Below are 72089 nucleotides of genomic sequence, written 5' to 3' on the forward strand. Positions count from 1 at the left end.
CATCATAGGGTTTCCTCCTCAGCTGAATTATGGTCAGATTTTACCACCATTACCCCTGCCTTGAAGCTTCCCTGACCTGGATTTCATATCATTTCCTCCTGCCAAAGAAACGGTTGTTCCGGGTGGGGCTCTCTTTCCTTCAGCACCTGTGAATGCGGGCAAACATATCAGAGTCCCTTAGTGTGCTGAGAGAGGATCTTCATTGCTGACAACATGTGCATTTTGTTCATTACTTTCTTACAGAACTTTTATGTTCTGATCCTCTTTTCTAATCATATCATTTTCCAGAGAATTGGAAAATCAGGTAATCTCCTTTCTCTCATCAATGAAAAATACACTCTATAATATTGGTTCTTTGTACTTACAAAAAAAACATTAAATGCACTGTTTGTTGTGGGTCTTTGTTGCCCAAACCTCACATCTGGTATTCTGTTCCATTTGCCATGGAAATGGGAAGTACTCTGTGTAGCTATGGAAATGGTGATCTACTGTTTTCAGCTGTATTAACAGCCCATTCTGATATGAGTAACTGTAACAAGCCTGTAACTCTTCCCTAGTGGCTTGGTGGTAAAGAACTTGCCTTCCAATGCAGGGGACATGGGTTTGATCCCTGGGTTGGGAAGAACCCCTGGAGAAGGAAATGGCAACCCACTCCAGTATTCTTATATTCTCCAGTATTCTTGCCTGGGAAAGTCCCTTGATAGAGGAGCCTGACCCCATTCCATGGGGGTCACAAAAGAGTCGGATATGACCTGTGACTAAAAACAAGCCAGTAGTTTTCTAAATCAGTGGTCAAAGCTAAACCATCTTCCACTCGTTGTTTTATATAAAAAGAAGATTGCTCCTTGGAAGAAAAGCTATTACCAGCCTAGACAGCATATTAAAAAGCAGAGACATTACTTTGCTGACAAAGGTCCATCTAATCAAAGCTATGGTTTTTCCAGTAGTCATGTATGGATATGAGAGTTGGACCATAAAGAAAGCTGAGCGCCAAAGAATTGATGCTTTTGAACTGTGGTGTTGGAGAAGACTCCTGAGAGTCCCTTGGACTGCAAGGAGATCAAATCAGTCAAAGGAATGGTTTAGATCAAACCTAAAGGAAATCAGTCCTGAATATTCATTGGAAGGACTGATGCTGAAGCTGAAGCTCCAATACTTTGGCTACCTGATGTGAAGAACTGACTCATTTGAAAAGACCCTGATGCTGGGAAAGATTGAAGGCAGGAGGAGAAGGGGATGACAGAGGATGAGATGGTTGGATGGCATCACCGACTTGATGGACATGACTTTGAGCGAGTGCTGGAAGTTAGGGATAGACAGGGAAGCCTGGCGTGCTGCAGTCCATGGAGTCACAGAGTCAGACATGACTGAACAACTGAACTGAATTGAACTGATTAATAGGTATGACCTGTGTTTATCCTGGAACTCCCACTCAGCAAAGGGAGAGGATCTTTGCCATTTCCTGCATTACCTTCTGTAGGGACATGACTTGCACTGGCCCTACCTAAAGCAAGTGCCCAATAATTGCCGACCAAGATGCTGGCACTTTGGCTCTCCACTTGGTGCCTTCGTTTCTCTATAAATAGCATATGTGTCATATGACATGTCTTCCTCCTTTCTTTGGAGAAAAATGGTGAAGACAGTTCATAGTATGGTTTGAATCTTATTCTTATTTTATTAATTTAAAGAGTACAACTAAGTAGGTTTTAGTATATTCACAAAGTTGTATTACATCAAATTCCAGGAAATTTTCATCTCTCTCAAAAGAAACTGTACCCACTATTATGCACTATCTGTCATTCCCCATTTCCCATCCTTCCTAGCCTCTGGAAATCACCATTTTACTTCCTTTCTCTATGGATATGTCTATTCTGGACATTTTGTAGACATGGAATCACATAATATGTAGATTTTTGTGTATGACTCCTTTCACTTACCATGTTTTCAAGGTTCATCCATGTATTCAGTTCAGTTCAGTTCAGTCGCTCAGTCGTGTCCAACTCTGCAACCCCATGAATTGCAGCACGCCAGGCCTCCCTGTCCATCACCAACTCCCGGAGTTCACTCAGACTCACGTCCATTGAGTCGGTGATGCCATCCATCCATCTCATCCTCTGTCGTCCCCTTCTCCTCCTGCCCCCAATCCCTCCCAGCATCAGAGTCTTTTCCAATGAGTCAACTCTTCGCATGAGGTGGCCAAAGTACTGGAGTTTCCATGTATCAATACTTCATTCTCTTTTATAGCTGAATAATACTCCACTATATGGATATACTACATTTAGTTTACCCATTCATCAGTTGATGGATATTTGAATTGTTTCCATGGTTCAGCTATTATGAATAATGCTTCTATGAACTCCTGTGTACAATTTTTGTGTGGACAGACATTTTCAGTTCTCCTGGGTATATACCCAGGAGTGGTATTGCTAGGTCATACAGTAGCTCCATGTTTAACTTTTTGAGGAACTGCAAAATTATTTCCTATTACATTATCAAATATTTAAAAAATTATAGCTATACATTTGAGTTTAGTGCACTTTATTGAATGCATGTTAAACTCCATTTGACAAAATTCTATGCAATGATGTTAGTTTAGAAAGAAAGGCACTTTCAGGCTTTGCTAGTGATGATTTGTTGCAAATTATCTAGAAAGTAATATGGCTAGTTATCAAGAGCATTAATAATGTTCAAATACTTTATCCTAAGATTTCCACCTGTAAAATATGATGAAAGTTTACACACAAAGACACACCTTATATGAATGAAAACCTGGAGCACAGAAATGCACAATAGACTAATGCTTACAAGTATTATGATAAATCTGCTTGGTATGATTTTTAAGAATCTGTCAAATAGTAGTTTACCAAGTTTTTAGATGATGGAACATGTTTTGAGAATAAACAACATACAAAGTTATAATTCTGGAAGAAACACAATTTTATATTAAAATACATAGGAAAAGAAAATAAATGATTATGGCAGAGTAATTATTGCTGTTGTACTGATGTTGAAGTTATGGGTCATTAGGGTTTTTTTAACTTCTTTATAATTTTTAGTACACTCCATTAGTTTAATAATCTATAATAAAACCAATAAGTAAACAAAAAATTAACACCCAGTTTCTAGAATCCTCTATTTCCTGTTACCTTTTCTGTTAGACTCTGAAGCATCTTCCAAGGTGCAAGTCAAAGGTCACCTCATCTGTGGAAATCTTCCTAGAACCTTGGGAAGAGTTAGTCACTCTCTCCTTTGTGTCTGTCAACTCCTTGCATGGAGCTTTCCCCTTCAGATATCACAGTGACTCGACTGTTGCTCCCACTAGACTGAGGATGAGGAGCCATGTTTTGTCATCTTGTCTCTGTGGTATCCAGGACAGCGTCTGGTACCAAATAGATACTTAATTCATCATTATTATGGATGTTAACTGGCTTAGTTCACTATCCCCTCATTCTCATGCTTGAGATACACATCCCAGGTGATAGGCCCAAGAAACCAAAGAGCTAGAAGCCATGAGGGCAAAGATATTTCTCAGCTCCATCAAGGATTGACTTGATGTTTTCCTGCTCGTGGTCACATGATCCAAGGTGCGTGTCATTTCTGTCCCTGGCAGAAGAAATACCATTTTCTGAAACAGAATGAATAATTTGTGGCTGATTTCTGCTACAGCTGAACTCTGGTCTTTTCTATAGTGAATGGATTAGACTGCCCTAAGTAAAATTAGTCAAAAACTTTTAGGTGAAAACATCATCATGTCTTAGGTCTCCTCTCTGGCAATCTTAAGATCTAGTCCTGAGAGTAGCCTTTTCGGATTCAGGTCTGTAAAGTAGATGGGCCTAGATTTTCTTACTCCATGAATACCCAGTAAGAAACTTTCTCACATGTGTTATGCTAATGAGTTAGTTACAAAATGCATTAGCTATGTGGCAAAATGAGATCCGAAGTTAGGTGATATTCAAGGCTGTTTTTTCTCCTAAAAGTGAAAACCAGGTAAAAAAAATGAGATAAAATATACACAATACTGAATGACAGGAGACCAAAGTGAATGATCTTATATCCAAAGAGGTGAGCTCTTATTCTATGCCTGTGTACAACCCAATGACAGTGGATTCTCTTTTCCCTTTGTGAAGGTTAATTTCGTACGTCAGCTTGGCTAGGTCATAGTATTCAGATACTTGGTTAAACATTATTCTAGAAGCTTCTGTGAAGGTGTTTTTTTAGTGAGATTAACACTTAAATCTTTATGTGGTGTATACACACACACACATAATGGAATACTACTCAGCCATAGAAAAGGATGAAATTTTGCTATTTGCTGCAACACAGATGGACTTGGAGAGCATTATGTTAAGTGATATAAGACAGAGAAAGACAAATGCTGTATGATATCATTTATATGTGGAATCTAAAAAATGCAGCAAACCAGTGAATATAACAAAAAAGAAGCAGACTCACAGATTTAGAGAATAAACTGGTAGTTGCCAGTGGGGAGAGGCAATATAGGGGTAGAGGATTAAAAGGTATAAACTATTAAGTATAAAATAAGCTGCAAGGATATATTGTACAATACAGGGAACACAGCAAATATTTTATAATGAGTATAAATGGCAATGTTGAATTTCAAGCCAGCTTGTTTTACTCTCCTCTTTTACCCTCATCAAGAGGCTCTTTAGTTCCTTTTCACTTTCTTCCATTAGAGTGGTATCATCTACATAGAAAATTCTGAAAGAGATGGGGACATCAGACCACCTTACCTGTCTCCTGAGAAACCTGTATGCAGGTCAAGACTCAACAGAACCGGACTTGGAACAACTGACTGGTTCCAAACTGAGAAAGTAATACATCCAGTCTGTATACTGTCACCCTGCTTACTTAACTTATGTGTAGAGAACATCATATGAAATGCTGGGCTGGATGAATCACAAGCTGGAATCAAGATTGCTTGGAGAAATAGCAACAACCTCAGATATAACCTGTAACATATATATGGTATGTTAATTGAAGTATACCTTCAATTAAAAAAATTAAGGAAAGTATTAAAGAAATGTAAATCTTTAATAACCTTCCACAGATTACCTTCCACAGCATAGGTGGCTCTCATCTAATCAGATGAAGGCCTTAATAGGAAAATACTGATGTTCCCAAGAAAGAAGGAATTCTGCCTGCAGACTGCTTTTAGACTCAAATTGCAATTCCTCCCTGAGTCTCCAGTCTGCCAGCCTACCCTGAAGATTTTGGACTTGCCAGGCCTCCAAATCATGTGAGCTGATTTCTTAAAATAAATCTCTATATATACACACATGCTGTTCCTTCTGTTTCTCTGGATAGCCCTGTCTATTACACCTTACTACAGCTGAATTGTTAGTCAAGTGAAACCCCTACTATTGTGGTGTCCTACTCTTGGGAAATAAATTTAATAAAGTTGTGTAAAATTTCAAGCTGTGGATGAAAGGAGAGTACAATCCTTAATTATTAATAAGGACATTGACCTCTTCAAGAATGCGAAGCTCTTTTCCCGAGGATCCCGGATTCCTTTAGTAGAGAATACTATTTGGAAGCCAAGACCTGGTGCTGGGTGTGGTCATTTCCATTGGTATGAATGGAATTCATACCAATTGCTACACCCAAGCCCTTTCAGGGAAGAGAATTAGGAAATTTATATATAAACATATGTTTACAATTATGTTTGTTTATCTATCTATATATATTGAAGACCATGTGTTCACATTAATATCTCCAATTCTAATCCAACAAAACAGGATTTATTCTAATTTTCTCCCTTTCCATGTTGGTAGCTCCCTTCTCTGAGAGTGAGAAACTTGACTCCCATTATCCCTAATGTAAATACTTATTTGATCAAGTCTCCTCACCCTGTTCAGGCTCTCACACCCTGCTTTGGGCTACAGCAGCTGCTCTTTACACCTTTGTCAAATGCCTACCTTTCTTGGCCCCTTATAATGGCTTTTGAACTGAACTGTTCAGAAAAGAAAGGGAAGGTAGATAGATGGTGGGAAGCTGCTATATTGCTTAGGGAGCTCAGCTCAGTGTTCTGTGGTGACCTAGAGGGGTGGGATGAGGGCATGGGAGGGAGGTCCAAGAGGAAGGGGGTATATGTATACATACAGTTGATTCATTCTGTGGTATAGCAGAAACTAGCACAACATTGTAAAGCAATTATACTCCAGTAAAAAATAATAAATGTGGAAAAAAAGGAAGAGAAATGAAAGAGGAAGTGAAAAATAGTAGCCAATTTTTGTTCAAAGTGCATCATGGGCAAGGGATTATGCTAGGTGCTGTTTGGGATACAAACAATAATATTAATAAAATGCATCAGAGCTTATAGATTTAGCAGTCAGCTGGACTAGGTTATACTCCAATATCAAGCAGCTCCTATGTCTCAGAGGCTTAAGACCACAAAGGTCTATTTCTCACTCACATTTTGTGTCCTTCATGTCTCTGTTCTATTTTGTCTCTATTCCAGGACGAGGCTAAAGGAGCAAACCATTCCTGAGATGTGCTAATCTGGAGATGGTCTTGCAGTAGAGGAAATAGCAAGATGTTTGGAACCACATGATGGGTCTTAAAGTTTCTGATTGGAAGTGGTCTTTGTCATTTCTGCTCACATTTCACTGACCAATGCAAGTTATAAGACCAGACTTGGCATTATTGGGGCAAAGAGGTACAAACCTTCTACAGAGAGAGGAAGTGAATATTTGAAAAATATAATGCAATAAACCACATGGATCTGTGGACCTATACCCTTAACTAGCAGGCACAATAAAATACAGGAAAATGCCTACTCCATTTGACCCCGTTTTGCATTAAGATGGGTTGGAAAAAGATAAACTGAAAAGTATAGCCCTTATGTGATCAAGATATTTTGTGGTCTTGAAGAAAAAACAATTTCAGGTGAAAGTGAGAAATAGATAAAACTGGCAATAAAGATTCTTGCCTGGGTAGGATAAACAGAGGACCTAAGAAAAGCAGCATGTTCTTCAAGATCTGGAGAAGAAACATAATACATAACATTCCTGAGGAGGTTGATGTTCAGGTTAATAATCTAGGTTTGCACTCTCCTCTCACCCACAGCCCTAAGGGGTTCTGCGGAGCTTTATCAGATTCATTTCCCAGCAGGGGAGTTCCAGAGGAGTGTTTCTTGCACTAACAATTTGTTCATAACAGGGGAAGAAAGAACCCACTATCACTGGACTGGATGTCTGGGTACAATAAAAATTATATTTCAGAGTTTCCCCATTTAATGTTTGAAAAATGGTATTTCAGTGTAGTTTTAATTCCAATTTCACTTATTATGAGTAAGAATGAGTGTCTCTTATGTTTTATGCCTCTACTTCCATTTCAGGCCTTCTCTGGTGGCTCAGATGGTAAAGAATCCACATGCAATGCAGGAGGCCAGGGTTTGATCCCTGGGTGGTAGAAGACCCCTGGAGAAGGAAATGGCAACCCACTCCAGTATTCTTGCCTAGAGAATCCCATGGACAGAGGAGCCTGGTAGGTTATAGTCCATGGGGTTGCAAAAGAGTCAGATACGACTAAGTGACTAGCACACACACACTTCCATTTCAGTGGGTGTTATTTTATTCATTTGTTGTTGGTGTTCAGTCGCTCAGTCATGTCTGACTCTTTGTGACCCCCATGGATTGCAGTATGCCAGGCTTCCCTGTCCTTCACTATCTCCCAGAGTTTGCTCAAACTCATGTCCATATGACTATTTTTTCTGCTGGGCTTTGAGTCTTTTTCTAACTTATTTCTAAGAAAGGTTGAGAAGGATTTTTTGATCTGGGCTGCAATGAGGAATTCTGCCAGAACTGAGCCAGGAAGGGATGGGACACAGTCCTTGGGATGTATTACCCAGTCTGTGGGGAAGACGTGTTGATTGCAAGCGGGAAGCCTCAGCTGTTTCCAATATTTGGGAACCAGCACCTCATTCCAGGGTGGGGCTTAGGGCTCGTGTGGCCTGGAAGAAGTGCAGTCCCACCCTGGGCAATGAGAAGTTCTGCCAGGTTTCCTAGGAGTCGACTCTGAGATGGCTGCTCCTTTTCAAGCAGTTTTTTCGAGTCCTTTCTGGAGAAGATGAGTGAAAGAACCAGGACAGGTGAAAGGAGGAAAACTAAGCAGGAATGTGGTCTCTGTGGGAGAAGAGGGCAAGCTCTGGAGGAGGAGTCACACCCCAAAGCTGGCCGTCCCCCTACAGCAGAGACTTACTCTGTCCTCTCCATGTAGGTAAGTCCTTGGCAAGGGGAAAACATGTAATATGGTACAATGAGATTGACAGTAAAACAAGTATTTGGCCAAACAAAACATTATACATTATTGGAAATGAAGTATCACCTGGTTGCACTGAAATCGTAATTTATGAGTGCATGTGAAAGTAAATTCAGATTTCAAATCCACCTGGTAGGCAAGTTTGGCCTATATGTTTTATCAGCAGCACTAGAAGTATATACTGTTAAATGTGTTTGAGATTTTACCTTGAAGGATACGTGCAAACAAATATAGCTCTATATACATGAGCCTGGCTTCTGGTGCCATTGTGCAATTACAGAAAAATATACACGTTAAATTTCTGTATCTAAGTAAAAATTATTGCCAAGGTTTGTATAAATCTTACTACCCAACCTTCACTCCAAGACCTGAAAGTGAAATAAATTCAGAATTTCATTAGAAAAAAAAAAAAAAAAGTGGGGAGGGCGCAGCTTCCAGGTCAAAATGGTTTGGGTGTGGCAGAGGACAGAGCGCAGGACAAGGGCACAGCTGTGGGTCATTAGCCATCCCCACTCAACCTCCACTGGCAGCAGCTGAGAGCTGCTGCAGTCGCCCCTAAAGGGCATCTGGGCGGGGCCCCAACAGCTTCCCTTCACATAGTGTAGGATCTGGAGTTCCCCCTAGAATCCTGCATTATCTCCCAGTGTGCAGGTTCAAGTGAGCACTTGAATGTCCCCTAAAAATGTTCTCAAATAGCAAGTGAGAGGGCGTTCAACAAAACCTAATGGCTACAGCCCAGAAACAAACCTGGGAAACTCACGAATCATGAGTTAGATGATTGTCAGTTAGACTTGTAGTTCCATTGTCTAGGATAATCATTTGTTATCTCGAGCCAGATACTCTGCTGGGACCCAAGTGTTAGCTGATGAACGTTTTGATTATTGAGTCCCAGCTGTGAATTGCCAGCAGCTTGACTCTTCAAATATATCACACTGTTACAGGCGGTAATGGCTCCGATGATGGTGGCAGAGTGTAGCCCAAGCAAATATTTGTAATTGACAATGAATGTGTGAGCAGGATGCTAATGAGTGGATGTGCTGATTATTTTTCCCTGTCACAAACATTAGCTCTTGTTGGGTTTAACTGTCAATCAGATGCTACAGATTAGAAATGACAGAATGCTGGCCAAGATCCACGGTAGGGAAGAACATAAGAAAATTTGCAAATTGTATAACGTTTGATAAGTCTATTGCTGAATATGAATTGCTTGTGGATGTTAGCAGGAGGTCGTGGCTTAATTATAGACCTAAACGCAAAGCATTTAGATTTATAAGCACAGCGAGATTTCTGAAGGCTTTCTTTTAGAACAGGAAGCCAAGCTGATGACATTTTGTTGGATTCAGGTGGATGCCTTGAACTAAACAGTGAACTTTCAGATTAGATGTATCCACAAAACACGTTTTGTTCTCTTCAGTTTCCTTTCTTGTATAAACATCAGCATTCAGTTTTTGATTATAACGTTTGATGTCCTTTATGTATACTTGCATATCTTTGGTGGATTTGTTGGTAACATTGTGTATTCTTGGTGGTCTTAGCATGTGGTGTTATCATTCATGACAGTGACCACTATTTCCAGCAGAGTTTGTATTCGTGGGCTTAGCTTGTGATGCTTTTTGTGTTTGAACGTAAAAGCTGCTGCATCTGTTTTGCCTTCAGTGTCATGTGTTAGCTCTTAGTGACGGGGCCCTGAATGACCAGGTGTGGGGTGTGCCACCCAGGCAGGAGTGTCCCTTGTAACTATGACATGACACACAGACCCTGAGCTTAACCTGTTCCTCGAGGGTGACTTGGTGGGCCTTTGGTCCTCCAGCGACCCTCCCGACCTGCTTATTTGATGGGTTGTCTCTTTGTACATCAGTGGGTCACGAAGGGGCCACTGAATGTCAGAAGCAGGTCTGGTGACATAGGAGGGCTTGAAAGGAGTGACACTCCGTGGACTCTCTCCTTTGTGAATCTGCCAGGTCCCCTTTGGAACCTTCTTCATCTCAGCAGCAGGACTTACCTTTAAGACATTTTAAAAAGCTCGCTTATCAAGAGTGAGAAGAAGGCAAATGGAACCAGCAGCTGTGTTCACGGATGGGGTAAAGTGGACTTTTGATCACAGCTTTGCCCAGAAGAATAGCTGCACAGGGATGTGTGTACCTTACTGTTTTCAAACTCAGACACAGCTGTGCAGCCTTGCTTGAAGATGGAGCGTGCTGCCTTCTCCTTCAGTCACTCTGTGTGTTCCTCCAGAAACTTAGAACAGCAGCGGCAGGTGACAGCTCACATCGTGGCAGCTCAAGGGCTCCTTTACTGAGAACATACTCTGCGCCGGGCACTGTGGCAAGGAAAATACTTATCCAATCCTTCTAGCCATTCAGTGTTGCACTAAAGGTACTAGGAGTATGCGACGTTCAGTTCAGTTCAGTTCAGTTCAGTTGCTCAGTCGTGTCCGACTCTTTGCGACCTCATGAATCGCAGCACGCCAGGCTTCCCTGTCCATCACCAACTCCTGGAGTTCACTCAAACCCACGTCCATCGAGTGGGTGATGCCATCCAGCCATCTCATCCTCTGTTGTCCCCTTCTCCTGCCCCCAATCCCTCCCAGCATCAGAGTCTTTTCCAATGAGTCAACTCTTCACATGAGGTGGCCAGAGTACTGGAGTTTCAGCTTTAGCATCATTCCTTCCAAAGAACACTCAGGGCACCTTCCAAAGAACACTCCTTTAGAATGGACTGGTTGGATCTCCTTGCAGTCCAAGGGACTCTCAGGAGTCTTCTCCAACACCACAGTTCAAAAGCATCAATTCTTCAGCGCTGAGCCTTCTTCACAGTCCAACTCTCACATCCATACATGACCACTGGAAAAACCATAGCCTTGACTAGACAGACCTTTGTTGGCAAAGTAATGTCTCTGCTTTTGAATATGCTATCTAGGTTGGTCATAACTTTCCTTCCAAGGAGTAAGCGTATTTTAATTTCATGGCTGCAGTCACCATCTGCAGTGATTTTGGAGCCCAGAAAAATAAAGTCTGACACTGTTTCCACTGTTTCTCCATGTATTTCCCATGAAGTGATGGGACTGGATGCCATGACCTTAGGTTTCTGAATGTTGAGCTTTAAGCCAACTTTTTCACTCTCCTCTTTCACTCTCATCAAGAGGCTTTTTAGTTCCTCTTTACTTTCTGCCATAAGGGTGGTGTTATCTGCAAATCTATACGCACTTTTAGTATCCTTCTTTTGCTGTCTAGAAGGTAGAAGCTTGTAGGAATTTAAATAAGTTTGCTGAGGTCACACAGCAAGAGAGGAGCTGGAATTCCACCCCAACCTTCCTGACATCAAAACCCTTGGTCTTAACCACTAGGCTAACTGCTCTCAGGGTCCATGCCTGCATGGCTGGCAACAGTCTGCTCTGTGTCTGGGTGCGGGCAGCACCTGGTGGTCTGCTGTGATAGAGGAGCACTTAAGATTATACCTTTTTCATAATTTGTAATCATAGGACTTGGACTGGCGTATTTATTCAGGTGAGCTTCTCTGATTACTTCAGCCACACAGAGGAGCTCAGGGCTTGTTGCCCTCATCTTCTGCTCTGTAAATTCAGGCTGAGGCCAGAGCCTGTCCTGTCCCTTTCTCAACCCCTGGGATCAGTTTCTCAGCCCTGCCACAGGCTACTAGATGAGGCTCAGGTCAGGCCATGTCCTCAGACTGCTTATCCCCCACCTTCCCCGTGGAGCTCAAATCCTTCCAGACTACTCTCTCCATTGCTGCCAACATGTTGCTCCACTGTGGGACTTGCTGGTTATTCTCCACTGAATGGAAATCGGGGCCATAGTTTTTTTTTTTACTTTCCTTCTCCAGGTTTCAGAGAGCATGCTGTTTGCTTTTCTTATCTCCTTTGTGCTGCCCAGGCCTACTTCTCACCACTTCTACCATTGCTGCTGCTGTCACTTCAGTCGTGTCCGACTCTGTGTGACCCCATAGACGGCAGCCCACCAGGCTCCCCCGTCCCTGGGATTCTCCAGGCAAGAATACTAGAGTGGGTTGCCATTTCCTTCTCCAATGCTACCCTATTCTAAATTGTCTCCACTACAGCAATGGCCTTTAACTGGTGTTTTACAAAATGTCATTTATTTATTGGAGCATAATTGTTTACAATGGTGTTTTAGTTTCTGCTGTACAGTAATGTCAATCAGCTATCTGGGAGTGGGAGCGTGTGCATGCTCTGCCGTGTCTGACTCTTTGTGACCCCACGGAGTGTAGCTCCTCAATCAGCTGTAAGTATACATATGTCACCTCCCTCTTGAGCTTCCCTCGAACTCCTCGTCCCACCCCTCTAGGTCATCTCGGAGCACTGCGCTGAGCCCCGTGTGCTATACAGCAGGTTCCTGCTGGCTATCTATGTTACACGTGGTAGTGTATAGATGTCAGTCCTAATCTCCCAGTTCATCCCACCCTCTCTTCCCGCTCTGTGTCCGCAAGTCCATTCTCTACATCTGCGTCGCTATTCCTGCTCTGGGGCTCGGCTCATCTGTACCATTTTGTAGATTTCACATACATGTGTTAATATATGATGCTTGTTTGTCTCTTTCTGACTGACTTAACTCTGTATGACAGACTCTAGCTCCATCCACATCTCTACAAATGACCCAACTTCAGTCTTTTTTATGACCGAGTAATATTCCATTGTATGTATGTACCACATCTTTATCCATTCATCTGTCATTGGCCACTTAGGTTGTTTCTGTGTCCTGGCTATTGTAAACAGTGCTGTAATGAATATTGGGTTACATGTTTCTGCTTCTACTTTTACTCTCCTGTATGAATTATCTACTGTTGTGTAACAAGTTATCCCAAAACATAATAGCAAAAACAATAAACATACAGTGTTATACCGTTTCTGTGAGTCAGGGAACAGGAGAGCCACTGAGCTGGCTGCCTCCAGCTCAATGTCTTTAGTGAAGTTGCAGCCCACTTGTGGGTCAGGGCTGCAGTTACCTCAAGACAGGACTGGCAGAAGGATCTGCTTCCAAGATCACTCACGTGGTTGTCACAGGCTTCAGATCCCATGGGCTCTGGACTGCGGGCCACTGTTCCTGGTCACCTTGTGTGGACACCTCCATAACGTGACTTGCAGTATGGCAGCTGGCTTCCCCCAGAGTGAGTGATCTGCGAGAGGGAGAGGGCAAGAGCAAGCGAGAGAGAACGCTCCGGGTGGAAGCCACAGTCTTTGAGCTGCCTAATCTCGGAAGCGTCATCCCACTACTTCTGTCACATCCTGTTCATTACATGCGAGTCTGTAAGTGCAGCCTTCTTCCCTGTCTTGACGGGGAGGCATGATAGAAGGGCAGTGACACGGAAGGTGGGGGTCATTTGGAGTCATCTAAGAGTCTGCCTACCACATCCCCTATGGTCTCCTCTCCACCTGACAGCCAGAGATTGCATTTTAAAAACTTGATATTTTGAGATAATTATAGATTCCAAAGATTGTTTTTTTGTGTGTGTTTTAATTTTGGCATCTGACGCTATACAAGGGCACACTTACAAACTTCATGGGACAGCTGTACACACTCAGTAAAGTGAAAACTGTGCAATATCACTTAGTATCTCAAAATCAGGAACATACTTTTCAATTGTTTAAACACAATCCGAGAATTAAAAGCAAAATCAGAATCCATCTGGTCATACTAATCGTCAATTAAAAATGTCACCACTTACTATTTGATAAAACATTCAGTATCTAGTAGGGGATATGGGAAGTGACTTCAGATGGTCGCTCGTACTCAGTTGAGAAGGTCTCTTGAGTAGCTATGGGACCAACCAAAGGTGGGTACAACCAGGTCTAGAACAGCAAGTAAGGTTCCACCACAGTTCCTGAAGTTTTCACTCTGTTCCTTTGTCAGTTAGAAGTGAACAGTGAGAATTAAATATTAATCTTTTCACATACACAAGGTATGTTGTGAAAGCATAGTTGCTTATAAACATGTGCTGTGCTAAGTCACTTCATTTGTGTCCGGCTCTTTGCAACCCCATGGACTGTAGCCCTCCAGGCTCCTCTGTCCATGGGATTCTCCAGGCAAGAATCCTGGAGTGGGTTGCCATGCCCTCCTCCAGGGGATCTTCCTAACGCAGGGATCAAAACCATGCCTCTTCAGTCTGCTGCTTCGGGAGGCGGATTCTTTACCTCTAGCGCCCCCTGGAAGCCCCAGTAGTAGTGCTAGACTGCACCGACTGCTTTCGGAGCTTGAAGGAGACACCCTCATGAAGGCCGTGAGGGTAGCAGAAAACTTCCTGAAAGAGCTCATACCTGTGCTGAATACCAAAAGGTAGACTAGGTGTTACTTAAAAAGATAAGAGGGTGAGGAAATGTTCTAGGCAAGAAATAAAAACAGGTGCCAAAGCACAGAAGTGAGAGAACTGTTAAGGAATGTTTATCCCTAGTGGCTCAGAGGTTAAAGCATCTGCCTGCAACGTGGGAGACCTGGGTTCGATCCCTGGGTGGGGAAGATCTCCTGGAGAAGGAAGGCAACCCACTCCAGTATTCTTGCCTGGAAAATCCCATGGACGGAGGAGCCTGGTAGGCTACAGTCCACAGGGTCACAAAGAGTCTGACATGACTCAGCGACTTCACTTCTGTATTTTATGTAGTTTAAAAAATGATGCATAAATGTATATAGCAAAAGCAGTAATCATCTCTGACCCTGGAAAGATCAATTATGTCTTTTATATTACAAACAAAAACAGCTTTAGTTTTTTTTTTTAATCCCTTATCCAGTAATACTTGAAAAGGAAAATAGAAATTATTTATTTTTACTCTCAACATGTCTGTGAAAAGAGTTAAATTAAAAAACCAAGAACACTGAAATACCCAAGTCTAGAATGAGTGCAAATATTTTGTCACATAAAATATTATCTTTAAGTGTACGTTTGATAGTAAAGGCTATACATGCAGTTTTAAAATCTATAAATACAAAAGGCATTTTTGTATTTTGACCACAAAAGATGTCATTTTAAAATGTAAATCATTTTACATATCATGTCAGCCACCTGCTCAAAATCTATCAATGGCTTCCCAGGGTCCAAAGTCCTTATCATGACCCATGAAATCCTTTAGGAATCTCCGCAATTTTTCCAACCCCCTTTTCTTCCACTCTCCACTGTGCTTCCTTCCTTTCTGGGACAGGCCTCCATTATTTCTGTCAAACCTACTCCATCTCAGAGCCTTGACCTTGCTGTTCTCTCTGTATAGGACCCACCTCCTGGGGGAACCACAGGCTCCATTCAGATCTCTTTGGAAGTGGCCACTCCTCAGGTGCCACCCCTTGCCACCCTAATGGAAACCACCCTTGGTTTCCAGTCCCTTGTATGTGTCAGTCGCTCAGTCATGTCCGACTCTTTGTGATCCCATGAACTGTAGCCCTCCAGGCTCTTCTGTCCATGGGATTCTCCAAGCAAGAATACCGGAGTAGGTAGCTCTTCTCTTCTCCAGGGGCTCTTCCTGACCCAGGGATTGAACCCGTGTCACCTGCATTGCAGGCAGATTCTTTAACATCTGAGCCACCTTTTTCTCTGTCATATACGATTCACTTGACTTGTATATCTTTTGTACCCTCCAGTAGAATATTAAACTCCCCGAGTGCAGGACTTGGTTTTGTATTTGCCTGTGTCCTCAGCGCCTAGGACAATGCCTTGCCGTAAACAGGCGACAAATATAATGTGTCCCTCTGGATTGAATCACGAGGAAGTGATAAAGTTCATATCCACCAAAAGACAAAGGAGGAATAAAACGACTTCCATGACGTCCTTACCCTGTGCCCACATGCCATCTTCTGTCCTTGGACTAGCAGTTTAGTCACTCCAGTCCACCAAGACCAACAAGGAGCTTTCATCAAGATGTCTGAATTTGGATGCTTTCCTGCTAGGGTGCTGAAAATCCAGAGTCTCAATGGCATTTATGGGAAAGCTGTTTTCAATCTCTTTCAATCTCCTTTGTTTCAGAATGAGAAACAGTACCCCTTCTCTTGGAGCTCCTTAGTGAGGTGTAACACCTTTTATGGCTGAGAGAGAGGAGGCGGAAAACACGGGCTGATGGAGATGTTAGCTGGAGCAACAGGGAATCAAAGGCCAGTCTTGTGGGCATTTGTTGTAAGCACCATAACCTCACTTCAAGCCTCCTGCAGTGATGGGGGGAAAAGCCAAAAGCTGAATGGTTTCTGTTATTGTCTTCAATAAAAAAACATTTTAGTGGGGAGTTTCTGATACACCTTTTAGTATGTCAGGCTTTTATCCTGAACTCTGTCCTAACTTGTGAGGAGATGCTGGAGGATAGTGCAAGAGCTGGTAAAGAGAGAGATTATGTGATTTTTATCATCGTATGGTGAGGAAAAAAAAGGGCTCCCCTGTGTCAAGGAGGAACCTTTGCTTTATACACATTGCAGCTGAGAAATTGACAGGAACAGGGAGAGGAGCCTATGGCTGCTATTGTTTTATGGAATTTTTCTTCCTTTAAAATGATAGAATCTTTTATATAGCCAATGAATTATTTTTTTCTGAGTAGCACCTGAATGTGAGAAGCATCTCTATGGAGTAAATAGAATAATCTCTGTGGAATAAATTGTGTGTCAGCATCTTCATTTCCTGGGCCTGGTGGACTTTCAGAGGCCATTTCTTTTTTTTTTTTTTTTAATTTCTCTTTCTTCTCAAAGCTATAACATTAGAAAACAGCTGCTCCATTGTATCTAGAAATCAATTAAAATAGAGAATACGAATTTGTCTTAGTCTCTATTTTCTCACCTTTAAAATGGGGTTGGACATCTGAAAATAACATAATATTGTGAATTGACTATAGTTCACTTTAAAAAATGGGCTTGATAGTCACACTGTATATGATTATCAGGAAGATTAGACAGTATAACCATAGCTCTACATGCAAGAGTTTTTATAAATAGTGGTTCTTGCATAAATTGTTCTCATCATTGTTTTAATATTATTGTTAGAAGGAAGAAAAACTAAAGGATTTAAATCATAGCCTTAAACAGCAATTTAAGGAAGGAGTAATTCCAAAGACTAAAATGACCAAAGAGAAAGCGAGTTTGTGGTGATTTTGAATCAGTTTGTACAACTTTCAGCTGTAACCCAGTAAAGTATTGCTTTCCTTGTATTATTCAATAGTTAAATATGAAAGACAATTAATTGGTGTGCTTTTCAACTTCCTACTTAATGTGTGTTAGTCACTCAGTCGTGTCCGACTCTTTGTGACCCCGTGGATTGTAGCCTGCCAGGCTCCTCTGTCCGTGGGATTCTCCAGGCAAGAATACTGGAGTGGGTTGCCATGCCTTTCTCCAGGGGATTTTCCCCACCCAGAGATCAAACCCAGGTATCCCGCATTGCAGGCAGATTCTTTACTGTGTGAGCCACAAGGGAGGTCCTTTACTTAATGCTTTAAAGAATAAATTTTACTTGAAAATAGATTTTGTATTAACATGGTTCAAAATTCAAATGCCTCAAAGGGTGTATAGCAATCATTCTTCTGTCCTCCTATGTCCTCATGCCTGTCTGGAGGCAACCATGCTACTAATTTCCTAATAGCCTGCTGCTGCTAAGTCTCTTCAGTCGTGTCCAACTCTGTGCGACCCCATAGATGGCAGCCCACCAGACTTCCCTGTCCCTGGGATTCTCCAGGCAAGAACACTGGAGTGGGTTGCCATTTCCTTCTCCAATGCATGAAAGTGAAAAGTGAAAGTGAAGTCACTCAGTCGTGTCCGACTCTGTGCGACCCCAGAGATGGCAGCCCACCAGGCTCCTCTGTCCATGGGATTTTCCAGGCAAGAGTACTGGAGTGGGTTGCCATTGCCTTCTCTGTCCTAATAGCCTAATTCTATACAAAAACTTGTATATATTTCCTCCTCCACACAAACTGAAGCACAAAATAGCACTTGCTCTTCTGCATCTTTCTTTTTTCATTTAGAAAATTTTATCCACGATAATCCTCATTTTTTATGGTTATGTGTAATTCTTTGTATGGATGAACAAAATTTACACCTTCCATTAATGATCATCAGGTTGTTTCAGTCTGTTGCTATCACAGACAATGTTGCAGTGAATAATCCTGTGAATATCTCATTTCTCAAAAGTGCAAGTATACCTGAAGGATGAAGTCACGAGGAAGAATATTGATGGGAATGACCGAAGTGCACTCCAGAGCACTCACGTCAGTCTTTCCCTTCACCAGCCATGTGTGAACAGGCCTGTTTCCCCACCCACACCAGCTCAGTGTCTTACCAGGTGTTCTTCAGCTTTGCTATTTTGATGGCTAATGCTTTAATTTGCATTTCTCTTGTTATGAGTATAATCGAACATCTAAAAAATACGCTTAAGAACCTTTTCTGTAAACTGTTGGTCCTCTCCTTTGCCCGTTTCTCTATTGGGCTATTGGTAAATGGGATATTAAAGGTTAGAGTGAACTGGATAGTGGGAAGAAAGAGTAGTTTTTTTTTTTTAAGATTTTTTTTGATGTGGACCATTTTAGAAGTATTTATTGTATTTGTTACAACAAATACCATATTTTGGTTTCGGTTTTTTTGGCCACGAGGCATATGGTATCTGAGCTCCCTGATCAAGGATCAAACTGGCAACTCCTGCACTGGAAGTTGAGCACTCAACCGCTGGCCCACCAGGGAAGTCCCATGAAATATATTTTAACGTTGATGGACTATATTCAAATTCTGCTTCAATCTTTTATCAGTTATGTAAATACTTTTGTGCTTCAGTTTCCTCATTTCTAAACTGATGATAACAATGCCTTCTTCACAGCACTCTAGGAAGGATTAAAAGAGATAACTAATGAAACACATTTAGTGCTTATTTAACCCTTAGTAGGTGCTCAATAAATCAGGTTTTTCCTTCTTTGACTTATGAAGATTACAATAAACGTTTTCATATTCCTAAGGCATCACATATAAGTTATCTGGGGGAAAAAGAAGGAAGAAAGAAAAAAAGGCATGGAGAGGAAGGAATCCAGGGTAGGACAAAGAGGACATATTTCTTGGCTTGAGCATCTTCAGTCCCTTTACATCTTGTTGCCCAGTATGCTTCTAAAACACTTGTTCCTCTGAAGATGATCAGGGAATACAGGCTAATTTTAATATTAGCACAAGCAAAACATAATTAAGCAAGTAAATCTGGCCAGATGCTCATTCTGTGTTACAAAGTCAATATGTAGTGTGGCTTTAAAAAGCCACTTGCTGCTTGGCATTATCTGGGGGGGTTCTTGGGGACTCACACAGAATCTTATAGTCAGCTCTCCAGAATGTTTGCTGTACTGACACAGAGCATTATTTCTTTTTGTTCGCAAAATAGCAAGAATGTCATCTTCTCGACTTTTCCTCTGGGCAGATGTGTGTTACTCTCCTGTGTATCACTGGTGCCTAGCTTGGTGCCAAGCACACAGGAGAGGCTGACTCAAAATGCATCGTGGACTGAACCTGTGCTTTTGAAATTTAATATGAGTCAAGGTTAAAACCCCAGATGAAGAATTACAAACATCTGTGACCTTCAGAAAGGACAGTGACGCACTCTTCTTCTCTATATCCGTTTAAATGCCAGTTTTGTCTGGAGAGCCATGAGTTTCAATGTTTTTTAGTTCACCACATTCTATTTTTAATTTCAAATTTCCTCTCTCTGACTCACCAAATGTGATCTGCTATACATTCATTTGAAGTAAAATTAATTGTAAATCTGTTTTGTGAATGCCTTAATATCTCATGAGGTAAATGCACAGCCTGGAAGGTGTTATGAAACCTGATGGAAAATCATACCCTGGAGACCCCAGGATGTGATATTTTGATAGCACCATAGGCAGTGAATGCTGAGGAGGACTTTCACATATTTTCTCTATTCCTAAGCATTTAAAACCTAGACAGCATATTAAAAAGCAGAGATATTACTTTGCCAACAAAGGTCCGTCTAGTCAAGGCTGTGGTTCTCCAGTAGTCGTGTATGGGTGTGAGAGTTGGACCATAAGGAAAGCTGAGTGCCTAAGAATTGATGCTTTCAAATCGTGGTGTTGGAGAAGACTCTTGAGAGTCCCTTGGATAGCAAGATCAAACCAGTCAGTCCCAAAGGAAACCAACCCTGAATATTCATTGGAAGGACTGATGCTGAAGCTCCAATACTTGGCCACCTGCTACAAAGAGCTGACTCACTGGAAAAGAGTCTGATGCTGGGAAAGATTGAGGGCAGGAGGAGAAGGGGGCGACAGAGAATGAGATGGTTGCATGGCATCATCAACTCAATGAACGTGAGTTTGAACAAACTCTGGGAAATAGTGAAGGATAGGGAAGCCTGGCATGCTGCAGTTCATGGGGTCACAAAGAGTCTGACAGGGCTTAGTGACTAACCAACAACAAAGCATTTAAAAATCAGTCGCTCTGTTCTCTGTAGGCCTAGGTCACAGTTTCATATGAGTGAACGTGGCCTGTGCTTCAGCCATGTAAGCTCTCCAAGCTAAGGATAAGAGGGGCTCAGAAGCCCCACCTTTACTTGCTGACCCTGGAGGGTACGAGCTCTGTGGTTCTTTAGAAAGAGCACACGCGTTACTGCAAAAAGCTCCTCTGGGCTTCTGCCAACTTGTCTCCTGGCCTATGGAGAGCTACTTTCTCTGTGTGTGCTGAAAAGCCACTTGCAGACCCCTCCTCTTTGCTTGTGCCCTGCCGCCTTTGTGGGGTGGGGGGAGCCGGGGTGGGGTGAGGTGAGGTCAGAAGGAGGGACCAGGAGGCTCCTCTTTGTGCCGGTGCACTCAGTTCTCTGAGGTCAGAGAGGCTGCAGGAATGAATCCCCAATCTCCTCCTGTTTTAACACACTTTAGCCTTAGGAATACTTGTCAGACTTGGCAGGAAGGTCACATGTATAGAGAACATTCCTGTCTGGGCTCTGAGCCCAGTGTGGAGCCCAGAGTGCCAAGTGAGATCACATTCAGTCCTCAACTCCAAAGATTTGCTGTTTGCGCATCGGACCCTTTGTCCCTCCTTTCCCCTTTCTCATTTTTATCCAAAATGGACTATCATTGCTGTTTTCTTCGGGGAATGTGCCGTAGAGTGAGCAAAGGCCACGTGTCCTGATGAATTTTGCCTCTTGCTTGCTGATTTGGTAAAGAAGTGTGGACTCAAGTTCATGGTGCCACTAGTTTGTGATTCAGTCTCAGGATACCCCTGTTCCTGGGCCCTGGAACCACGGGAAACTGAGTCAGCAGTGTCGGCCTCATTCAGTTTTGGGGCTTGAACATACGCTTCAGGATAGGAGCTCAGCAGAAGCTCTCACAAGGAAGAGCTTGCCAGGAGCTGGAGAGTGACTCAGCAGGGACTCAGGAAGCTCCATGCTAAACACTGAAGACCTGGCTTGTCAATCGCAGAGAAGATTATCTGAAGGAGTAGGCGAAGCTACAGGGATTGAGGAAAGGAATGAGGTAGTTCAGGCTGACAAACTGCTTCAGTCTCCTTGTTTCCTTCTTGCGAGTTGTAGTTTCAAAATCAGCAACAAAATTTAAGAGGTGTACATGTAATTTTTCAAGTGTTATGCAGCTGACATTATTGTTTGTTATTTGTGTAACTTGTTGGGTGACGTGAATTCAGTAGGATACAGTCAAGAGGCAGCTCAATTTTTCCTCCTACTGGTGCCCATAATCGCACTTGGTCAGACCTCTGTCCAAAGTGTCTTGAGTGCGTCTAGAGTAGCAATGAAGTTCTTTAATTTCTTGTTAACTTATTGGGGTCTCATATCATTTATTATAGCATTTCAGTAGTTCCTCTTGTGTTTTTCAAGTATTCATCATATCAAATAAAAATAGTGGAGGTTTAAGTTTTTCCTCTCTAACATTTATGCTTTTAATTTTATTTTCTTTCCTAAGTGTGTCTATTCCAGTGTAGTGTTAAATGAGAATATTGATAATGGATATTCTTGTCATGTGGTTTTGAAAAGCATAACTGAGGCTACAGTAAAATGCATGCTTTTATATGACACAGCTAGCAACATAAACTGCTCACATCTAGTCATCTCTCTTTTAAGAATCTATTCACATTAGAGTTTCAGACAATTTATTATTTATCCAGTTCTTCATAGTAGTATTATTTATCAGGTTCATTATAGTAGTATTTATAATGATGAAAAATTAGAAGAAATTTAAAATTAAATTAAATCTAAATTAACACTGAATTATGGTATATTCATATGATGAAATAAGGCTGAATTATTTATTAGCACGTAACAAATTACCCCAAAACTTAGTGGCTTAAAATAATATTTATTATCTCACATGATTTCTGTGGGTAACAAACCCAGGGACATCTTATCTGGATGGCTCTGCCCCAGGATATATCATGAGATTTTGGTCAAGTTGTTGGCCAAGCCTGTGGTCATCCGAAAGCTTGACTGGAGCTGTAGGTTCTGCTTTGCCGGTGGCTCCCATGCATGCTTGAAGAGTTAGTGCTGGTTGTTGGCTGGAGGTCTCAATTCCTCACCTCATGGACCTCTCCAGAGGTCTAGAGCTGTTCTCTGCAGCAAGTGATCCAAGAGAGAGCGAAGTTGAAACAGCGTCTTTTTTGAAGTCATGCTCTGCTTGTTTTCTAATATTCTATGTGTTGCACAGATCAGTCCTATTCATGGTGGTAGGGACCTCAATAGGGACATGAAACCAGGAGGCAGGAATGACTGGAGGTCATTGGAAAGGCTGGTCACTACAGTCTGAGCCCTGGCCTCCGATGATTCTCACCCTCACACATGCAAAATACAATCACCCTTTGACAAGGTCCTCAAAAGTTTCTTCCTGTTTCAGCCTCAGTTCCAAGTCTAGGGCCTCACCAGCTAAGTCAGGTGCTGGGGCAGATGAAGCTCTTCAAGAACAATTTCTACAGTATATAGTTCCTATGAAATGGAGTATTTCCTATCATACCAATAAACAAGGATGTCATAGCCATCAGGGATTCCAGCCCTCCAAATGTGAATTTCTGAGCCCAGGAATAACAATACCTGCTCTCCTGCAGAGTCAACCACTCTCCACCGTGAGCACTGGCCCCAGATAGCTGAGATGCATATGAAAGGAATGAGTCTTGCATCTTCCCATACATAGAAAAGGGCTAAATTCCTTAACTTGAGGTATCTGGCTTCCTTAATTAACAATAATCTTTTGATGTTGAGACTACTTGCCCCTTATTACAAGCTTGCCTTTCTCCTCCCCACAGCCTCCTCAGAACAGTTCTCTCAGGGTTACTTGAGCTGCTATCTCCTGGGCCTGAAGTCCTAAAAATTCCCACCAAATAAAACATAACTCTCAGCTTCTAGGTTGTGACTGTTTTTTAAGCCAGCATTCCAAGTACAGTTCCTCTCAATGTGAAGACCTGTGGATTACAGAGGCAGGTTACTTGCCCCCTCCCACACCTGATATATACTGGTGGGATAGCCTTTAAATAATATTACAGATACTCCCATTCAAATGGGGAGAACAGGAGGCACACAGAAGTCACTGATTCATAGAAATCCTAATATCCAGCTAAGTAAATATGGAAAAGTTCCTTAAATAGGACTTGGGTCCACTCTTTCCTGGGAATGATTCTCTATAGCTCCTGGTTCTACCCTCTGAGCTCTCAGTTCTGCCCTCTGATTTGTCCTTCCTGTTCCATTAAAGGTAACCCATGATTTGTAGCTTAGAGATAGTCTTATCCTACTTCCTGCCTCTCAAAGTTTGACCTTCTGAAGGTCTCTTTTCACTTTGTATGGTTTCTGTCCATGCAGCCCACCCTGATAATGTTTCTGCCAATATTAATTAAAAAAAAAAAAAAAACCCAACTCTGTAGGTTACCTGCAACAGGGCAGTTAAGTGGAGTTTATTCCATTAGTTAAAAGCCACACCATAAATCTCTTCAGGGTAAGCCCTTTTCTACCTTGGGTTGTTGAAACTGCAGAGGGACAATGTCCATAAACTTTCAGAAGCCCTAGAGTTCTCTGAAGTACTACCTTAGATTTTCCTTAATCACTAAATGAGATTTTTACAGTCACAACCTCAACTTCATCTTTAGACCATGTTTTCTTGGAAGAGCCCTGGATTTGATCTTTGCCTGGAAGCTATTTACAATTTTAGCATTTTCTGTCATCTGGAAAGTTTCAGAAGCAGAAAGTCTTGACTCCTTTTTATTGAATAATTCTTCCTTCAGCTTATCTCTCCTCTTACATTTTGCTATAAGAAACCAAGAAGTACTTTCAACACTACCTGGAAATCTCCTTAGCTAGATCACTTAGCTCATTAGATATATTCCTCCCCACCCCCCGTATCTTTGCATATGACAGTTGCTAAATTTTCTGTCATATCTAACAAGAATCTCTTATCTTTTAGTTCCCAGTAATATTTTCCAGATTTTCCTGAGTCCTTACCAATGACATCCCTGAAGGTCATTAGGCTTCTGCTAAGTTTCTTCAATGTACCTTGGGCTTTTACTTCTGAGTCTTCCCTGTCATAAAGGCACTCCCACATTTTAGTGGTTTTGTTATGATAGTGCCCCACATCTGATACCAAAGTCATAATTATTTATATGCAACATTATTCCAAAATATAGATATTTAAAATAATGAATATTAACTCCCACAATTTCTGTGGATCTGAAAGCCAGGAGCAGATTAGCTTGGTGAGTCTGTCTCAGTCTCTCATGTGGTTACAATCAAGGTGTCAACCAGAGCTGCAATCATCCAAGCACTTGACTAAGTGGGAGGATCTACTTCCATGGTGACAAACTCAAATATTAATATCTAGCAAATTGGTGCTGGTTATTGGCAGGAGACCTCAATTCCTCACCACCTGGACCTCTCTGAAGTGGATGACTGGAGTCCTCATTACATGTCACCTGGCTTCTCCTATACTGAGTCAAACCAAAAACGGTTTGAAAACTGCAAAATCTTTTATGACATAGTCTTGGAAATCAAACTGTTTTTCTGAAGTATCTTATTGGTTACGCAGGTCACCTCTGTTCAGTGTGAAAAAGTACTGCATAGGGTCACGAACACCAGGAGGCCGTAATCACTGGGGTCGTCTTGGAGGCTGGCTACCACACGTTTTATATAATTATGTTAGATATCTAAAATAAGGTATTTGAAAAACCTTAATAATTGGTTAAATGAAAGAAATTCATTTAAGTTATTAAAAATAACTTTTACATTAATTATCTGGGTATGCTTCTTCATGCAGAAAAGATAGAGCAGAAGGAAAACAAAAATCTTAGCATTCTTTATTTCTAGATGAGTGGATTTTGAATTTTAAAGTTTTTTTTTTTTTTTACTTTTTTGTGTATCTTTGAAGCACAACACTAGTGTATAGAAACAATTTTATAATGGACAAACTCATGAATTTTGAGGGTACAAATTAGAATAATGATTTATAATTTTTGTTCCTTTAAGAAACAACATAATCTTCCCTTAGTTTAAAAATGAAAATTTTTACACTCTTTAAAAATATTAATGATAATTTTAAATGGTTGGAGCTGTTAACTTCCAGTTTGGCAATTGATGGTTTATTAAAAGAAAAATCAGGAGTTCCCTGGTGATCCAGTGGTTAGGGCTCCACGCTTCCACTGCAGGGGGCACAGGTTTGATCCCTAGTCAGGGAACCAAAAACACACAAGATTTGCAGTTAGGCAAAAAAAAATTTTTTTTTAATCATACTGCCAAATTTTAAGTTAATATTTGTATTAGCACACACAGATCATGTGTGTATGCATGCAACATGAGTGTGTTCAATAGTAAAAGGGAGAAAAAGACTTCTTTAAAGGTCATTCCTACAAGTCATTGCTCAGTAAAATATTCTTTGGGCTACTTAAATTCAGTACTAATTTACAAGTATAAACTTTTAGATTTTTCTCTTTCATTTGAACACCTTCCTCCACAATTTCTCCTAAAAAGATGAAGTTTAAAGATTCCCGTAAGATTATTTGAAATAGAAAGACAAAGCAAAGTTTAAAAATCAAGCTGTAGGTGAACTTCTAAAAATATACCAGACTTGAGATTTTTTTGAAGCTCTTTCTGAAAATTAATGCAGAAGTTATTTTCTTTCTTTTGGATGTGAGGATAGTCCATATTCATGAAGCTTAGGATGCTGGAAGCTTTCCTAATTATTCTGTATCCACTCAGATCAGAGCCACCGTAGCTGTTTGTAAAGTTTCATTGTACAAAGGTGTCCACTGAGGGCTGGTGGTGCTGAAATTCCAGCTCACACGTCCTTGTCCAGCCGTGAGGGGAAATGTGGCTTTCCCCTCCTGTTTAACAAAATGTCTCCAGATGGGCTAAGAGTGAATTCTATCACTCTTTTGTATTATGAGCCCTAGGAAAACTTAGGCATTTTATTCAAATTACCAAAAATGATACTAAAATATAGGGAGTGAGTAGAGACTGAAAGGAGATAAAACAGTTAAGGATTTGGTAGCCAATTATAATAGGTTCCTGAACTCACATGGAGTATGAAAAAATGTTCAGAATTTTCAGTATCATTTTATTTGGTTTCATCTTTCCCCATTGCCCATCTTTTGGATAGAATGTACTGGAAGAGTAGGAGGGGACAATTTCTTTTTCTTTCAGGTGCTACTTGTCTTTCCATTTTCATGCTAGCAAAGCAGGGTTCAGTACAACAGAAACAGAAAGTCTCAGAAGAGATGGGAATTTAAAGCCACCAGTCTGCTAGGAAGCAACCTTGTTTCCTCATTTCCGTGGGAACAAGAATTTGTCGGGATCTGTAGACAGTACAGAAATCCATGACTCTGCTGTTGCTGCCTTCTGTCTGTGTCCAAGGAAATGGATTTCAGATCCTTCTTCCATTTGATAAAGGAGGCATACCGGCCACTTCTTTTCCATGCCTTTCTGACTGCTATTCTTTCACTGACTACCATGTTATTTTATATTATGTTTGGTCATGGTTCTCCTTAGAGTCCAAGCACTCTAGTTCCAGTCTGTAACTGGAAAGTCCACAGACATCATCTAGCCAAAACCAAATACATAGCATGTAAGGGAAAGGAGTTCTGGAGAAGTGACACTGAGGCCAAGATAGGTTAGCACTCAGGTTTGCAGCTCCCAGCCCAGAATGTTTCATATCCACTTTGCTTTCTCCTTGTAGTATGTTCATTTCAGTCAATAGCATTTACTGAAATAGCATTCTGCATTTCTCATATCTCACCGGCTATTTGGGGCACAGACATCATGCACCCCTAGGCACAAGTGCCTCAGCCCGTGTTTACTCCTTCAGCCATAAACAGCTCTTCTTACGTAAATCATTAGCACCAAGGGCTGCCTACTACTCAACAGTTACGTTTAGATGTGTTTGAATCCCATTTGGGCCATAAGTCAGACGTCAGCTATAATATCCTGTAATAGCACATAATATTTTATCTGTTTGGAAATCTCATTACAGGCAGACCTTGTTTTATTATGCTTTGTTTTATCGTGCTTCACAGACACTGTGGTTTTTTGTTTTTGTTTTTTACAAATTGAAGGTTTGTGGCACCCTGCACTGACTAAGTATATTGGTGCCATTTTTCCTATAGCATTTGCTCACTTTGTGTCTCTGTGTCACATTTTGGCAATGTTTCAGACTTTTTCATTATTATTATATTTGTTAAGGTCATCTGTGACCAGTGATCTTTGTTACTGCTGCTGCTGCTGCTAAGTCGCTTCAGTCGTGTCTGTGCAACCCCATAGACAGCAGCCCACCAGGCTCCCTGGTCCCTGGGATTCTCCAGGCAAGAACACTGCTACTCACTAAATGTTCAAATGATTGGCTTTTTTTTTTTAAGCAATGATGTATTTTTAAAGGATATACTTTTTTTAGATGTATGCTATTGCAAACTTAATAGACTGCAATATAGTGTAAACACGACTTTTATATGCACTGGGAAACAAAAAAATTTGTGTGACTCACTTTATTGTGATACTCAGTTTATGGTGTTGGTTTGGAACTGAAGCTGCACTATGTTTGAGGTCTGCTGATACGAGAGTGTTGGGCCTTCCTTTCAACAACCTCTTTTTCCACTTTATTATTTTTTTAAACTTTTTATTTTGTCGTGAAAGTTGCTCAGTCATGTCTGACTCTTTGCAACCCCATGGACTACATATAGTCCATGGAATTCTCCAGGCCAGAATACTGGAGCGGGTAGCCTTTCCCTTCTCCAGGGGATCTTCCCAACCCAGGAATCGAACCCAGGTCTCCCACATTGCAGCTGGATTCTTTACCAGCTGAGCCACTAGGGAAGCCCAAGAATACCGGAGTGGGTAGCTTATCCTTTCTCCAGGGGATCTTCCAGACCCAGGGATCGAACTGGGATCTTCTGCATTACAGGTGGATTCTTTAAAAACTGAGCTATCAGGGAAGCCCTTATTTGTATTGGGGTATAGCCAATTAACAATGTTGTGATAGTTTTAGGTGAACAGAGAAGGGACTCAGTCATACATATGCATATATCCATTCTCCCCCACCTTTTCTTTCACTTTAAACTATACTGCGTCTCTATTTATGTGAAAATCTCCCCAGGATCAATCCGCAACGGTGTTTTCTCCCCCTATTAAAAGTGTGACATAAATTATAATTCAGTTGATACTTGTTTATTCATAGTTTATGATTAGTTTTTAAGGTGGTCTTTAAAAACTTAAACTCATGTGTTAGGATATTTCATAGCATTCTTAGGAAAAAACACACCAAACATCTGAGTTGATAATGTGACTGTGCCAAGTAGCTTGGCATTTCTCTAGATTAGGGGTTTAGAAGGTTGGCAGGTTTCAGACCCTATTTTGTTTTAGGAAGAAACAGGTTTCATTAACAGGATGAACACAGGAAACTCAGCGGGTAGAGTAAAAGTGAAATTTTTGTTTAGACTCTGCTTATAAAAATGGAAGCCTGTATTCCAGTGTTTGGGAAGCACGTGAATCTGAACATGGCAGGATCTAGGATGACCTGGGCTCTTACAGTGCCTGAGTGACATCATTACTGGAACCAATGATCTTTATGGAGTCATTTGGATGTTAATGTAGACAGGGCTGACTGTCTGTTGATTTCAAGGTGTAGCTGGTGGGTTGTTTTGTCTTCAAATAGACATCCTTGATGTCACATCATTACTCTTGTTTATCTTGTCCTCCTAAACCTTCAGGCCCAAGCAGCCTGTTTTGGGGAGAGCTGCCAGCCTGTACTCCTGATGGCACTCAGGGCCTCCCACCACGTGTAGGAGCCCTGGGTGGGTTCCAAAGTGACAGGAGACCTTTGTGTTCACTGTCAGTCCTCAATCTTAAATAAAGACCACTTCAGAAGCATTAGGGGAGAACCACAGCAGGACTATCCTGAGAACCTGAAAAAGTGGATTCCTCCAAGACTACCCTCAACATCAGCAGTCCAACAGGATTTATTCCTTTTAATTTCCAAGATTTCTAAAGCATGAAACCCGGTACTACCCCTTCATCAAGATTGGATTTAGGCAGTATGACAGTGTGCTTTGATCAATGGAAATCTTGTGAGCAGACAGGTAACCTGCAAATGGCATTTGATGATTAAAACAACTGAAAGAACCAGACTGTGTGTAACCAGATTTTGTAAAAAATGGAAGTATAGTTGATTTATAAGGTGTTAGTTTCAAGTGTACAGCAAAAGAATATATACACATTCTTTTCAGATTCTTTTCCATTATAGATTATTATGAGACATTGAATATAGTTCCATTGTGCTATAAAGTAGGTCCTTGTTGTTTATTTTGTAAATAGCTGTGTGTACCTGTTAATCCCAAATTCCTAGTTTATCTTCCCCCTCCTCAACTTTTCCCTTTTGGTAGCCATAAATTTGTTTTCTACATCTGTGAGTCTGTTTCTGTTTTGTAAATAAGTTCATTTGTATGATTTTGTTTAGATTCCACATGTGAGTGATATCATATGATATTTGATGTGTCTTTCTCTGTCTGACTTACTTCATATAGTCTGATCATCTCTAGGTCCACCCAAGTTGCTGCAAATGGCATTATTTCATTCTTTTTTATGGCTGATTAATATTCCATTGTATGTATGTATCACATCTTTTTTATCTATTCCTCTGCTAATGGATACTTAGGTTGCTTCCATATCTTGGCTATTGTTAATAATGCTGCCATAAATATTAGGGTGCTTTCATCTTTTCAAATTAGAGATTTTTATAACTAGCTTTTGGATTAAATATTGACCAACTTTATTATTTGTTTATTTGTTCAATGAATGCATCGTTCATTCAGCTAACACTCGGTCAGGGCTTACTTCAGTGATCTGTCATCAAAGGACCTGAACTCTCTGCACCACAAATTTCACAAATGAGCTGTTAGATTCTGGTCAGAACATACGTTTTATTTTGATACAGATGAGAGCATTTGTGATTACAGTGATGTGTGGTCTCTAAAGTTGAATGGGTCCTGTTGATGGAGAGTGGGACAAAAACTTGCTACAAGGGACAGCAACTAAGAGGAACAGTAGAGTCGGTGGCCTGAGAGACCATTTCTGGGTCACAGAAGATCTTTGAGAGGATATGAAAAAGTATGATCAGGGCTGGAAACAATTTTTCTTCATCAGCAATACTGTTCTGAAGGGTGACCAAGTGAAGAATGCAACAACTGAGTTTTATAGACTTTATAAAGATTGTTCTCCTTTGGGAGTGATCTTGGTAATTTGCTGCTAACTTCTTCAGCTCACAGTCTAAGCTATACACAGATAATTATAACGAAGAGGAGTTAAAAAAATGTTGGGGTTGGAGAATAGGGGAAGTTTATTTTTAAGTCACAAAAGGGCAGAAAGGGAAATTCAGGGATGTGATCAAGGTTAGCAAAGTCCGTTCTGGGCTGAGAAAATGCCAGACTGGTGGCAGATGGTTAACATAAACAAGAACCTTGCCTTCTCCCCTATTCGTTTACGTACCTTTTCAAATCATTGATGTGGATAGAAAAGGATTAATGTGCATTCTCGTCTTAAAATAGTTTATTATTGTACTTAATAATTTAGTGCTCCAGTTGTACCAGTTGCAGGCCAGTGGGGCCTCTCTGACCTGTTGCTTAGGTTCTGGCACCATGCTGCAGTTAGTTCCCCCTTCCATGAAAGAATACCGAGTGCTTGTGTAGATCACAGGGCCACAGTAGATGCTATGCTTTCCAGACTCCCTTGCAGCCAGAAATGACCATACGACTCGGTTCAGGCCAATAGCACGTGAACAAAAGTTACGTGAGCCACTTCTGAGCCATCTCTTTAGAGACAAAGCCACTTCCTCATGCCCTCTCTTCACCAGACATGAAGGCAAGCCCACTTCACGTCCGTGGATGATGGTAATACCCCAGGAGATGGGGAAGTAACAGGATGTTACAGGATGTGAGGAGCCTGGATCCCAGAATGGGAGCAGCCCTGCCTTAACAGCTCTGTGCCACTCACTGCTGGACTGCTTCAGGAGAAAATTTTTAATTTAAGGCTATCTATTTTATTCTTTCTTTGTTACAGCAGCTTCACTTGAAGTCTATCGCAGTTCTCAAAGACACAGTGATGTTAAACTGCAGGGTATGTTCAGAGAAAGCGTCGTGACTGGAGTGTGGTTAGGGAGTGGTGGGAGGTGGGGCAGAAAAGGCAGGACTTAGTATAGTTTCGTGTCAGGAAATCATGGATGGGCTTGTGTCTCACGACAGAGGACGTGATGGGCTGGGAAGGGTCCATCTTGGTCTTAGTTGTGAGGTCTGTCCTCTTCTCCATAGAGAATCCTGCCTCCAAAACAAACAGCAAATGACACTCAGCACCGGCCTCTCACAGCCTGGATCCTGAAACACTGGCCACACATTGTCATACACCACGCCCCTGCTCTTCCTCCAGACCTCCCAACTTCTCATTTTGTGATTTATCTTTGAGTCAATACCTTTATCTTGCCCCCTGAATTTCCTCTGTGAACAAGCTGTGCGGTCTACATCTTGCCTTGTGCCCTGCCCTCTGCAGAGACCCCCACTGAATACACGCCAGACCCGGGGCCACACTTCAGTGGAGCACTGCAGAAACTTACCACCTTTTTGTCAAATCTTACAGGAAAAATTAATGGGAGAATTTCTCCATCCATGTTCAATTTTGCTGCTCTCTTGTTAATGAATTCTCCTATGTTTACTTCCTACTGGCTGTGGTTGACAATTTGGAAAATTACTTTAGAAAAAATATGGATTTTAAAAGTCTTATTTCCAATATTCAGGAAAACAGCACTTTTTTTTTTTTTTAACTTTCGTTTCAAACTCTTTGACCATTCCAGTCCCAAGAATCTTCTACATACAATCAGAATTCCTTTGTTTGGTGAGGTTGAATGTCAGCTTTCTGTGTTCCTGCAAAGTTAAACATTCATCGTAGCCCCAGATCATTGCTAAGTCCATTTCCCCTGGTAGATTTGCTCTCTACCCCATCCTTTCCCCTGGGAGACTGACCTGTGTAGACCGCATTAATAGGCTCCCTTGCCCACCAGCTACCAGGAGGATTCAGACAATTGGAGACCCTGGAGGGAGACCAGAGGTTGTAAGGAAAGTGCGATCGAGGTGTCTGTCCTCTATGGTCCCTCCCTTCTGGGTTGCGAAGGGTTGGCTGCAGAGTTGGGTGCATCCCCTTGCCAGAGCACACGGCAGCTCTGAGACGGCCAGACCAGGTCTCAACACAGCTCTTCTCTACGTAAATGATCCCTCCCTTCTGTTTTGTTTTCTAATAGCATGGGCTCCTCACCGCTGCTTTCTTGCCTGGAAAACCCCAGGGACGGGGGAGCCTGGTGGGCTGCCATCTCTGGGGTCGCACAGAGTCGGATATGACTAAAGCGACTTAGCAACTCAGCAGCAGCATCTTCCCTCACTGGTTTCTCTGACTCTGCCCTTCACTTCTGTAAATACCCTTATTACACTGTCCTCAGGGATCTAGTTTCACTGTACCATCTGTTTCCTGCTAGAAAGCTGACTGAAACAGTGATTAAACTAGGGTTGTCTATAACACACCATAGTACATGTTCACTGAGAGGGGGCTAGTGCCTTAGATGTGCTCACTGGGTCTAAATTATCTGATTCTAACCAGTGCCCCAAGTTCAGCTCATATATTTTTGGTTATTTCTTCAGGTCAAAGGATTAGTTCATCCAGCCTACTGTGGGCGTGGCCTGAGAACACATGCTGCTACAGACACAGGGAGCAAATGTCTCTCTTCCCCATAGAGTTCTCTTTCCCCAGGAACTTTGTTCTTTCTCTCTCCCTCCTTGCCTCTTTTATCCATTCATCCACCCATCCATCCATCCATACACCCATCCACCCACCCAGTCACCCACCCAGTCACCCATCCACCCACCCATCCATCCATCTCTGTGTGTGTACAAACACATACATACATGTGTAAATATAGAATTCCTTTTTCTGAGGCACTTGAAGGTAAATTACATATGGTGTTTTCCCTTTAAATATTTCAGTGTGTATTACCTAAGAATAGAATATTTTCTTACATAACCGTGGTACAGTATCAACTTCATAAACTTACATTGATGTAATCTTTCATCTAATCTGGCAGCTGTATCCTGATTTTGTCAGTCAATCTAATAATGTTCTTTCCAGCACTTCATTCTCCTCCACAGGATTCAGTGCAGGGTTGGGTACTGCATTTTGTTGTCATGATCTTTTGGTCTCCTTTAGCCTGAACAGTATCATAGCCTTTTGTCGTCTTTTATGACATTGACATTTGAGAAACAGTCTCCCCTCCCATCCACGCACCGTTCTTTTTAAAAATAGAACAGTCATCATGTTGTGTTTGCCTGATGCTTCTTGGTGATTTTACTGGGGTTATGCATTGCTGGCCACGATGCTGCACTGGTGAAGTTGTGTCCTTCACGGGCTAATGTGTTAGGAGACGCACACTATTCACTGGCGGAGGTAATTCTGATCTCTGCTACATAATTATTAGGTTTTATTTTCTCCCTTGAATGCATAAGCAGTTCACGAGGAGACACTTTAACACATACAAGTGTCCTGCTCTTCATCAAAACCTCCCCCTGGATTGAAAATCCATGGGTGCTTCTTGCTGATCTACTCTCCACTCTGTGGCTGTACAATGATAATGTTCCCTCTCCAGCTCTCCCCGCACACTGGCTGTTTGGCCCTCAGCTTTCAACTGTAAGCAGAGTAACCTTCTCCTCTATTTATGCATATGTCTTTTAAAATCAGTGATATGGATTGATTTTTCAATCCCGTTTTCCAAGAGTTTATTATTGTACTTAATGTGCAGGTGCTCCAGTTGTACCATTGCGAAGACTTTGAGCTGCTTCCCAAGTCCTTGTAACATGCCCCATTATCTTTTGTGCGCACTTCCTTTCTTTCTTTCTGGCTTAACATGTTCCAGGCTCGTCTTGTACTGACCCTGCCCTGGTCTTCGAATCAGCCATTTTTCTGAGTAGTCCTCGTCAGTATTTGTGAGGAGTAGGAGACACCACTATCTGGACCCTGCGTGTGCTTACTGTTGCTGCTGGAGTGTATCCCCTTTTTGATACTTTCATTAGGGAGAACTGGGAAATACAAGCAAGAATATGCACTATGCATACATATACACACACATTAGTACCCATACATGCATACCTAAAGGTGTATATACATTTTTCACGTATCTGTTTCAGAAATTCTGGAGTTAGCACACAAAGTTGTGGAGTCCAAAGCCTGCAGGGCAGGCTGGTGGGCTAGAGGCCCAGCAAAGAGCTGATGTCACAACTCCAGTCAGAATTCCTTTGCCATTGGGGAACCTCAGTCATTTTCTCTTATGGCCTTCAACTGATTGGATGAGGCCCACCTACATTCAGGAGAGTAATCTGCTTTCTCAAATTCTACTGATTTAAATAGTAATCATTAATCTCATCTAAAAAAACACCTTCATAGTGACATCTAGACTAGTATTTTATTTGACCAAATATCTGGGTACTGTGGCCTAGCCAAGTTGGCACATAGAACTATCATACTTACTGTGCTGTGTGCTAAACACACTGGGGAAGTCCCTTTTGGGAGAAGGCGATGGGGAGGTGGCCTTTCAGGGCCCTCAAGAGGTGGTTCCCACCGATACATCTCCTGGCTCCTTTTCCAGTGCTCAGGTTGGGGACCAGGACACAAGCTGGAGAAGTGCTTTCAAATCCTCCCCTCCCTCTACACTATACACTTCCTCTTAGCCAAATAAGGCAAAGAAATACATACTTCTTTTTTTTTCTTAAGTTCGGAGATGGAGAGTCGCTGCTGATATGAAGGGTTCCCTAGGAAATTTTATCTCAAAGTACATGGTCACAGTACTCCTCAGATAAATGCGTCTCTCTTGGGTCAGGAACAATGTTCCAGATAACTGGGTCTCCCATGGCCCAGGTTCACGCCTATCTGTTTTGTGCTGCTGTGTCAGTTTTGATTCAATAGAAGCATTTCATTCTGCAGAGACAGTGGGTAGCAACTGTTTGATCCTTGACCAGAGATAACCCTGGAGAGGGTCTGTCTTACATGCTGGGAAAGTTAAGCGAAACAGCTTTTGCAGAATCCTTGAGAGAGAAAAGGGCCTTGGTTGCAGCCTAAAGAACACTCTGGAGACCTGCCCACGTGTTTTCGTCCTGTCAGACTCTTCAGTGCTCAGTGTGTAACTGGAATTGTTAAGGTGGGGCAGGGGGATACTTCTGCCCATGTGCTTACTTCTGTATACACTCAGAGGGGCTCACGGCTATAGCCGGGCTGCAGCTTTTCTGTGTCTTTCAGGCATCATGGTGACCCACAGTGGGCAGTCTGGGCTGGGCATTCTTCCAGGGCCTGGAGCAGTGGGGCAGGTCCACCTTGTCACCTACTTGGGGAAAAAGAGCTGTAGAAGAGGAAGAGAGGAGAGAGTTTAGGAAAGCTTCTGCAACTGTGGTGAAGGTGAGAGGGAGTGAGGCTGAGGATAAAATGTGTTTGCCCACTGCTAGCGTGCTCTCCCGAGAGCCAAGCCTGTCACCTCACTGCCCCTAGAGGATCAGGTAGTTCAGCATCTGCAGCCCAGATTCTGCACCTCTCTCCTTCAATCACAGTTCCTCAGGACATGGCCCACACTTGCTTCTGATGGGTGCTGTCCAACCTGGCTCTAGGTACCTTTCCAGACCCTCTACATCCATAACAATACACGTTTACTGCACCGTATATTCTCTATCCTGCAGACATACCCTCTTCCCTCAGGCCATCCTGGCTTTGATTGTGCTTCCCTTTCCTATAATGTCCTTCCACACCTTCATCTGGTCAATGTCTCTTCTTCAAGACCGAGTTCAACCTCACTCCTCCACATCACCTTCCTGACTTCCTTCCCTAACACCTTCTCTGTGTTCTATGGGATCTGGGTGTGACCTCCCCTGGCTGTAATTGTTTAGGATGATGTCGGCTACTCCCTACGTGTGTGTATTTGTCACCTGAGAGACGCCTCAAGACCTTAAGCCTGTTGGCTCACCACAGCCACTCAGTTGCACCCTGCACCCCACCCTGTTCACAGCCTAGAGCTGCAAAACCCTCTCTCCTGCAGCTCCTGCTGGGGACCCTTGCACCTTCTCACTTCCCACCTTGCCCTCGTCCATGGCCTGGTCCTCTTGTCCTAGATCAGTGGCTGGCTAAGTGTCTTTTCTCCATGACTAAGCACAAACTTTAATTCCTGTTGGTTCTTACCTTTTGATGGTGATTGCTTTGGCTTCCTCCAAATAACAACTGTGTTCATTCCCGTCTGGCCCCCAGTATGGGCTTCCCAGTATGCTCCTCCTTCCTGCTGGGGGGCCCTGACCCCCGAGAGGCAAACTAGGCACCATCATGTGGCCAGCACTGGGGTTCGGAATAGCGTGGTGTCTTCCTCTGTATGGCAGCTGCACAAGGTCTGCCATGTAGAAGGTATCAGTGCTCACGGCGTAGTCAAGAAATACATCTGGATGCTTTCACATGATGTTACTTAATATAAAACTGTTAACAGTACTTACCTCAGGGGAATTATTACAGAGAGTTCAGAGAAGAAAAGAGAAATTAAAATTTTTCATTCCATACCATTTTCCACCGTTAGATTTTTTTTTTACTATGACTATATTTTTTAATTAATTTTATTTTATTTTTATCTGCACTAGGTCTTTGTTGCTGCGTGCAGGCTTTCTCTAGTTGTGGAGAGCAGGGGCTACTCTCTAGCTGTAGCGCGTGGGCTTATTGCGATGGCTTCTCTCGTGGAGCATGTGCTCTGGAGCGTGTGCGCTTCAGTGGCTGTGGCACGCACGCATACTTGCCCTGCAGTATGTGGACTCTTCCTGGATTAGGGATCGAACCCATGTCCCCTGCATTGGCAGGCGGAGTCTTAACCACTGGACTACCAGAAAAGCTCCCATGACTGTGTTTTAGTAGCTGTACCAAGACAGCCATATCATCAAATGGAACCTGTGCTTCCTGTATTACTTTGCTAGGACTGCCATAACTGGGTGGCTTAAGCAATGGATATTTACTTTCACACAGTTTTAGAGTCTAGAAGTCTGAGATCAAGGTGTCGGTAGGGTTGGTGTTTTCCTCTTTCCTTGGCTTGCAGATGGCCGCCTTCCCACTGTGTGTCCAGATGCTCTTCCCTCTCTGCGTGCCTGTGTCCTAATCTCCTCTTAAAAGCACAATGGTCATATTGCATATCGCCTCCCTCTTATCTGTAAGGACATTGTCTCCCAGTACAGTCACATTCTGAGGTGTGGGGGTTAGGACTTCAGCCTGTGAATTTGAGGGGACACGATTCAGCCCACAACACTTCCTGATAGGTATAAACTCCTCCCATGGGGGAGGACCATAATGCCCTCCTCCTGCCTCTAGCCTACCCTGACCCACTATCAATCACTCAGTCATGTCTGACTCTTTGTGACCCCATGGACTGCAGCTCACCAGGCTCCTCTGCCCGTGGAATTCTCCAGTCCAGAATACTGGAGTGGGTAGCCACTCCCTTCTCCAGAGGCTCTTCCTGACCCAGGGATCAAACCGCAGGTCTCTGGCATTGCAGGCAGATTCTTTACCATCTAAGTCACCAGGGAAGCCCCTTCATTATCAGTAGCAGTACCAGTCCCCACCTTCCTGCTCCCTGGAAGACCATCCAGCGCTCTCATTTGTTCTGATGAAACTAAGCCAGCCTAGTGTTTATTCTCCATTCTGGTTACACCCCGAATCCTCTAGGAAGATTTACAGATTCTGATGTCAGGGTCCTACACTCAAAGGTTTGCATGTGGTTGATCTGGAAACAGTGGGGGCCTTAGAGTTTTTAGAGTTCCTAGGTGGATCTAACATACGGCCAGGTTGGTCATCATGGACGTAGCCCCTCTCTGTAGAATGTAGCTCCTTCTGTTCGGTCTGTGGAGGCAGAGGTGCGTGTGTGCTCAGTTGTGTCCGACTCTTGCGACCCCATAGACTGAGCGCACCAGGCTCCTCTGTTCAAGGAATTTTCCTGGCAAGAATACTGGAGTGTGTTGCCATTTCTGCCTCCGGGACTCTTCCCAACCCAGGGATTGAACTGTATCTTCTGCATTGGCAGACAGATTCTTAACTGATGAGCTACCAGGGAAGCCAGGTCTGTGCACGTGGATATAAATTCAAGGTAAATGCAGGAGCTGCCATGTTCTCTCTGCTGCAGGTGTTGGTTTGACACAGGTGGAAGCTATGACCGGGTACAAGATTTTGAGGCAGAGCCTGAAAGTCATCTCTGAATTTGGTCTAGCCTGTGTCTTAGAGAGTAAATAGTGGAAATCCAGAAATTCCACTACTATCTTTATAGTGCTAACATTTAGTAGCATCTTTATAGTGCTAATATTTAGTAATGAAATTGTAGGTGCTTGGTAAAAATTTGTTGACTAAACAAACAAGGAGGGGAGTAACACGTGAATGAATGAATGGTCGCTGCCCAACCATGCAATGCTATTCACTAATTTCTTTATAAATGTCTCCCATGTATAGAGTCTTTGGGTGATTCTGGGTGAATAATTCTTTTCCTCTCCCCTTTTCTATACAGCTAAAGACACCACTTGTAACACTGTTGCTTTAGACAGGGTCCAAGGCCATCCATTATGTAACAGCTTTCTTTAACTTTATTGTGTTTTCCTTGACTTTGGCTATGATTTTTGGCAGCTTCTTGGGTCAAGAAGCACAGTCTGTGCAGTTTTTACCCTTTCTACTTGCAGTTTCTCAAGCCTAAACTTTCCTCTGATTTTGGTCCACTTTGGAATACTTTCAGACATTTAAAATTTTGTTTTCCATTTTGTTCAGTTTTTACTATGTATCTGCTAGGGACTTGCATGACTGCTTTACTTCTCCCCTACTAGTGAACCAACCAATATCTAAACTTTTTGATAAGTAGCCACAACTAAACATTTAATAAGCATATGCTCCAAGCCAGGCACTGGAATAAACTTGACATGAATTATTTTATTTCATTCTCAAAATGATCCTATTCTGTGGTTCCTACTACTGTCCCACTTCACAGGTATGAAGACTGAGGCTCAGGTTTTAGAGTTTACTCAAGGTCGCATAAGTTAGCTCTCAGAGCCCTGCTTGTGTCTTAGCTACCACAGGAAACTCTTTTTTAGAGGAAAAACCACCCTAGAACCCACATAAAGTTATAATTTTATTAATTTAGTTTATAAACAATTGACTTACAAATTACTATAGATACAGTTTACAGATAATGGATTCACAAAGCTCTCCAAACAGTCCTTCACGGTAGTTTTGGAATTTGTGTTATGATGCTGACTTTGGATTGAGCTACTGTTGTGCAAGTTGATTTATCTATCACTTTACAAACATCTTGGTGTGGCTCACCTTACACCAGTTGCTTTTGTTAGTTTTACTTCCAGCAGGAACTACAGAGCTCATAAGTTTATAAATGATGAGATACCATTTTGTACCCACTAGAATGACTAAAATGAAATATATTGATAATAATACCAAGTATGGATGGAGATGTAGAATACCTGGAATTCTCATGCCGGGCTAGAAGACTTAGAAATGGTGTGTTATTGAGCAATTTGACTCTTTTCCATCATGTTTGTGCATCATTTTGATAAATATCCATTGCTCTAATTTTCCACATTAACATTTTATAAAGGAAAAATCATATGGTCATCTGAAAATCAAAATCATCTACCAAAACTCATCAATAACATCACATGTAACCATGAACAGTGGAAAGCATTTTATTACAAATCAGGAAAGGTAAAATAGATGATACCACCCTTATGGCAGAAAGTGAAAAAGAACTAAAGAGCCTCTTGATGAAAGTGAAAGAGGAGAGTGAAAAAGTTGGCTTAAAGCTCAACATTCAGAAAACTAAGACCATGGCATCTGGTCCCATCACTTCATGGCAAATAGATGGGGAAACAGTGGAAAAAGTGTCTGACTTTATTTTTCTGGGCTCCAAAATCACTGCAGATGGTGCTTGCAGCCATGAAATTAAAAGACACTTACTCCTTGGAAGGAAAGTTATGACCAACCTAGATAGCATATTAAAAGCAGAGACATTACTTTGCCAACAAAGGTTCGTCTAGTCAAGGCTATGGTTTTTCCTGTGGTCATGTATGGATGTGAGAGTCGGATTATAAAGAAAGCTGAGTGCCGAAGAATTGATGCTTTTGAACTGTGGTGTTGGAGAAGACTCTTGAGAGTCCCTTGGACTGCAAGGAGATCCAACCAGTCCATTCTGAAGGAGATCAGCCCTGGGTGTTCTTTGGAAGGAATAATGCTAAAGCTGAAACTCCAGTACTTTGGCCACCTCATGCGAAGAGCTGACTCATTGGAAAAGACTCTGATGCTGGGAGGGATTGGGGGCAGGAGGAGAAGGGGACGACAGAGGATGAGATGGCTGGATGGCATCACTGACTTGATGGACGTGAGTCTGGGTGAACTCCGGGAGTTGGTGATGGACAGGGAGGCCTGGCGTGCTGCGATTCATGGGGTCTCAAAGAGTCAGACACGACTGAGCAACTGAACTGAACTGAAAATACCCATTATTACTACATCTATTTTATAATATACTAGAGATCTTATGAGTACAGTTAAGTTAAAAAAATAATAAATGAGTAAACAAACAAAAGACATATAAGTTGCCAGGGAAGAAGCAGAGTTGCCATTGTTCACATTTATGTGATGGTCTGTAGAATCTCCAAGGGAACCTACAGTCTAATTAAAACTGACCAACGAATCTGGCAAGATTGCTGGATATGAGTGCATAAAATATCAGTTGTGTTTCTACTAGCAACAAATGTAAAAAATGGAATTAAGAAAGATATTGTTTTAGGTAACAACACAAATACCACTGTACTTAAAGAATAAATCTTTCAAAAGATGTGCAAGACTGCTTTGGAGACAGTTATAAAAATTGCAAAAATTAAAGCCAATCTAAGGAGAAACATGCACCACATTTTCAAATGAAAATGCTCCATATCTTAAAACTGCTAAATGTCCCCCAAATTTGTAGAATACATCAATGTAATTCCAGTAACTCAGTGAAATCCCCTTTTTATTGAAGGGTTAATTCTAAAATGTATATGAAAACATAAAGGACCAAGATGCACCAATAAAAATTTTGGCAAAAATAAGAGTTCAGGGGCTCACTTTACTACATACTTATAAAAAAAAAACCTATAGTAAACAAGGTGGTACTTTTTTCTTTACCTTCTTTTTAAGAAAAGTTATTTTTTTTAATATTGTTGATTTACAGTGTTAGTTTTAGGTGTACAGCAAAGTGATTTTGTTATTCATATATATATATACTTTTCCGTTATCGTTTATCACAGGATATTGAAAATAGTTCCCTATGTTATACAGTAGAACCTGGTGTATTCATCCTATATACAGTAGTTTGCATCTGCTAATCCCAAACTCCTAATCCATCCTTCCCTGACCCCATTCCCCTTGACAAGGGCAAGTCCGTTCTCTATGAGTCTGTTTCTGTTTCACAGGTAAGTTCATTTGTGTAATATTTTCGATTCCATATATGTGACACCGTATGACATTTATCCTTCTCTTACTTCACTCAGCATGATAATCTCTAGGTCCGTCCATGTTGCTACACATGGCATTACTTCATTCTACTTTATGGCTGGGCAGTATTCCACTGTATACATTAATATGTATCACATCGTCTCTGTCCATCCTCTGTAGCTGAACATTTAGGTTGTTTCTGCGTCTTGACTATTGTAAACAGTGCTGCTATGAACATAGGGGTGCATGTTTCTTTTTGAATTAGTTTCAAACAGGGTGATATTGATGACAATGTAAACAGACCAGTGGAACATAATAAAGAGCAGTCAACAGATGTATGAGTATGTGGAAGTTAGATATACGACAGAGGTGATTGTAAACCATGCTTTCAAAGCACTCTCATGCTTAACTTTTCCTGTCTAAAACTCTAAGTGCGAAATAACCCTGAGCCCCAAAAACACTGTGTAAAGGGAGAACTCTTTTCTCTTCTACTCACATACTCAGTTATTCTGGCCACCAAACGTGTGTGTGCGTGTGTGTGTATATGTGCGGGGTTTCCCACACTAAGCAATTGGGTGTCATACAACTTTAACTCAGTTTGGCACTGTCTACCCTGGGAGCAGTATTGGATCCCACAGGTTAACGCTCAGTCCCACAAGACTGCTCCCTAACTTCAGACACCAATCACAAAGAGTCGGACATGACTGAACAACATGCAATCACAGGCTTGGTTCCCCTGGCAACCAACCCTATCATCAGGGGCTTTGCAAAGTCACCATATTAACATAAACACAGATTGTGGCTGAAAGGGGTTTATCAATAACTTATCTTTATCTCTCCTTATCACTTGGGAAATCCCAAGATTTTAGAAGCTCTGTGCCAGGAGTGGGATGAAGACCAAATAATATATTGTTATAAGTCACAATTTCACTTGCTGCTTTTTGAAAGTCAATCACGGCTCCCCAGTGTTTTCCGAACCCGGACCCCCCCACCCGCCAGTACTCCTCGTCCACTGTCAAGGCTCCCCTTGCCATTACACTTCATCTACAAACTCAATTTACTTAGTCACAAAGTGTTGTCTGTTATTTTTATAAACTTATTTTCCTTGGAACAACAGACTGGTTCCACATAGGAAAAGGAGTACATCAAGGCTGTATATTGTCACCCTGCTTATTTAACTTATATGCAGAGTACATCATGAGAAACGCTGGGCTGCAAGAAGCACAAGCTGGAATCAAGATTGCCGGGAGAAATATCAGTAACCTCAGATATGCAGATGACACCACCCTTATGGCAGAAAGTGAAGAAGAAATAAAAAGCCTCCTGATGAAGGTGAAAGAGGAGAGTGAAAAAGTTGGCTTAAAGCTCAACATTCAGAAAACGAAGATCATGGCATCTGGTCCCATTACTTCATGGCAAATAGATGTGGAAACAGTGGGAAAAGTGTCAGACTTTATTTTGAGGGGCTCCAAAATCGCTGCAGATGGTGACTGCAGCCATGAAATTAAAAGACGCTTACTCCTTGGAAGGAAAATTATGACCAACCTAGATAGCATATTCAAAAGCAGAGACATTACTTTGCCAACAAAAGTTCATCTAGTCAAGGCTATGGTTTTTCCAGTAGTCATGTATGGATGTGAGAGTTGGACTGTGAAGAAAGCTGAGCACCAAAGAATTGATGCTTTTGAACTGTGGTGTTGGAGAAGACTCTTGAGAGTCCCTTGGACTGCAAGGGGATTCAACCAGTCCATTCTGAAAGAGATCAGTCCTGGGTGTTCTTTGGAAGGAATGATGCTAAAGCTGAAACTCCAGTACTTTGGCCACCTCATGCGAGGAGGTGACTCATTGGAAAAGACTCTGATGCTGGGAGGGATTGAGGGCAGGAGGAGAAGGGGATGACAGAGGATGAGATGGCTGGATGGTATCACCGACTCGATGGATGTGAGTTTGAGTGAACTCCGGGAGTTGGTAATGGACAGGGAGGCCTGGCGTGCTGCAGTTCATGGGGTCGCAAAGAGTCAGACACAACTGAGCGACTGAACTGGTTTTCCTTGTCCGGTTGAAGTATTTTCTGTCAAATCTACTTAGGTATCCCTGGTTACCTGTGTCTCACACTTCTTCACGTTAGAAGTAGTAGGAATATTTAAGTCATTTTATAACATTCCCCTAACCAGCAGGGCTTTCAGGAAGACTCTCACCTGTCTGCAGCAAGGCAGAGAAGTTTATCTCTTGTTTTTTTGTTTTTTCCCACCCCTCCAAATGGCAAAGAAGTCCTATCACTTTTGGAAGGCAGGAAACAAGATAAACAGAGTAGAGGAGAAAAACAGGAAGGATGGTAGAATCTGGGACAATAACAAAAGGCCATTAATATCTTAAAATGATGAAGAGAATTCATGTTCTCATTATAGAGTCTGTGATTGAAGGACCACTGCTGATCTAGTCCTTTGCCGGAATGTTTATTTATGGAACAGAGTTGGTGTTTTAGCATCACAGTGTCCAGGAATTAGGCTCACCCTATCAGCAGGGATTAAAGCAAAGCATCTGTAGGAAGTGATTTTAGCTGAATCTTCCTTAGTTTGATGACAAGTGGTTTGTACCAGGTTGGCCTCTACCCTCCAACCTAGTGTAAAAGATGTAGCTTTTCAAAAATATTTTTGATATTAGTAGGCATATGCCTCATGCACAAAGAGCTACTCAACAGATTGAATTAAATAACAACTAGTATTGTTAAGAAGATGTGACTGTATGACTGAGTTCTCACTACATGCTAAGTATTCCACTGGTACTATCCCACTGAATCCTACCCACACCACCATAAGCCCAGTATTAACTATTATTCTCCCATTTTATAACTGAGGCCACTGACACCACAGGAAGTAATATGCCCACCTCACAGAGTTGGAGTGGCACAGATCCCAGCTAGGCTTCAGTTTCCAAAATGCCTGAGAGCAGCTTCTTGAGACGAACGGATGGCTGATCCAAGGAGCCCATCGAGCGTTTCTGTGAAGGCAGTCCCAGGACTCAGGGTGAAAGAAGAGCAGGGAAAGAGTCTGTCTTCCATGGACTTCAGCCGTACAGCTTCGCCTCATGGGAGGCTTCTTGGTCTGTTGACACGAGGTTACAGGCCTCTGTGTGGAGATGGCCACCCTCCTCATGACGGCAGCTGGCACAAAGAAGAGAGAGGAAGGAGGACCAGGCTGCAGAAGCTGCAGCGGTGTGGTGGCGGGCATCTCTTCTGAGGGCACAGGCCCAGAGCCAGGAAACATGGTGACCCAGGCATGTGGACCTCTGCCTGCCCCCTCTTGTCAGTGGCACCTACTGTCCTCCGAGAACTATAGACCAGGAGTCAGCTGGCAGAGGTTCTGATGCCCACAGTCAGCACCCACATAAGTACTACCTACAGCTGAGCCTCTTAATCTCTTGAAACCTCGGTTGCCTCTCTAGTAAAATGAGGTTGTTGGGCCAGATTCTTCTCTCATAATTTTTTCCCATATATCTAGTGGATTTGAGTAGTAATTTTCAAACAAGTGTTCCATGGAGGTGATTCAGAAATTGTGCAAAGATTAAGTTTTTTTTTCCAGTAAACAAGTATCATTGAAATATCTATATACTATTATTGCCAACGAGATTTTACTGGAAAAGAGTTCACTGCTATTCAATCTGAAAATAATGCAATAGAAAACTCTCAATGACAAGATGACTTTTTAAGACCTAAAGGAATGATTTTATAATGCAGGAATTTCAGGATGCATGAGAACTGAACAGGATCCATGAAAGGTCCCCTGCTGAATGGACCCCACAGTTATGCCACTTAAGGTACTTCTGTCCATGCAGAGGTCAGACTTCCCAGGATACCCAGCTCTGTGGGCACCATTCTGCAGGAGGAAGATTTCATAAGCAAACAGCCTCTTGTGGCAGAGGTCACTGGCTAAACCACATGCTTGCCACCCCCTGAGGGGAGTATATCTGTCCATGCCTTTCCCAGAACATCAGATGACACATATCTACTGAAGAACATCTTACAAGAAAAGAAATAATTCTGCATTAAATGTTACATGTCAGCAGTGAGCTGCATCCCAATTCCAGAAAATTAAAATGTGAGAGATGACTCATAGAAATTGAAAATTGACAGCAGCTTTCTTTGCTGGAGTCCCTGCTGTGCTATGAGAGACCAGGGACCATCTTCTGTGGCATCTTTTCTCTGTACTCAATCATAAACCCGAGCCTGGGTCAGGAGCTCACAGCCGCTCATGAAGTTTCAGATATTTGTGTCGGAGTGAAGTTTACTTCCTCCTAGGATCCTGCAAAGGAGAAGGCAGTGGCACCCCACTCCAGTACTCTTGCCTGGAGAATCCCATGGGCAGAGGAGCCTGGTGGGCTGCAGTCCATGGGGTCGCTAGGAGTCAGACACGACTGAGTGACTTCACTTTCACTTTTCACTTTCATGCATTGGAGAAGGAAATGGCAACCCACTCCAGTGTTCTTGCCTGGAGAATCCTAGGGACGGGGGAGCCTGGTGGGCTGCCATCTATGGGGTCGCACAGAGTCGGACACGACTGAAGTGACTTAGCAGCAGCAGCAGGATCCTACAAATTAGCTAAGCCACCCAATTAAAGGCAGCTTTGCTCACAATGGCCCTTTGTGACATTTGCATCCCATTCCTTGTCAGGACATTGGCCCTGCATTAATAGGATGACTCTCTTCCCCACATCTTCTACAAAGAACAGGTGTTCACAGGGCTCCTTTTTGAACAGCCAGGAGTGATATTTCCCCTCCCGTAATCAATCAAACACTCCAGGCTGGGAAACAGTTAGTGTATTTTACCTTCTCCCTGGTCCTTTGTTTACCTCCACAGAGCAGGCTGCAGAACAGATGATTGGTTTGTATTAGTCAGTGAGGAAAGGAGAGGAAAAGGGAGCACTTGAAGAGATGTAGCTAATGTTGAAGAATATTTCCCTCCCTATTGCTAAACATTCCATGAGTTTCCTCCACTCCAAAGGGGCTCTGATTGTTTAGAGGATGTTGGCTACTGCTGCTGCTAAGTCGCTTCAGTTGTGTCCGACTCTGTGCGACCCCATAGATGGCAGCCCACCAGGGTCCCCCGTCCCTGGGATTCTCCAGGCAAGAACACTGGAGTGGGTTGCCATTTCCTTCTCCAACGCATGTAAGTAAAAACTGAAAGTGAAGTTGCTCAGTCATGTCCGACACTCAGCAACCCCATGGACTGCAGCCTTCCAGGCTCCTCCATCCATGGGGTTTTCCAGGCAAGAGTACTGGAGTGGGGTTCCATTGCCTTCTCAGGATGTCAGCTGGTGCCATGCAACTCAAAGTGACTAAAAACGGCCTGATTCCTGCAAGGATCTGTTGAAAGCATTTCCTTGTGGAAATCTCAGTGTGTCCTTGTTCTGGTCAAATCTCCTTTGTTTGAAGGAATTCCTATGGAGGCCCAGAGGTGGAGCGATCAGATGTGCTGTTGTAAAGGGGCTTGGTAGGGTGGTGGCTCCCCGTACTCTAAATCTATCTTATGCCCTATCTTTGTTTTTCTAAAATATAGAAATGGGCATGTCACTCCCCATCTCCAAAAACCAAGTGGCATCCAACCCTGTTCCCAAGCCATCTTTCTCTCCGTATCTCATGTCTTTGCTGTATGAGTGCCCAGGAATATGCCTTTTTCTTTTGTTTCCTTCGTCTTTGCTGTGCCTAGAATGCCCTTCCCTACTTGCCTGCCTGGTAAACTCTTACGCATCTTTCAAGACCAAAATTAAATGTCAAAATTCACTTTCATCCTCTATTTTCCCTTCCTTTGCATTCCCATAATTACTGCTATCATTGCTCTTAAATCATCCCATTGCCGTTGTAGCCCCCTGCCAAGTCTCCCTGCCTCTTCTTGCCTCCCTCCAATTCATTTTCCATTCTACAGAGTATTTCTAAAGTGCACTTCTAGTCACGTCCCTCTTCTGCTCACATTCTTCACTGGCTACCTATGGTGCCCAGGATGGAGATCTGTAATGCAGTTCACATAAACCGTGTTAATGGTAGTGTCTCTTCCCTCCAGGTGCTCTGCTGTACTGAGTGATCTGCAGTTTTGGGGATGGTATGTTTTTTCTCACTTCCTGGGTTTGTGCAAATCATGTTGCCTATACTAGGAATGCTCTACTTCACCACTCCTTCAGCTCTCAGGTTTCAGTTGTCTGATTTGACTCCCCCAAGTCTTGGTTGGTACTGTTTTGTACTTTTTTAGAGATTCTTAAATTTTCTCTAATGTAGCGCTTAAACCTCTGAGGTTTCACAGATTCTCTGAAGTTTCTTGAGGACAAGGGCTGGTTTCTGTACGTTGTTATAACTTTGACACACAAATGGGACTCAAATGTTTGTAGAATTTGATACTTGAGTTAATTCTTGCAGGATAAAGGAGCAATGTAGACCATAAACATATCTACCCTGTCAACCCTTTGCAATCTTGGTTAAGGCTCAGACCTACAAGCCTCAGTTCTGACATGGAACTCATTTTTAAAAGTTTCTAAAACTTTTGGCATTTGCAGACCGTTTACTTTGTGTATGAGTCATGCAAATCACCAGCAAGTGTAAACATTCTCAAAAGATTAATCATAATAAAAAATGAAATAAAAGCATAGTATGTTAGCTTACTATTGTTAGCATTATTTACCAGTTTCATATCAGTAAGAAGGATGATACTTGTTTACTATCTTTCACTAAGGGATCTGCAGACACTGTGAACCATTGATGAGATTTCATATCCAATTTAGAGTTCTCTTTGTTCTATTAAATAACAATATTCTCACAGTGAAAAGTTTGGGAGATAAGCAGCAGGTGTTTGGTGAATCTTTCAAATGCTTGTGGGGAAATTATGGTGAGATTTTTCTTTTAAATAAACATGTCTTCCCTCTTCAAAATCTTCATTTTTTCATATTCTTTTTAAAAAAATTACTTATTTTTAATTGGAGGATAATTGCTTTGCAATGTTGTGTTCATTTCTGCCATACATCAACATGAATCAGCCATAGGTATACACATGTCCCCTCCCTCTTGAACCTCCCCACCTCCTCCCACCCCATCCAACCCCTCTAGGTTGTCACAGAGGGCCAAGTTGAGCTCCTGTGTCATACAGCAAATTCTCATTGGCTATCTATTTTATATATGATAAAGTATATGTTTCAATCTACTGTCTCAATTTATCCCACAGTGAGATTTCTTACCAAGTACATTCTCCACTCCATAGCAATAAACTAAAAACTCAAGGGTGGATGTTTTACCTAGGAAGAGAGTGATGGATGGATTATTAAGTCCAATCTGGGTGAGTTCAGCTTTTGAAAGTATTTCTTCTGGGTTCTTTTTTTTTTTTTTTAAGTGTATTAAAATTGTAAAATATGCTCAATATGTAGAATCAATTTATTTCTCTAAGGCATGAGAAAATCATCCAGGATTGGAAAAGATTGAAATACTCAGCAATCAAATGATTTATGTCATAATTCAATCTAAAAGAAAGTCTTAATAGCTTATCCTCAACATTAACACTGTATTTCACCCCGAATGGTAACTATTTACTTTGTTAATAATACTATACATGTAATATTCAAACAAGTTACCTGAAATCATAGAAACTGTCTCTTTTAAAAATTATTTTTTTGGCTGTGCTGGGTCTTCATCGCTGTGCACAGGCTTTCTCTAGTTGTGGTGAGTGGGAGCTACTCTTCATTGCAGGGTACAGTCTTCTCACTGGGGTGGCTTCTCTTGTTGCAGGGTACAGGCTCTAGGCGCACAGGCTCAGCAATCGTGGTTTGTGAGCTCAGTAGGTTTGGAGCCCAGGTTTAGTTGTCCGGGGTATGTGGGATCTTCCCAGGCCAGGGATTGAACCTGTGCCCCCTGCTTTGGCAGGTGAATTCTTATTCACTGTACCATCAAGGAAGTCTTAGAAATAGTCTTTACTAAGATGACATGTATCTCAGAGATGGTTTCAGTTTAAGTCTATTATCTTAACATTGATAAAACTGTTAAAAGGGCCTCCTTTCATTCTCAAAGGTGTCCCTGATCAGATAATACATTAGATGGTCTCCTTAGCCCTTCCTGGCATTAATCGTGTTATGAATATAGAAACGTCTCTAATATGGTCTCATATGAATACTTTTGAGTAAAATTATGTTTCTATTTATGGTCTTGCTAGTATTTTTTCCTATGAAAGTGGGGAGAAGTGGATTTTTGTGTGTGTGTCACTGCTTAATTTTTCCCCTCACAGCATGCTGAACAGTTGTAGCATTAGTGGATATAATTTCATCTCATTTTTACTTGTCATTATTTCCTTCAACTCAAAATCAAGGTCAAGAGTCACTTAGCATTGAAGATCAAGAGTCACTTAGCATTGAATGCCAGTGAATGTGTACAGCAATGTGGGGTCAGGCGATCAGGAGCAAATTCTGTTAACCCCTTCCTGGATGTCCTCACCTGTCAACACTGGCCCCACTCCATATCACTTCTCACATAGAAATTTTCAATGAATGAAAAAAATCTCTATAGTAGCATGGATTTCAGTAATAAGTGGGACAGATACCACCAAACCCTTCTCCCTCATGGACAGACAGCATGTATACCAAGTGCGGATTTGTATTCAGCATATCAGAGGTTCCAACCTACTGAAAAGAACTCACACACACACACACACACACACACACACACACTATGATCATGTGACAGTACTTCCATGTGACTTCAACTGGTTCCCTTTGATAAAGGAATTTTATCTGATAACTCATTCTGTTTCCTCTCAAGAACTATATTTTAATCGGAAGTTTTATAGATTTTTTAGCAATAGTATGAAAGTATTAGTTGCTCAGTCGTATACAACTCTTTGTGACTCCATGGACTTTAGCCCTCCAGGCTCTTCTGTCCATGGGATCCTCCAGGCAAAAATACTACAATGGGTTGCCATTTCCTTCTTCACGGGATCTTCCAGACCCAGGGGTCAAACCTGCATTGCAGGCAGATTCTTTACTGTCTTGGCCTGATCTAATTTTACAATAAGGAATAAAGCTGTGAATGCTGTCTTAGTAACATTGGTGTATGCTTTTAGTGACAAAACATATCAGTTTTCTTCTAAAATGCATTACTTAGGGCTTGTGCTAGAAAATCTTTTTTAGTCTACTATAGAGGTTTCTCTTCTTTATTTGAAAATTATATGGAAGTTCTCTGGCTTCATACAACTATTTGACAAAATTTCAAAACACAGAGCCTGGTGGGCTGCCGTCTGTGGGACAGATCCCCCGTCCCTGGGATTCTCCAGGCAAGAACACTGGAGTGGGTTGCCACTGCCTTCTCTAATGCATGAAAGTGAAAAGTGAACGTGAAGTCGCTCAGTCGTGTCCGACTCCTAGCGACCCCATGGACTGCAGCCCACCAGGCTCCTCCATCCATGGGATTTTCCAGGCAAGAGGCAGCAGCATATCAAGGAATAGGGATAAATGGATAATAAGGCCAATAAATTTCAGTTTAATGTTTTCATCATGATATATTTCTTTTTTGCATTTTGTTTTAAGGCTCCATGTAGGAAATTATCTCATTTACAGATCACCTTGAAGCAGAACATATAAATATTCATATTTGTACTGACTTTCTGAATACCACTTACAATTATGGCATTTTTGTAAGTTCTTATATTTATGAACATTTTATCATTTTATTTTTTTTAATTGAAGTGTAGTTGATATACAATATTATGTAAGTTCAGTTCAGTTGCTCAGTCATGTCCGACTCTGTGACCCCCATGGACTGCAGCACGCCAGGCTTCCCTGTCCATCACCAACTCCCAGAGCTTTCAAACTCATGTCCATCGAGTCAGTGATGCCATCCAACCATTATATATGTTACAGGTATATATAGTAATTCATAATTTTTAAAGGTTATACCCCATTTATAGTTATTATAAATTATTGGTTATATTCCCATGTTGTATAATATATTCTTATAGCTTATTTTGTACATAATAGTTTGTATCTCATAGTCTCCTACCCCTGTATTGCCCCTCCTGGGTTTCCTTTCCCCACTGGGAGAGGAAAGAACAAGTTTGTTCTTTATATCTGTGAGTCTATTCCTTTTTTGTTATGTTGACTGGTTTGCTATGTTTTTTAGATTTCACACGTAAGTGATATCATACAGTACTTGTCTTTCTCTGTTTAACATATTTCACTAAGCATGCTGCTGCTGCTGCTGCTACGTTGCTTCAGTCGTGTCCGACTCTGTGTGACTCCATAGACGGCAGCCCACCAGGCTCCGCCGTCCCTGGGATTCTCCAGGCAAGAACGCTGGAGTGGGTTGCCATTTCCTTCTCCAATGCAGGAAAGTGAAAAGTGAAAGTGAAGTCGCTCAGTCCTGTCGGACTCTTAGCGACCCCATGGACATTTTCCAGGCAAGAGAACTGGAGTGGGGTGCCAGTGCCTTCTCCATCACTAAGCATAATACTCCCCAAGTCCATCCATATTGTTGCAAATGGCAAAATTCCATACTTTTTTATGTCTGAGAAATATTCCATTGTGTATACATATATCTTCTTTATCCATTCATCTGCTGATGGACACTTAAGTTGCTTCGTATCTTGGCAATTATAAATAATGCTGTTATGAACACTGTGGCTACATATATCTTTTTGAATTAGTGTTTGTGTTTTTTCAGATATATACCCAGGAATGGAATTGCTCAGTCATATGGTAGTCCTATTTTTGTTTTTATTTTTGAGAAAACTCCATACTGTTTTCCACAGTGATTGTACCAACTTATGTCCCCACCAACAGTGTATGAGGGTTCCTCTTTCTCCACATCCTTACCAACAGTTGTTATTTGTGTTCTTTTTGATGATAGCCATTCTGGCAGGTGTGAGGTAATATCTCATTGTGACTTTGATTTGCATTTCTTCTTAGAGAAATGTCTTTTTAGGTCTTCTGCTCATTTTTGAATTGGGTCTTTTTTTTTTTCTTTTTTTTGAACAGGTGTATGAGCTGTTTATATATGTTAGATATCCCTGATCACATTATTTGCAAATATTTTCTCCCATTCAGTAGGTTGTCTTTTTGTCTTATTTATGGTTTCCCTTGCTATACAAAAGCTCTTAAGTTTAATTCAATCTCATTTATTTTTTATTTTATTTCCTTTTTTCTAGAAGACAGAGCCAAAAAATATTGCTACAATTTATGTTATTTAAATAGTGATTTGCCTATGTTTTCTTATAGAAGTTTTATAGTCTTACATTTAGGTCTTTAATCTGTTTTCAGTTATTTTATTGAGTTTATTTTTGTATATGATGTTAGAGAATATTCTAATTTCATTCTTTTATATGTAGCTGTCCAGTTTTCCCAGCACCATTTATTGAAGAGACTGTCTTTTCTCTGTTGAAGTCTTGCCAACTTTGTCATAGATTAATTGACCGTAAGTGCATGGGTTTATTTCTGTGCACTCTGTCCTATTCCATTAATCCATATGTCTGTTTTTGTGCCAGTTACCATACTGTCTTGATTATTGTAGATTTGTAGTATACTCTGAACTCAGGGAACATGATTCCTCTAGCTATGTTCTTTTTTCTCGAGATTTTCTTGGCTATTCAGGGCTATTTTATCATTATTTTATATTTTAGATGTCCTTAAATTTAAATCTCTGGTCCATTGTTTTAATCAATAGACAGAAATAGTGTTAAATGTTAGCTGACTCATCTGAAAAAGCATAGTGCAAGTTTTAAGAATGAATTGGTTGTTCAGACTATAACAGCATTTCTGTGAAAAATCACAATTAATCTTTTATTTTGAATTTGTGAAACATACTATAAAGGAAGTGAAGAGACAAGCCACAGTCTTGGAGATGTCTGCAACATATGTTCTATATACTAAGTCTGCGATAATATTAAAACATATAACCACTATTTAAAAAAATATATTTTATTTTTGGTTCTGCTGGGTCTTTGTTGTTGCAGGCAGGCTGCTGTCTAGTTACAGTTCCCAAGCTTCTCGTTGTGGTGACGTCTCTTGCTGTGGAGCATGGGCTCTAGGCGTGTGGGTTTCAGTAGTTGTGTTGAGAGGGCTTAGTTGCTCCATAGCACGTGGGATCTTCCTGGAGCAAGGATTGAACCCATGTCCTTTGCATTGGCAGACAGGTTCTTTGCTGCTGAATCACCGGGGAAGTCTGCTAGCCACTTTTGAAAAGAATTTGTTATTTACAGTAAATCTGATGGTATATTTTTTCCCACCGTCCTTCCTAGGCTTGGAACTGATTTTGCTTGTCCATGGTCTGATCACTGTTAACAAAGAGTATTGCAATTATGTAGGTGAGTGACGAGAAGATACTGTGAGTGTGGTAAGAAGTAGTACCTGGAACCTGGATGTTAGATCTAGGTGACTTGGCTTGCTAAAAGAAGTTTTTCTTAACTATGAAGTTCTCACATCCTCAGAGACCTTACCATGGCCAAGCCAATGGCCATTGCCCTCAACCTAAACATAAGGGAGTAGAAGGGTTCTAACAGAATGCTCACTGAACAGCCCTAGCTTCGCGTACTTTGAGATTTCTTATTACAATAGTCCTTTCAGTTTGTGGCAGTAAAATATTATTTGCATGATATTTATGAATCAGAGTGTACATTTCCACCAAGCCTCAGCCATTTAGAATAGTTATGCCATCTTATATAGCTTAAACAGGTGGTGCTAGTGGTAAAGAACACGCCTGCCAATGCAGGAGACATAAGAGATATAGGTTTGATCCCTCGAACAGGAAGATCCCCTGGAGAAGGGCATGGCAACCCACTCCAGTATGTTTGCCTGTAGAATCCCATGGACAGAGGAGCCTGGCAGACAACAGTCCATGGGGTCACAAAGAGTCAGACACACTGAAACCACTTAGCATGCAAACATACCATCTTATACTCTTGCCAGGACTAAAAGAGTTGTGCTTGCTTCATTCACATCTTGACATTATCAGAGCTTGACATTTTTGCACATCTATGAAAATACTTGAAAAACATTACATGTTCATTCCACCTGTGGTATATATTCTTGATATATGCCCACCCTCGGTTTATGTCCAAGAAACTTCTGGACGTGGGCACTGGGAGAGAAAAATATTCATAGCAGAAATGTTTGTAAAAGATTGCACATCACCAAAATGTCCAGTGAATGGAGAAAAAGAAAAAATAGTTTTGTATCCATTCATACAACGAAATACTATACAGTAGAAAGATGATTGAACAATGGCTACAAATTTCAATGTGGATTTATCTTATAAAAGTGACATCGATGGAAAAGCATGTCGCAGAAAAATAACTACAGCACAATTACCTATATATAAAGGTCAAAAACTTTCAAACTTTATCATCTATAAATAATGAATAGATACATAAATATGTAATAAAACTAAAGGTAAGTAAGGGGTCAGATCAGATCAGTTGCTCAGTCGTGTCTGACTCTTTGCGACCCCATGAATCGCAGCACGCCAGGCCTCCCTGTTCAACACCAACTCCCGGAGTTCACTGAGACTCACGTCCATCGAGTCAGTGATGCCATCCAGCCATCTCATCCTCTGTCGTCCCCTTCTCCTCCTGCCCCCAATCCCTCCCAGCATCAGAGTCTTTTCCAATGAGTCAACTCTTCACATGAGGTGGCCAAAGTACTGGAGTTTCAGCTTTAGCATCATTCCTTCCAAAGAAATCCCAGGGCTGATCTCCTTCAGAATGGACTGGTTGGATCTCCTTGCAGTCCAAGGGACTCTCAAGAGTCTTCTTCAACACCACAGTTCAAAAGCATCAATTCTTCGGCGCTCAGCCTTCTTCACAGTCCAACTCTCACATCCATACATGACCACAGGAAAAACCATAGCGTTGACTAGACAGACCTTTGTTGGCAAAGTAATGTCTCTGCTTTTGAATATGCTATCTAGGTTGGTCATAACTTTCCTTCCAAGGAGTAAGCGTCTTTTAATTTCATGGCTGCAGTCACCATCTGCAGTGATTTTGGAGCCCAGAAAAATAAAGTCTGACACTGTTTCCACTGTTTCCCCATCTATTTCCCATGAAGTGGTGGGACCAGATGCCATGATCTTCATTTTCTGAATGTTGAGCTCTAAGCCAACTTTTTCACTCTCCACTTTCACTTTCATCAAGAGGCTCTTGAGTTCCTCTTCACTTTCTGCGATAAGGGTGGTGTCATCTGCATATCTGAGGTTATTGATATTTCTCCCGGCAATCTTGATTCCAGCTTGTGTTTCTTCCAGTCCAGCGTTTCTCATGATGTACTCTGCATAGAAGTTAAATAAACAGGGTGACAGTATACAGCCTTGATGAACTCCTTTTCCTATTTGGAACCAGTCTGTTGTTCCATGTCCAGTTCTAACTGTTGCTTCCTGACCTGCATACAAATTTCTCAAGAGGCAGATCAGGTGGTCTGGTATTCCCATCTCTTTCAGAATTTCCCACAGTGTATTGTGATCCACACAGTGAAAGGCTTTGGCATAGTCAATGAAGCAGAAATAGATGTTTTTCTGGAACTCTCTTGCTTTTTCCATGATCCAGCAGATGTTGGAAATTTGATCTCTGGTTCCTCTGCCTTTTCTAAAACCAGCTTGAACATCTGGAAGTTCACTATTCACGTATTGCTGAAGCCTGGCTTGGATAATTTTGAGCATTACTTTACTGGCGTGTGAGATGAGTGCAATTGTGCAGTAGTTTGAGCATTCTTTGGCATTGCCTTTCTTTGGGATTGGAATGAAAACTGACCTTTTCCAGTCCTGTGGCCACTGCTGAGTTTTCCAAATTTCTGGCATATTGAGTGCAGCACTTTCACAGCATCATCTTTCAGGATTTGGAATAGCTCAACTGGAATTCCATCACCTCTACTAGCTTTGTTCCTAGTAATGCTTTCTAAGGCCCACTTGACTTCACATTCCAGGATGTCTGGCTCTAGGTCAGTGATCACACCATCATGATTATCTGGGTCATGAAGATCTTTTTTGTACAGTTCTTCTGTGTATTCTTGACATCTCTTCTTAATATCTTCTGCTTCTATTAGGTCCATACCATTTCTGTCCTTTATCGAGCCCATCTGCATGAAATTTTCCTTTGGTATCTCTGATTTTCTTGAAGAGATCTCTAGTCTTTCCCATTCTGTTGTTTTCTTCTATTTCTTTGCATTGATCGCTGAAGAAGGCTTTCTTATCTCTGCTTGCTATTCTTTGGAACTCTGCATTCAGATGCTTATATCTTTCCTTGTCTCCTTTGCTTTTCGCTTTTCTTCTTTTCACAGCTATTTGTAAGGCCTCCTCAGACAGCCATTTCGCTTTTTTGCATTTCTTTTCCATGGGGATGGTCTTGATCCCTGTCTCCTGTACAATGTCACGAACCTCATTCCATAGTTCATCAAGCACTCTATCTGTCAGATCGAGGCCCTTAAATCTATTTCTCACTTCCACTGTATAATCATAAGGGATTTTATTTAGGTCATACCTGAATGGTCTGGTGGTTTTCCCTACTTTCTTCAATTTCAGTCTGAATTTGGCAATAAGGAGTTCATGGTCTGAGCCACAGTCAGCTCCTGGTCTTGTTTTTGCTGACTGTATAGAGCTTCTCCATCTTTGGCTGCAAAGAATATAATCAATCTGATTTCGGTGTTGACCATCTGGTGATATCCATGTATAGAGTCTTCTCTTGTGTTGTTGGAAGAGGTGTTTGTTAAGACCAGTGCATTTTTTTGGCAAAAGTCTGTTAGGCAGCAAATAGTGCCAATTTTAGGATAGTAGGACCGTAATTACCTTTAAGAGGAGAGAAGGCAGTTTGACCATAAAGGGTGATCTGGGCACATCAAAGCCTTTTGTTTTAACTTTCTTAAGTTGAGCACCCCAAGTATTCATTCTTTTATTATTTATACTATTTATATATATAAGCATTTATTCTTATATATGAACATATCATTATAAAAATTTTAAATAAGTTGACAAAAATACATAACATGTTTATATAAAACAAAAAAGTATCCCCCAATTGGATATTTCTATATGCATATGTAAATGTACATTAAAATATTAACTATTCAGTAACTTTAAAAGGTACTAATGTACAAAACAGAAAACCTGGTGGAAGCTTAGAGAGGGATGATGATGCCTACTAAGCACATGGTTTGCGTAAATCCTAAGCTGTGTCCAGTTTGGTACTAAGATGTCTTCGGGTTAGATCATTTAGCATCTCTGACTTCTTTCTCTCCCCAAATTGCCACCACTTAATTCTACAGAGTTTTGCTGTTGTTGCTTTTTCAAAAGAGAGTATTTTTCGAAATACTTAACTATACCAAAAACTATCTTCTTAGTGTAGCTTAGCCTGGTCCAGAGAATAAGAGTCAGTGGGAGAGCAACCTGCCAAAGTTGATTGTAACAAATGCGTTGTTACATGCTGACAGGGGAATTTTTAAACAGTCACATCAAAATATTCTGCTTCAGTGCTATCACAGGTAATAAAAACCAAAATGTAATTTCATTTTTACAACCTAGATTTGAGCATTCCTGTTTTGTCAGGTCTGATGAGAGACAGAAAAGAAATTCTGAAAGATAATCAATTTTATTCTTCAGTGGTTTCTTGCTTGTTTGTGTATTATTACTCGGTCAGGACAAAGAGCCCATATGTGCAGCAGGGGAAGAGGAGAGAGGACTTTGCAAAGCAAATGCCACCCCTGCTCCAGACACACACATTCACATGTTTAATCAAAGATAGACAGATAGAAGGCAGACAGGTGTGTGTGTATAAAATAACAACTTCATTATTTTTAATTTGATGATAGAAGATCAGTCTGGATTGCAGATTTAGAATTATGTTTTGGAATAGTGAGCCTGGAATGCTAACCACTTAGAATATGATCCTATGACTACATATATGCATCTGTGATCTTATATTGTGTATATATATATATGTACAGTTTAAATTTATTTTTTTACAGTCTAAATGTGTACATTGAAAATTCAAGTTACCAGACAATGATAGAATCCGCCATTTATTTATTTATATTAATTCATTCATTTCATTTCTGGCTACACTGAATCTTTGTGCTGTGCGTGGGTTTACTCTGGTTGTGGCAAGCGGGGGCTACTCCTCACTGCAGTGCACAGGCTTCTCTGTATGCTGGTTTGTCTTGTGGCGCACAGGCTCTAGGTGCGTGGGCTTAGAGTTTGTAGTGGCATAAGCAGGGATCAAACCCGTGTCCTCCACATTGGCAAGTGGATTTTAAACTACTGGACCACCAGGGAAGTCCAAGATTTAGCATTTGTTGAACAACTACTGATAGCTTTTGACGCTTACACAGACCAACTAATCTTCACAATAATCCTGAGAGACAAGTTCCATTATTATCCTCAGCACCACACTTCTAAAATTCAACACGCTCAAAATGAATCTCCTGCCTCCGCCACCACAAATTTTCCTCATTGTTGTTTAGTTCCTAAGTTGTGCCTGACTCTTTTGTGATCTCATGGACTCTTGCCCACCAGGCTCCTCTGTCCATAGGATTTCCCAGGCAAGAATACTGGAGTGGGTTGCCATTTCCTTCTCCAGGGGACCTTCCTGACCCAGGGATTGAACCCATGTCTCCTGCATCGACAGGAGGTTTCTTTACCACTGAGTCACCACTCACTCTTCTTAATTCATGGAAATTTCATCCTTCCCATTGCTCAAACCAAAAACAGTCATCTTTAATATTCTTTCTCTCTCTCCCAACACCTGTGGTTCTGCAGGTTACATACTGCACAAGTAAAGACTTGCCACTCGCATCACAGGCATCACAGGTTTGTGTACTGGAGTACAATAATTTCCCAGAAGCTGCAGTTCTGATATAATAAGTAATTGTAACCATTTTCTGTGAGATGGAAGGAAAATATCACAATTACAGGCCATGAAGGTCCCTTTTACCATCTATTCTGAATTATTGCCGTGGCCTCCTAGCTTCCACCCTTCTCATTTTCAGAACAGTTGTCCGTGTAACCCTGTAAGTCAAGTCACACCTTTGCTCAAAACCCTCCAGTGGAATTTCATTCAGAGCAAAGTCAACGTCCTTCCAACAGGCCTCCGAGGTCCATCCTTGATGTCTGACTTTCCACCCTGACCCCTGACCCCTGACCTGGTCATGCTTCCCTCCTTGCTGTGCCCACACTCCCACCTTGGCCCCGTTCTCGCTCTCTTTCCACTTTCAGATTTACACAAATGTCCCCTTTTGTGGCCACTCTGTTTAAAATGCAATCCTGTCCCACTCCCCATCCACATCCTGGCTTTTGTTTCAGTCATGGCACTTATCACCATAAAAATTTAGTTTATGATACATTTCATTTATTCTGATAGATTTTGAGAGTGTAAACCTCATGTGCTCAGGGGTATTCATTTTATTTGCTGTGGATCCCAGGCACCTAGAAAAATTCTTGGCACAGAAAAATCAATCTATCAATGCTTGTTAAATGCATACATCTTTATTTTATAGATTAGGCAACTCAGACTCAGAAATCATTAAGATATCTTTAATTTTTGCATTTTTAAAAAATTTATTTTATTGAAGAATAGTTGATTTACAAAGTTGGGTTAATTTCTGCTGTACAGCAAAGTGAGTCAGTTATATATGTATTTCCATTTTCATATTCTTTTCCATTCCCTGTTTATCATAGGATATTGAATATAGTTCCCTGTGCTGTTCAGTAGGACCTTGTTGTTTATTAGTTTTATATATAATAGTTTTCATCTGCTAACCCCAAACTCCCAGCCCGTCCTTTCCCCCCTGCCCCCTTGGCACAGAACAGACATGTGATTGCTGTTTGTTTTTCAAACTTTTAATTTTGTATTGGTGTATAGCCCATTAACAATGTTGTGATAGTTTCAGTGAGCAACAGAGGCAGCGAGCCATATTTATACATGTATCCATTTCCCCCGAAACTCCCCTGTCCTCCAGACTGCAGCATAACATTGAGCAGAGTTCTATGTGCTATACGGTAGGTCCTTGCTGGTTATCCATTTCATTTATTTATTTTTATTTTATTTATGTATTTATTTTTAATTGAAGAATAATTGCTTTACGGTATCGCATTGGTTCCTACTAAACATCAACATGAATCAGTTATATAGGTTTACCCGTGTCCCCTCCCACTTGAACTTCCCTCGCACCCGTCATGGTTGTTATGGAGCCCTGGTTTGACCTCCCTGAGTCATGCAGCAAATTCCCATTGGCTATCTGTTTTACATATGGTAATGTATGTTTCCATGTTACTGTCTTAAACATAGCCATGTGTAAATATCCATCCCAAATGCCCTAACTATCCCCTCCCCTTATCCTTCAGTGATTACTTTTAAAGGCCAGTTGTCAAGTAGGTGGTGGAAGCAGGACATAAACCCAGGCAGTTAATTGCAAACCCTGTGCTTTCTAACCTCTGGGCTCTGCCGCAATATGCAACAGCTTGATTCCTTAAGGCTGCTGCTGTTTTGATGCTGGTGATGACAATATCAAGAGTGTTAGTATTAGTACTTTTAATGCGTGCTTGTGCCATACACTGTCCTTTACATGTATTATCTCATGTATTATCTAATTTAATATCCAGGAAACTTCTAAGTCAAGTGGAGTCCTTAAACTTCTGGCAAATGAACTATCATGCCCTTGAAGTACAACTAATGAGTGATGAACAGAACTTTATTCTCAAACCCTAAATATCAGCATGAATGTTCCTTCCCCCTGTGGGGCAGGCAGGAAACTAACAACTTCAAATTTCACATGAACAAGTTAAAAATTGTGTAGCTGTGAGAGACATCCAGTGTAATCATCCTATTATGGTTGGTTACTTATGCTCAATTTATAACCCATTTATTCACTGATACATGCATTTATTAATTCACTCATTCAACAAACATTTATTGAACAACTGCCATGCGATGTACTATGCCAAGTTCAAAGGCAACAACGATAAAGAAGACATATCCTCTGCCCTTGAAGAATCAACAGCCTAGCAGGAGAGACAAATAGGAGACAAGTAAGACCCCTGAAGGAGTAAGTGTGATATTAGAGAATCAGCAGAGTGCTGAGGGAGCCCAGAGCAGGAAGCACCTAACTAGCCCTGTCTGGAGAGACCCAGGAGTCCTTCTCAGAGGAGATGACCCAAGATGAAGAGTTCATCAGGCAGGGGAGGGCTTGCAGAGGCATGGGGTCATGAGTCACGTGGGGATTCAGGGACCTGCGTATAGTTTGACGTAACTGGAGCTGGGAACCCACGTGGGGACGGGGTGGGAGAAAGGAAAACGGGAGCCAGAGGGACTTTAAATAAGGTCATGATTAGATCAGGTTTTCATCTTATAAAATTCCCTCGAGAGTCTGGATGGAAACTAAATTAAGGGGGCAAGACCCAACGGAAAGAGGCAGTCGATACCTGGCACTTTGAAGTTGCTTCTTTGATGCAGGTGTTTTGACTCAGGGATATTTTGAGGTAGCCTAAAATTAATTACATTTTCAGCTCTTAAAATTCACCAAGTGATGTGCAAAAATAGCTGTCTCGCCTCTTTGCAGAACCTCTTTTCACGCCAGCTCCTGACTCTGTGGAGACTGAGGGGTGGGGTCAGAAAGAGGGTGCAAATTAGACAGCATCTGGCAGATAAGCCACATGTAACCAGGAGCCATGTGCTTCCAGCCGGTTCTTATCTCAGAAAGAGTCATTAAGATGCAACGAACATACTGCTCTTCCTCTGAGACTTCCCTTGTAGTTTGCAAGAGCTGCACCTCAAATTCACTGGTTACTCCCTTGTGGTTATAACTGTAACAATGATTTACATTTAGTTAATAAGTATTATTAAGTGCTTTAACTAATATGTATTCTCTTTTCCATTAGATAAATCTCAAGAATGGAAATCTCTGCCTTTATGGGATTCCATATGATGTTCAATTTCATTAGGGGGTTCATGTTATACACTGGAAGGAGAGCTGGGCTAATTAATAGTTCTATTAATTAGAACCATTTAAACTGATTATTAAAAAGTCACATCTCTTTTTAAAGATTTATTTATTAGTTTTTGACTGTGCTAGGTCTTCGTTGCTGCACGTGGGGGTTCTCTAGTGGTGAGTGGGGGCCACTCTTTGTTGTGGTTCCCAGACTTCCCACTGTGGTGGCTTCTCTTGCAGAGCACAGCCTCTAGGCGCTTGGACTTCAGCAGTTGTGGTGCGTGGGCTCAGTAGTTGCAGCTCAGGGGCTCTAGAGCCCTGGCTCAGTGGTTGTGGTACACGGGCTTAATTGCCCCAGGGTAGGTGAGATCTCCCTGGACCAGGAATCACCCCTGTGTCCCCTGTATTGGCAGGTGGATTCTTAACCACTAGACCACCAAGGAAGCCCCAAAATGTCATGTCTTATTGAATTGGGGAGACTGGTAAGCGGCTGACTTGAGGCATAGTCAGTGATGTCATTGTAGCGCTCTCACTTTGAGACAATCTTTTTCTACCTGGTAGGCTAAGAGGTCCCTGGAACCCCAGTGCTAATATCCAACCACTTGAACAAACCCAGATAAAAGAGAATTGTCCCAGAAAGTGCCTGTAAAACTGTTTCAGAAAGGACTCTGCTGGATAGCTTGATTTATATGCTTATTCCTAAACTGTGGTCCAAGATAGGGGTTATTCCGACTGGCCATGCTGGAGGCATGTGTCTACTTATGGAGAATAAAGGTTAGGAGAGTTGCCATGTGGGGTTCAACTTTCCTGGAATCCCATATAATGGGTACTTCCCAAGTAAGGGAATCCTTTTACAAGAAAAAAAGGGGGAAATACACTGTATGATATATCCATTCTAGATATAGTGATGATAAAATTTATTCCCCAAGCTGGATAAATAATGATTATTCTAGGACAACAGTCATGAAATAGAATTGTTCTCAACCACTCAGGGAATATGGTCCACCTACCTGTGGGGGAGAGGCTACGTGATCCTTTAGTTTTTACTCCAAACTGTACAGAAAATCCTCAATTAAATTTGTATCAGTTCTTTCAGTACTCTTATAATAGAGATACCGTATGTTTAATAATGTCAAACTCATTCCTGGTTTGATGACTTTGATACCCTTTTACAGATTAACCTTGATTTATCAGATTTAAAACATCAATTTCCCCTGATTATAGTAGTCATCTTTAAAAAGAACTCATGAAAAAATAATGTTAAATAACATAAATATGATGAAAGCATAAAGTATAGGTCAGGGAATCATGAAATACATGTCAGTGATATCCTTTGGTAATAAAAATCCAGTATGTTTTGACTCGGATGCTTAGAGACTGAATAGGAAGTTATCCCCAGAATCCACGGACCTCAGTGAAGGTAGTCATGGTGGCTTTGAAAAGGACACTAAGTTACAGATTTATTTAAGAGACAGGACCCCAGACTTGGTGATTTGACCTAAAAATACAAGCGAAAGACTCATGTCCAGGATTCTGAATCAGGTAACTTCCTAGGAAGGGAGCCTATCATGAAAGAATGAACTATTGGAAGACAAAGAGGACCGAGAGATGTGAAGGAAACATGGCCTCAAACCAGTTCTGAGTCTGATTTCATTTATAATCCTGTTCTTGAAATTCAAACCTTCTTTTCTTTCTCTTCCTTGTTTAACAATGATTATTTAGTGTTCTCTTTACCTACAGAATGCTCTGCCAAGCCTTACTCTTTGAGATGACCACAATAGGCCTTCTCTTTGCAGCCAAATCATGACGAAATTCCACCAAGTGCTTGTAACTGGGGAAATGCAGAGGAGGAGACTGCATGCTTCACTTATAGATATTTTAAACCTTAGTTCTATGGAGATTTTTGTAACACAAAAATAGTAATTATTGTAGTAATATATATATCTACAGAAAGTATAAAGCATAGGAATCTTGTTTTCAAATCATCTTTATGTATTCTTTTTCTCAATATTTGTATTTCTTTCTGTGAATTTTTTTTTGCTTTGTTGCCTTTTTGAAATTCAATTGTTGATACTTTTTATAATTTAAGGATATTGCTCCTAATCAGGTGACTTTTCTAGGTGGCAGCTTTCTCAGAGTTGGAGTCTTCTATAGTGACCCCCCTTGACTTGTTTTACTACTATCAGAAGCTAATTGCTGCGTCAGCAACTGCTATGCACCAGGCACTGGTCACTGTAGCCTCCTGAGTAGAACCACCTCCTGCTGCTGCAGTATTTGCCAGATATTGTTTATTGTTTAGTCGCCAAGTCATGTCCAACTCTTTGAGACCCCATGGACCATAGCCCTCCAGGCTCCTCTGTCCATGGGATTTCCCAGGCAAGAATACTGGAGTGGGTTGTTCTCTGGGGGATCATTCTGATTCTGGGTTTGAACCCAAATCTCTTACATTGGCAGGCAGATTTTTTTTTTTTTTTTTTTTTACCACTGAGACACCAGGGAATAAATGCTTGATGAATAATGATAGCAGTAAGGTTCTTGAATAATGACTGTTTTCCAGGAGTTACTAAGCATGTTGCAAACATTATTTCATTCAAATGCCTCCTAATAATTCTATGAGGTAAATACAATCCTTGTCATCATTTTACAGATCAGGAAACTGAGGATATGTAAATAATTCATCTGAGATCCCACAGCTGGAACTGAGTTTAGAACCCAGTTCTCTCTTACTTTAGAGTTTAAGCTTTTAATTATACTATCAAGAGAATTGTATCTAGAAGGGACGTTTTAGACCATAGGTATGGACATTTGACCCTATGAAGAATTCATTATCAATGTGATCTCACATTTTGAAGCAGTTTTTTAAAATGAAGTTAAGAGCATTGCATTATACAACTAGAAAAATCCCAGACCATAAATTTCATGTTTCTCAAAGCTCCTGAATTATAGTACCAGGCAGAATTTGGCAGAGAGAGGACCCAATGGAGACTGAAAGACCCCACAGGTAATAAAGTGAGCTAATGATCCAGACTAGAGTCATGAAACTACCCATGAGCGCAAAAGGCAAAGTTAGCTTTGTGGAATTAGCTCTTATTTTGTTGAGCTTTTATGGTGGCTCAGGCTGAAGCCTTGGTCTTACATTATAATCAGTTTTTGCAATACAAGTTAATCGAGACCATCTTCTACTCATACAATTTTAGAAGTGCTAATGTGTAAAATCCTCTTCCTGTAGGTAGAATCAAATTCCTAATTGACTAGGCTAATTTAGATTTGAGTTCACTTCTGTAAGCAGAGGGCCACCTTCATGGTCACGTGCTGCTTTCTCAGCTCAGCCCCAGCTCACTGGCTTCTGGGCTTAAGCAGAGAGAAGCCTTATCTAGAGCCAGCTAGCTCCTCTTTCTTTCAACTCATTTTCCTTATTGCTAGTTGGTTAGAATATATTTTGTGTGTTTTGTGGAAAGAGCATAGGACAATGAGTCAGAAGACATATGTCCTTATCCTGTGTGATTTAGAACAAGACATTTCAATTTCCCTTTAAAATTTTTTTTTATTTTGTTGAAGTATAGTTAATTTAGTGTTGTATTAATTTCTGCTGTACAGCAAGGTGATCCAGTTGTCTATATAATGCATATATATATTATATTCTTTTCCATTATGGTTTATTATAGGATATTGAATATTGGTACCTGTACTGTACAGTAGGAACCTATTGGTTATTCATTCTACATATACTAGTTTGCATCTACTAATCCCAAACTCCCACTCCGTTTCTCCTCCACCCCCCACCCCCTCGGCAACCACGAGTCTGTTCTCTGTCTGAGAGTCTGTTTCTGGTTTTGTAGATAAGTTCATGTGTGTCATATTTTAGATTACATATATAAGTGATCTATATTTGTCTTTCTCTTTCTTGCTTAGTGTGATCATCTCATGCATGTTGCTGCACATGGCATTATTTCCTTCACTCTTTATGGTTGAGCAGTATTCCATTGTATATGTGCACCACATCTTCTTTGTCCATCCTCTATAGATAGACATCTAGGTTGTTTCCAGGTCTTGGCTATTGTAAATAGTGCTGCTGTGAACACAGGGGTGCATGTATCTTTTTGAAGTACAGTTTTCTCAAGATATGTGCCTACGAGTGGGATTGCTGGATCACATTGTTGTTCAGTCGCTCAGTCAGGTCCAACTCTTTGTGACCCTGTGGACTGCAGCACACCAGGCTTTCCTGTCCCTCACTATCTCCCAGAGTTTGCTCAAACTCTCGTCCACTGAATCAATGATGCCATTCAACCATCTTATCTCTGTTGCCCACTTCTCCTCCTGCCCTCAGTCTTTCCCAGCACCAGGGTCTTTTCCAAAGAGTCATCTCTTCACATCAGGTGGACAATATATTGGAACTTCAGCTTCAGCACCACTCCTTCCAATGAATATTTCCAGAAATCTGGATTGATTTCCTTTAGGATTGACTGGTTTGATCTCCTTGCAGTCCAAGGGATTCTCAAGAGTCTTCTCCAGCACCACAGTTCAGAAGCATCAATTCTTCAGTGTTCAACTTTCTTTATGGTCCAACTCTCACATCTGTACATAACTGCTGGAAAAAATGATAGCTTTGACTATGCAGACCTTTGTTGGTAAAGTGATAGCTCTGCTTTTTAATACCCTGTCTAGCTTTGCCATCGCTTTACTTCCAAGGAGCAAGCATCTTTAATTTCATGGCTGTGGTCAGTCTGCAATGATTTTGGACCCCAAGAAAATAAAATCTGTCACTGCTTCCACTTTTTTCCCTTCCATTTGTTGGATCATATGGTAGTTCTATTTTTGTTTTTTTTTGTTTTTTTTTTTAGGGAACCTCCATACTGTTCTCCATAGTGGCTGTGCCAATTTATATTCTTACCAACAATGTAGGAGGATTTGCTTTACTTCACACCCTCTCTAGTATTTGTTATTTGCAGACACTTTGATGATGACCATTCTGACTGGTGTGAGGTGGTATCTCATTGTAGTTTTGATTTGTGTTTCTCTAATAATCAGTGATGTTGAGCATCTTTTCATGGGTCTGTTTGCCATCCATATGTCTTCTTTGGAGAAATGTCTATTTAGGTCCTCTGCCCATTTTTTGGTTGGGTTGTTTGTTGTTTTGTTATTGAGTTGTACAAGCTGTTAACATTTCAATTTCTGAGCCTCAGGTTTCTCAACTGTACTTGCAAAGATCAAATGAGAGAGTGTGTTTGAAAATGCAGCATGAAGCTCTTTGCACCTTATGAATTTTTTGATACATGATTTTATTCCAATTTTATAGCAAAGAGCTTGAAATTCACTGAGGTGAAGGCTACACCTCCAATAAGAAACAAACAAGAATTTGAACTAGGTCTAATCCCAAACCTCTGATCTTTTTTTTTTTTTTTAAATATGCTGCCTCATTTAACACATTGAAGTTGTTATTGTGATAATTTTTTTCACCATGCATGCTGGAAAGTTTTAACCCTGATTTCAAGTTTCTTATGACACTTCACAGGACTCAGTTTCAGCTCTCCTTAAAACCGAGCAAAGAGAAGGTACCCAGGTCTAGACTTCCTTTGGTTGCCTATTTCTCACAGACCTCAAAATAGGGCACAGCACACGTGTGAATGCCTGTCACTGTGGTGCCAGCAGCCATTACTCAGGGTGTTCTTTGAACACTAAACAACGCAGAGTGAAGAACACATCCTGTGTTTATTCTTTGTCCATTGTTCTCCTGTGCCCCACAACTCAAGGTCTTACAGCAACGTATGGTTGCAAGTGGCTTCAGAGAGTCCTTTCCACCAAGATGATACAAGAAGAAGTTACAACCTCCTGACCCTAACCAACAAAGAAGAATATTCTCGTTGTCTGTCAGATGAAGTTACTCATGAAAAATAATATCTCTTAGGAAAACCTGAAAACACACTTCCAAAGAGGAGGGAAAGAATAGAATATTTTCCTGCTTTCTTGCCTTAGACATCTCCTCTAAGTTGACGTATATCTTGAATTTGGGGAGCATAGTTTCCTTACAAGGAATAAACACTTCTTTGTTGATTTGGTTTCTCCTTTGGCATCTTTCTTGTAGCCGGCTGTGCAACTTCTATTAATTAACTGACTCCTTAGTGATTCCTCAGTTGCTGCAGTGTGCAAGGTTGTGATTCGAACACCTATAAATAGCGCGGCAGGCATACGATTTACACATGCAACTTCTAACATATAAAAACTGAAGGTAGTGCAATCTATCATCACTGTGTGTGTCCTCAGGCACCTCCTTTCCTTGGTTGCTGAAGACCTACGCTCTCCTTCTAGCCCAGCACTTGGTGCCTGGCACATGGGAGAATTGCCCAGACCCTCCTTGAAAGGGGCCACAGGTAACAAAGCTCAGAGGCCAGAACAGGGCTTTTTATGTGTGGTAGACAAGAAAGATTCAGAAGACAATCCCCAAACTGCTTTTTTCTGCAACTTGCCCCTATTGGGTGTATAATATTGCTAAGAAATACATGAAATCTACATATGAACAAGTGGACCTGATTGGTAAAAAGACGCAGAAAACGGCAATAACTGTAGAGCATTTGGCTATCAAGTGCCACTGGACTCAGAGGGCAGCAGTCATTGGAGATGTGAGCTGAGTGTACAGTGGTTTTCAAGGACGCACTATCATATTTTGTGAAATGAAGAAAGAAGCCCAGGAGTTGTCACAGAATGTGGTTGTAAGACAGGATGCCCAGTCATTACATGGAGACATTTCATAAAGCAAAGGGAAATCACCCTGAAAGGATTTAGAAATGGTGATTTTGGAGTTTTGGTTGCAGCCAATGTTGCTGCAAATGGATTAGACATCCCTGAGATTGTTCTGGTTGTTCAAAGTTCTCCACCAAAGAGTGCTGAATCCTACATTCATCGTTCTGGGCGAACAGGTAGAGCTGGGAGGACCAGGGTTTGCATCTGCTTTTACCAGCACAAAGAAGAATACCAGTTAGCCCAAGTGGAGCAAAAAGCGGGAATTAAATTTAAATGAATAGGTGTTCTTTCTGCAACAGAGATAATAAAATCTTATAGCAAAGATGCCATCAGGCTCTTGGACTCTGTGCCTCCCACTTCAAGCAGTCAGATGAGAAGCTGACTGAGAAGGGAGCTGTGGAAGCCCTGGCAGCAGCCCTGGCCCACATTTCCGGTGCCACGTCGGTAGACCAGCACTCCTTGATCAACTCAGAAGCGGGCTTTGTGACCATGATTTTGTGGTGCTCAATTGAAATGCCAAACATTAGTTATGCTTGGAAAGAACTTAAAGAACAGCTAGGTGAGGATATTGATTCCAAAGTGAAGGGAATGGTCTTAAAGGAAAGCAGGGTGTTTGCTTTGATATCCCTACTGCATCGGTAACAGAAGTACAGGAAAAGTGGCATGATTCACAGCGCTGGCACAGCGATCAAGAGGTGGCAACAAAAGTAACAGATTCCAAAACAAAGGCCAGAAGCAGAGTTTTAATAAAGCATTTGGACAGTAATTTGAAGTAGAGGATTTATTTGGCAAAAACAGAACTATGTTCAACAATGTGAAACTGAACATTATTTTTCATACAAAGGTAAAAGCACATTGTATTTCCTTCCTGACCACTTGCCCAGTCCCTGTTTCTTCAAGAGAGAAAAGCTTCATCTAAATTATTTCATCTGATTGATGACGGTCATTTATAACTTTATTGCTACTTCTGTCTTGGGTATTCCTTTGGAAAAGGTGTATGGATTCATTACATATTCTAATGTATTGTCTATAGATTATAAGATAAAGTCAAGCATGTATCTGCTGATACTTTTTAAGTTGACCTGTCTTTATACTTAGAAAGGTCTCTTAATAGTAGGCTTCCCTGGTGGCTCAGATGGTAAAGACTCTTCTGCAATGCAGGATCCCTGGATCGGGAAGAGCCTCTGGAGAAGGAAACGGCAACCCACTCCAGTAATCTTGCCTGGAGAGTTCCATGGACAGAGGAGCCTGGCAGGCTACAGTCCGTGGGGTTGCAAGAGTCAGGCGTGACTGAGCAACTATCACTCATCACTCACCACCTCATTGCTATCCAGAAAAGTACCCATTTCATTCCTGCCAGCTTGCTGGGTGAATGCCAGCTTCCCTTACGCTTGCCACTTGGGTTTGAAAATGATATCTCACCAAATTATTTATATGAAAATAACATTTTTTCATATTTGTATTTAGTCTTTGCCTTTTTTTTCTGGGAATTTCTCCTTTATGTTCTCTATTTCTCTTATTGATGAGTTCCTCCTTATTTACCTGAAAGGCCAGTTTTATATATTAATGATAATCACTTTTCACATATGCTACAAAGATTTTCTCCTAAAATATCATTTATCTTTCCTTTTACATATGTGTATATTGAATCAACAAGAGTTTTTAACATTTAGATTGTGAATCTTTGTTAAATCTTTTTAATATTTTCCACCTTTGTCATTTCGTGTATAATAGATTTCTCCCTCCAAAGACTGATTAGCCAGTTCTTTTGTTTTTATCTTGGATGTTTAATTTATTTGGAATTTAGTCTGAATTATACTTCAAAGTCGGAGAAGGAGATGACACCCCACTCCAGTACTCTTGCCTGGAAAATCCCATGGAAGGAGAAGCCTGGTAGGCTGCAGCCCATGGGGTCACTAAGAGTCGGACACGACTGAGGAACTTCACTTTCACTTTTCACTTTCATGCATTGGAGAAGGAAATGGCAACCCACTCCGGTGCTCTTGCCTTGAGAATCCCAGGGACAGGGGAGCCTGGTGGGCTAACTGTCTATGGGGTCGCACAGAGTTGGACACGACTGAAGCGACGTCAGCAGCATACTTCAAAGTAAAGATCTAATATTTATTTCCCAAAGAGTTAACCAATATTCTCACGATCATTTATTGAACA

At 41.4% G+C, this 72089-nt stretch overlaps 1 long non-coding RNA gene and 1 pseudogene across 1 annotated transcript; one reads left to right on the forward strand and one right to left on the reverse strand.

Annotated features, from left to right (window-relative positions):
* Positions 1–30625: 30625 nt before the first annotated feature.
* On the reverse strand, positions 30626–33934 carry LOC138988290 (uncharacterized). Its single transcript, XR_011464604.1, has 3 exons — positions 33800–33934; positions 32721–32788; positions 30626–32021 (listed from the first exon to the last, which is right to left on the reverse strand). It is a non-coding gene; the product is annotated as an uncharacterized lncRNA (long non-coding RNA).
* A 35576-nt stretch (positions 33935–69510) lies between these two features.
* Positions 69511–70686, forward strand: LOC102265394 (nucleolar RNA helicase 2 pseudogene; annotated as a pseudogene).
* The last annotated feature ends 1403 nt before the right edge of the window (positions 70687–72089 follow it).

The sequence above is a fragment of the Bos mutus genome, chromosome 6, assembly GCF_027580195.1.
Source record: "Bos mutus isolate GX-2022 chromosome 6, NWIPB_WYAK_1.1, whole genome shotgun sequence".
NCBI classification, from domain to species: domain Eukaryota; kingdom Metazoa; phylum Chordata; class Mammalia; order Artiodactyla; family Bovidae; genus Bos; species Bos mutus.